Source organism: Lupinus angustifolius, unplaced genomic scaffold, assembly GCF_001865875.1.
Source record: "Lupinus angustifolius cultivar Tanjil unplaced genomic scaffold, LupAngTanjil_v1.0 Scaffold_102_10, whole genome shotgun sequence".
NCBI classification, from domain to species: domain Eukaryota; kingdom Viridiplantae; phylum Streptophyta; class Magnoliopsida; order Fabales; family Fabaceae; genus Lupinus; species Lupinus angustifolius.
This window is the reverse complement of record NW_017724719.1, coordinates 1-62,166: the sequence shown is the minus strand read 5'-3', so window position 1 is coordinate 62,166 and position 62,166 is coordinate 1. Positions and strand designations below refer to the sequence as shown.

The following is a 62,166-nucleotide window of genomic DNA, read 5'->3' as shown; positions in this document are numbered from 1 at the left end:
CTCGCTTGGGCGAGCAAGGGTCTCGCTTAAGCGAAAAATGCCCAGTATTTCGATGAAAATTGAGAATTTTCTCGCTTGGGCGAGCTCAGGCCTCGCCCGGGCGAGCAAAAGCCGCTTGGGCGGAAAAAAAAATTAAAAAAAATTAAAAAAAAAAAATCAGAATTTTAATGAGGTCTCGCTTGGGTGATAAGTTGTGATATAAAGGTTGTGGAATGAGATCATGGCTTAGATGTGAAGCATGACTCCACAAAGGTATGAAAGTATTGTTTGTGTTTATGCCTTGTTGGGCAAGTATTCGACTTGAGGTCGTGAACTAGGGGGTACCCTAGTAAGGATACATAATATCACTGTACAACGATCGACCGACCGTAAGAGGCTTGGTCATGTGACCGTCCAGAAGTATTCGGTGATGAGTTGTTGTGATTGAGATGTTACCTAGAGCATGTACGGTTGACGTACTATCGGGTCCCACGAGAAGCATTCCTTGTCGGGAGATGGCTTAAGGATGGGCCGATCATGTGTTTGATTAATACATTTGCATTTGATTCTGATTAAGAATGCATTGCATTGTGACCATGAAGTAGTGGAGAGGAAATGACGGGACGTCTTCGAGCACCGTGAAGTAAGCAGGGACGGCACTGATTGGACGGTGATTCGCCAACATTGTCTTGAGGGAGAGTCTGGGTGAGACGAGTCCCTTGTATTCCTGGGGAGGTACCCTGTTGGATCGGACAGTTCTCACAGGCCAAACTAGGCAATCTCTGACAACCCGGAATTGCATTCGAGATCGTTGAGAGGGATGCCCAGAAAGCGTTTGTACGACCTAGGTCCGGGTAGGACTGTTCCTGAGGGAACCGATCGATCTATTTTTAATTTCTTGCGAGGATATGTTATTTCGGGTGCGTACAAAGTGGCTTGGTATGGGACCTGTACTCTTGATTTGTTTCCGATTAGGATGTTGGATGGATATTGGTGTAAGGTGGATAATCATGACATATCATGCATACATTATCATTATGGAAGTAAATTCCCACTTGTGAGTTACAGGTATAGTGTATTCCTACGTTTAGGTGTGTGATATGGTTATGAGTAGAATATTGATTATATGATTTGATATATTGGTAATGTTGGAATAATTGGTAAGTTATGTATTATTTTATGATGTTGATGATAAATGATGAATTATATGTTTAAATATATTTTATGTCTGAGTGTGATATTCTGAGTAAGTCCACGCCGTCAATGAATTTATGTTCATTAGATGTCTTACTCTCTCTGTTGTATTGTTTCTTGTTTTGTATATGTTTACTATGCAGATGGCCTACAATAGCACCCACATTCGCGGCTACCACTTCACGATGTCCCTGGCGGGACAATGGGTCAGTGATGGGCACCGATACACTTACACAGGCCCCTGCGGTCTATCATTGCACATGGAGTGCAACGGGTCATCGATGATGATCCCCCACCTGACGCTTACATTGACGCTTCTTTCACATTGCCGCCAGCGGGTATGATGCCTCCAGATGTTGGACCTCGACACCCGCCAATTGTCAGGAGTGACGGCGCTGGTTCCTCGCACCGTCATAGGATGTGGGCGGATTGTTTGGATGCTCCGTCATCCCGCAGAGCCCAGAGGAGCCGGGTTCTTGGAGGGGGTCCTTGCAAGAAGACTCCGAGTCTGAGAATGTCATCCCCACCAAATTATGCCGCTGGGTTGTGGCATGACGAAGTAGAGGAAGAAGAGGAGGAGGACGAGGCCATTGAACTCATGAATGTGGAGAGTTCGGTGGAGGTGATTGACCTCGTGTCGGACTCAGAAGAGGAGGAGGACCCGAGTGAGGGGTCCAGCATTCCTGGAATCTTCTGAGTCAGCTTGGGGGCCAGTCGATGTCCTTTTGTTTGTTTTGATGGGGGCTGTGTAATGGTGATTTTGCATATGTAGTGGCGATGTAGTTTCCGCCTTTATTGAACTAATCTGTAGGATCTGATTAATACTTAATTGATTATATGCATTACTTTATTCAGGAAATTGTGAATCAGGTTAAGTTATCATTTGATAATGATAAGTTGATTTTCCGTATTCGAGTTACTTAAAGTGATGTCCCGGAAAAAGGAAGGTTTTGAAAAGGAAACAATTTTATACAATTTCTTTATTCAAAAAAAATTTACCCATTTTTCCGCAATGTTTTTGAGAAGTATTTTTCGGGGCGTTACAATATTCGTCTCTTTCAATCAAGGTGGAGATTGTTAGAGATGCTTGAAATATGTTATTGTGTTAGTCCCATATTGTCTAGTATTGGAATATAGTAGAGTAACCAATGTTATATATTGGACTCAATTCTCTTGTTATAGTATGCACCAGATAAAAGCACCTAACAGAAACACCACATGGGCAGGTGGGCCGTGGGTGTGCTAGGGTTTGTAATTCTTATTCTCTAATAATATCTTGGTAGCCGCTCAACGCTCCTGGGGACGTAAGCACAATTGGCCAAACCCTGTTAACAACTTCTCTTCTATTTATTCTATGTCTTTAATTGATTGCTTGTGGCCAACGGTGCGCAATGATCGCTTCCACTGCACCAACAATAAATGTTGGGTATTCCAAGTGTGAATGAAGAAGTCCCACATTGGGAAAATATGGATGAGCTAAAGAGCATATACGTGGATGGACCCATAGACCTAATGCCTTAAGGTTTTGGGTCAAAATGTGGTGTCAAATCCACTTATATGCTTATTTTACTTAGCCCACAGAGAAATGTTATAGCTCATGGATGAAGATCTCCCAACAATTATATTTTCATATATAATGTTGTTTTATTATTATTTTATATGTGTTTGTTTAAAGTAATGAATAATTAAATTGATAAGTTGAATAATAAAAAAGGTTATCAATGGAATATTAAAGTAAGGTCATGGTTTGAGACGTCTCTAACTTCCGTGAAAATGGGAAAAAAGTCTATGATTAACACCATTTTTAAGCTATTAATTCCATATAAAAATAATTCCAAACGATTTTATTATTTAATTTCTTATATAAAAATACCGCACAAATATTTTATCACCTAATTAATAACAAATTTTTTATAGTAAGGTTATGGTTCGAGTTGTCTTTAACTCCTCTGAAAATGAGGAGAATGTCTACGACCAATACCATATCTAAGTTATTAATCTAATATATAAAAATAATTCAAAGGGGTTTATCACTTAATTTCATATATAAAAGTTGTTCCAAACTATTTTATCACCTAATTAATAACAAACTTTTTATAGTAAGGTTATGGTTCGAGTTGTCTCTAACTCCTCTGAAAATGAGGAGAAGTTATACGACCAAAACCATATCTAAATTATTAGTTTCATTGAACTAAAACAATCATATACTAAATATTTTAAAATCCAAAAATCAACTCCACCAAATCTATTAATACCAAATCAATATTTTCAATTCGATAATAATCAACCAAACTAACCAACCAATTTTTGAACTAGAACTACGTAGTCTTGATTTCCCTATTGCACCTAGAGATACGTATGAGCAAAATAAAATCTTGTTAGACACAAATATAAAAAATAAAACATTTTGCTTTAGTCATGAAATTTCTAATAAGTATTTTTTTAAGGGTATAAAAAGTCAGTGGGAGAGGTAGAAATCGAGTTTGACTATTCCTAAGTCACAGAGTCGGTCTTCCAACCTAAAATTGGGTTGTGACAGTTGACGACACTGCTGGAGATAATTTCATAAGAGAGTCAGGCCTAGAGCCGCTAATTCATGGACTTAAATACCCACCTTTTTGTACGTATTTGTTTTATTAGAATGATAAATCATTATGTGCTTTATTTGTTTTATTTATTTATCGAACTCTCTATTTTAACTATTTTTGTATCTTTTGGGGTGGGGAGTTTATTTTTAACAAAGGTTTGTACGCTTCCCCGCACATGAACACGATACACGCGAGTTACACACACTTATGCCCTGAACCCGAGTATTAGTGATTAGGATTTGAGATAGAAGGGACATCTGCTTTGTCGGTAAATGACATCAAGTCATATTTAGTATTGGCGGAATGGATCACCCAGATCGTTTCCATTATCACGAGTTAGCGACTTAGAGAGCTTGATCCTTCTCGTTTCTAGCTCATGATATTAGTATCGAAGATGAAGGCAAAGTTGTTTTGTTGGTTGTCTCTTTACCTTCTACCTATAAACACTTCAAAGAAATCATATTGTATGGACACAATGATACCTTATCCTTTGAAGATATTAAATCTAATTTATTGTCTAAAGAAAAAATTGATCTTGAAGTTAACTCTATGGACAAAGGAGATAGCTTTAGTGTTCGAGGTAGAACTCAAGAAAAGGGGAGTACTGTTACAAAAAGTTCAGATCCAAATCCAGGGGACGCAAATCCAACAAAACTTGTCGCTATTGCAAGAAATCATGGCATGATATTCCTGATTGTTTTATCTTGAAGAAAAAAACAAGAAAAACAAGAGAAACGAAACCTTCAACAATGCCCTGAAGCTGTTAATATTGAAGCTAACTCTAACAGTGATATTCTTTTATTTGTTGTCCCTTCTAATAAGAGGAGTAAAATAGAATGGATTCTTGATTCTGGATGTACTTTTCATATGTGTCCTTATAAGGACTTATTCGCCACTTTTGAACATGATGATAGTGGTGTTGTTTTGGTGGGCAATGATACCAAATGCAAAGTTGCAAGAATATGTACAGGTCAGATCAAAACTCAACATGATGTTGTCAGATCTTTGGCTAATGTCTGCTATATTCCAGATTTGAAAAGGTATTAAAAGGTGCTCTGGTATTAAAAGCTAACTGAATTGGTAGTTTATATGTCTTGCAAGGATCTGTTGTGACAGTTTCAGCATATGTATCTTCTTCTATGCCTGATAACAACGTCACCAAATTATGGCACATGCGTCTAGGCCATATGAGTGAAAAAGGCATGCATCTTCTGAGCAAGTAAGGTTGTCTTGGTAAACATGACATCATTAAGTTGGAGTTTTGCAAGCATTGTGTTTTTGGGAAACAAAAAAAAGTTAGTTTGTCCACTGTAACTCATCGTACCAAATGTATTCTTGATTATATTCATTCTGGCCTTTGGGGGCCTTCAAAAGTTTCTTCTTCTCATGGAGGATGTCGCTATATGATGACCATCATTGATGATTTTTCTCGCAAAGTTTGGGTTTATATTCTGTGGCATAAAAATGAGACCTTCTCCACTTTCAAGAAGTGGAAAACTCTTGTTGAAACCCAGACAGGAAAAAAAGTGAAGAAGCTCAGGACATGCAATGGATTAGAGTTGCGCAACAATGACTTTAATGAGTTATGTACAAATAATGGTATTGCTAGACACAAAACTATTCTAAGGAATCCCTAGCAAAATGGTGTTACAGAATGGATGAACATGACTATACTTGAGAGAGCTCGTTGTATGCTCTCAAATGCTGGGTTATGGCATCAACGTGAATTTTGGGATGAAGCAATATCTACTGCTTGCTACTTGGTCAACCGTTCTCCACATTCGGCACTTGACTTCAAAACCCCAGAAGAAATTTGGTCAGGTAATCCTGTTGATTATTCTAATTTAAGAATATTTGGATGTCTTGCTTATGCACATGTTAATGATGGTAAATTAGCTCTAAGAGTTGTTGAGTGCATATTTCTTGGTTACACATTTGAGTCTAAATGATATCGCTTATGGTGTTCTGATTCAAAGTCACGAAATTTAATTCTTAGCAGAAATGTGACTTTTAATGAGGATGCATTATTATCTTCTGGAAAACAATATGTTGTGTCTTCTTCTCCTAGTACAGGTAATCTGCAGGGTACTAGCGAGAAGGTGGAGTTCATAATAAAGTCTGCAACTCCTAATGTTGATATTTCATCTTCCTCTACAAATCAATCTAGCATTGATGATCATTATATTGATTGTAATGATAGTACCACTTCCCATATTCATCAGCAGGAAAATGATTATTGTATAGCCTGAGATAGAGCTAGAAGAATAATTAAAAGGCCGACTAGATATATTGATGGTGATAATTTAGTTGCTTATGCATTGTCAGTTGCACAAGAGGTAAATTATGGTGTTGAACCTGTCAGCTATGCAAAAGTTGTTTCTTGTGCTGATTCTTCACACTGGCTAGTGGCTATGAATGAAGAAATCGAAAGTCTTCATAAGAATGGTACTTGGGCTTTGATAAGCTTCTCAAAGGCAAACAACCATTGAGATGTAAATGAGTCTATAAGAAGAAAGACGACATTCCCGGGGTTGAAGATCTTAGATGCAAAGCATGACTAGTTGTTAAAGGCTTTAATCAAAAGGAAGATATTGAATTTAATGAGATATTCTCACCCATTGTTCGTCATACTTCCATTCATATTTTGCTTGCTTTTGTTGCTTTATTTGATTTGGAGTTAGAACAACTTGATGTAAAGACGACTTTTCTACATGGAGAGCTAGAAGAAGAAATTTACATGGAACAACCCGAAAGATTTATTGTTCCTGAGAAGAACCATCTTGTCTACCAATTGAAGAAATTTACATGGTACAAGAGGTTTGATTCTTTTATGATTCAGCAAGGTTATTAAAGGTGTCAATTTGATGATTGTATTTATTTCCAAAAATTTCCAGATGGATCTTTCATATACTTGTTACTTTATGTTGATGATATGTTAATTGCTTCACGTGACAAGTCTTTGACCAGGAAATTGTAAAGTCAACTCAATAATGAGTTTGAGATGAATGAATTAGTTGCAGCCAAGAAAATTCTTGTTATGGAGATTCGCATGGATCGTCAAGCTGGTAAATTGTTCTTATCTCAACAAAATTATATTGAGAGAGAGATTGAAATGTTTAATATGATGATTGCAAACATGTTTCTACTCCACTTGCTGTATATTTTAAGTTATCTTCAGATCTTTGCCCACACACAGAGGAAGAGATGGACTGTATGTCGCATATTCCTTATGCTAGTGCAGTTGGTAGTCTTATGTACGCTATGGTGTGCACTAGACCTGATTTAGCATATGATGTAACTATGGTGAGTCGGTATATGCATAATCTTGGAAAGGATCATTGGAGTGTTGTAAAATGGATTTTTCGATATCTAAAAGGTACTTCTGGAATTGACTTGGTATTTGATAGAAGTAAGGCTACAACCGATAATGTTGTAGGCTATATTGATTCAGATTATGGTGGTGACATTGACATAAGGAGATCTCTTTCTAGTTAAATCTTTATTATATGTAATAGTGCTATCAGCTGAAAAGCTACTCTTTAGTCCATTGATGCATTGTCTACGACTGAAGCATAATATATTTCAGCAACAAAAAGTGTGAAGGAGACTATTTGGCTATGAAGTTTGGTAAATGAACTTGGTTTAACACAAGGTGTTCTTACATTGTTTTGTGATAGTCAAAATGCTATTCATTTGACCAAGAATAATCATTATCATGACAGGACCAAACACATTGATATAAAACGTCACTTTATCCGAGATATTGTTACTATTGCTGAAATTATGGTGGAAAAGATTCACACATCAGAGAATCCAGCAGATATGCTTACCAAGACACTTCCAAATACCAAGTTTCAACATTGCTTGGACTTGGTTGGTCTCTACAACATTTGAGCGCCTTTCTGGGCTTTAGATGGCAATGAGCAACTTATAGAATTCGAGCCCATGTGGAGATTGTTAAATGTGTGGCTCTCTTCCTTCATAAGTTTTTGAAGACTTGCTTTACAAGCTTTGCAAGACTTCCTTCGTAAGCTTTGACAAACTTGCTTGCTAAGAAATCTTTTCAATCTTGTTGCTAAGATTGACCACTTCACTACCTTTAAAAGGCAGCACCATGAAGTGCATTGAGCATTACAAGCATCACAAATTCATCAACACACACCACCTCCTATTTCTTCATATACACACATATACTTTGTAGGTATGCTTTAATGAGAATTCTTGTTCCATTTGAGAGAGTATTTGTGAGATAAAATATTGTCCATTGTGCTCATCATTATAAAAGGATTTATTGTACTCTTCCTTTGTACACAGTGAAACTTTGCTCGTGAGCACCCATGGTTTTTTTTACCTCTCACACTGAGGGATTTTTTCCAATTAATTTGATCATGTGCTTTCGCTTTACGCTCTATCCCTAACAATAATCTTATTTTTTCTATTGGAGGTAGGATATATACAAGAAGACCACTTCTCTATTAGGTACTAAAAAATTTAGAGTGTATTTATCATAGTTTGGAATATATAATTTTATATTTTTTTTATGGGAAATACGTTTTTTTATATAACATAAACTCATATGGGTAGATAGCTAGATTGAATTATAAAAAAACTTATGGTTTACGAATTAATTCTCCACACCTTCAACATTCACATATAAAATGTTTTTATAAAACTAACTCAATTATATTTTACAAATTAATTGTTTATGTTTACAAAATTATTATGTGGATGGAGAATAGGATGTTTTCATTTACAAATTAAATGAATGCTTATGTTTACATAAATATTACCATAATATTTACCTTTATGGAATATAAATTCAATGCTATTATATGAGTTTATTAGATTTACCCTTTATCACTAAAATTGTTTAATGTTTCACATTTTAGTTAGCATTTTGACATGTTTCATATTGAAGAAATATTATTTAATTTTTATTCAATTTCCTATAATAAAAAATAATTGATGATCTTCACATAAATTTAATGGATGGTATACATCAAAAAATAAATGATAACACTCACAAAAAGGGATTCAATTTTGATTTTGTATGTCTCTTTGTTTTGTTTTAGTTTATCAAACCCATATGTATTTTTAAGGAAGTGCAAAAAAAATAAAGATAAAATTTCTATGATAGTGATATTTTTACCCTTTACATATAATGTGATGATATTTTTATCCTTAAATTTAAAGTCAACATCAATAACTTACTTCTGGTGGAGAGGATTTTTTCTCCCTTGCTTCCATATCTAACCTAAAGTTTAGAAATGACCAAGCAGTGGTAGAGCCTGCCTTGCCTAAGTCATGCTTACTCTTCTTAATGAGTTTTAGCAACTAAAGTTTTGCACTTTCTACAACCCTGTTAACCATGCATGATTCACATGGTTGAGTAATTGAACAAACATATAAGTAGGACAACCTTGAACACAAAACAGAAAATTCTATTTACTTCGTTTAAGGAGTAGAGAAATTATTACATGATAAATAACTAATAGTCAAGATGAAATGTTAGTTATTGATAACACATCAATTGATTCAAATTAAATAGATTTATTCCAAATGGATGCTGGATGTGTAATTGAGACTATTAGTCCCAGGCCATGTAATAATTTATCCGAGACACTAAAGTTGAAATGAGCATATACTTTATCCACAAACAATCTCATTTTACTTGTGATGTTGCAAAGGATGGGGTTCTTTTGGCCAACTTGGCTTGGGCATCCACTGTACTCAATATTTGAGGTATTGACATTCCACCAGATATGACAATTTCTGCATCACATTGAAACATGCATGTTAATTAAAACTACCATCATGCCTTGAGATCTCAATAATTCAAACAAGAAATGATATTTTGTACAACTAAAAACTTATGAGTAATGATATTCCCACTAATTAATGATTATAAAGTATATGCAATAAATGGCTAAAAACACTTGATCAATGAGATAATCATTGTCTTCTGATGTAATATTTATGAACTGTTAATGTAAAAATTTATATACAATCATATATTATATACCATTCATTTATATCTTATAATTAAGAGACAACAATGTTTAAATATAAATATAAATATAAATGATATGATGATAAGAGTATATAAATATTTCACACCATACTTTTCTTTTCTCATATAATAAAGCAAGAAAAATATATTTTTTAATACACTTCCACTTCACCTTTTCACCTTAAAGTATTAAAATAAGTGTAAATTTATGTGTGAATGTCTTAGTTCTTAAAAGGGTAATTTTATATTATTTGGTGAAGAACTCATACCTATCCCTTCTCTAACAGATAGATTAGGCCTCAGAACGTCATTTGGACTAATAAGAAGGATATCTCCAAGGTACAAGTGATTGGTAGGAACATAAACACAATAAAGCTCTTCTTCATCTCTATTCCTTTGTAGTACTACTGAAGAAGTAATGAATCCCAATGCATACTCACCAACACGAGGATGCTTTATGATGGCAACTTCCTTGAAAGCATTAGAGCTTTGATCTGTGAATTAAGTGAAAAAACTAGTAATTTCACCTTAGTCATTAAGGAATAAGAATCCTCTCCAAGATAATAAAGTACCTGCAATTGACACTTGTATCTATTTATTTATAATGATAACACAATTTTATCCTTAAATCTGAAAGTAAAAATAACATTGTACCAAATATCAATTGAGACAACCTTTTAACTTGAACTCATCTTAGACCCGATTAAATATGATGCATATTTATTTTAGATAAAGTCTTTATCAACATTTTACTTATTATCATGGACATGGAATATGACACATGAAATGATAAATATTGGTATGGTTAATTGTTTTGAAACCGGACCTAGATCTAAAGCTAACCTGACACCAAATATCGATTGAGACAACATTTGAACCTGAACCTCACCTTAGACCCGATTAAATATAATGCATATCTATTTTAGATACTTATTATTATGGACATATAATTTGACATATGAAATGATATATGTATATATATTGTTAATCATGTATATATAGTAAAACTTAGAGAATCAATGATACATTCAACCAAAGAGATATCATCACTCTATGCACAATTGAATAGTGACACATACAAACATGATAAGCGAGTGAACATGAAACGAGTTAGGCCGTATAATGACGGTTCTCTACCCTGTCCTAAATATTATCTGCGTCTAATTTTTTATCCCAAACCTAACCCTAGATCCGATGAGACTCGACCATATTTGAGCCATCAAACCAAACCAGATGAATGAGTAGGGTGGAATACTGGTCACCTAATGGATTCTTACTCATGAGTAAGGTATTTAGCTATGAAACAAAGGACAAATATTTAGGTGACTATTTCTATTGAGAAACATAGACATAGATATATACCAGGTGATATTGCTGTACTTATTTGCTTGGAGGCTGCATATATATAGCTTACTAGAGGCATTTTCTTGATGAACAATTCTCCAAGGGTGAGAACTGAAGTTCCCAGCCATGATGACATGAAAATTCCAACTAAGAAGATGAAAGTGATGGAAGTGATAAATCCAAGACCTGCCAATTATCCAAATTAATTAAGTTGATAAAATGACACTTGAGTAATAGGCTATTGATCAAAGTATACTAGTCTTAAAGACTATATACTAAAATAGGTCTATTTTGAAAATATGTACTAACTATAAGTAGTTTTTAAAAATATTTATTAAAATAGGTATGAGATTCAGAACACTGAGGTTTACAATATCTCTTAGAAATTGAGTTTAAAGATGAAGATATAAACTTGACAGTTGAAACCTAACATCCTAGATGCTAGTATTTCAAGATATTTGTTTTGCAATTGAAGTTTATAAAATGAAATCATCAATTCAGCTTTTAAGATATGGTTGATTTCTTTAGGCATAAAGCCTCTAATGAGAAAAAAGGGCATATGGTGAAGCAATGCTTTTAGGAAAAGAACTTTGTAGGAAATTACATTGTTACTTCCCATGCAATATGGCCTATTATCTCTCACATGTATGACAGTGTTTCTGAGTGAGCCAATGATTATACTTTATACACTTGAGTCTTGTATATCAATACTCTCTCAAAAGCTGTATAGCCCAACCACATGGCCAAAGACATTAACAATCTAACCTGATGAGAAGGACTTACCATCTCTCTCAGTAATGTGTAACGAATGCTTATAAATTAGAATGAAAGAGATCACAATTGAGGTAAAATGCAGTCGAATATGCAACGACAACTCCGATAATGATGCTATTGCATAGACTTCCAAAATCACAATATTATGGTCACAATTGTGGTTGTGGAGTGCAATTTAAAAGAATGCAAGAGATGACAGAGACTTACCAAAAATATTGATCCCTAGATGATTATATATGGGGGAGAAGAAACCATCCACAAAGCGGACAAAACCCCAAGTGACATAGAATGTTATAGCGATGGGAAGAAGGATGACACTGCAAATTACATACATCACATTTAGGATAAGAATGTTAAAAAGTAACTCTATAGAAAAGGATGATAACAAGCATTTAGAATCCAAAATATCAGTAGTACTAACAATGTTACTTTACCAATGATTCATGAATGTTACCTAAATATATATGAGAAATTCTTAGATGTTCTAGGAGCTAAAAACAGTTCTTGCTACCTTAGTTATGTGTTTTGAACTATTATTGGTTCCGATTTGAATAACGTAGATGTTATAGCTAAACTGATGAAAATTTGATAAGTAACAAATTTTTATTGCTCTAGAGTCACACAAGACCTCTTCTATATAGATGGATTCACCACAAATAAAAGGTTTTCAGGTTCTCTTTGGTGCATAAAAATAAAACCTAGAACCTCTGATAAAACCTAGAACCTATTTGGTTCATTTGGATTAAGTTTAAGTGTATAGACTTGCTGTCTTTCATTGGTCACCATTTGAATATCTAACATGCAAATCCTAAGTGACCATATATATATATTTTTATAGCATCAAAGAATTTGTTATGAAAAAAGCAAGATACTAAGTGATCATTGAAATAAACAAAAAATGTACCATCCTGACATAAACTTCTTAGAGGCCCAGCTGCGAATTACTTTTGAAAACGCCTGAAAAGGGAGATCAAAGAGATATAAAATAATTCATCATGGCATCCTTTTTGATATGTTATTATATATATACATATACATATACATATATATATATATACACATATTGGGTTATATAATATAACATGGAATTAAGTTGGAAGACAAAGGAACCCACTTCTTGGCCAGAGTGATGGTTGGTGGAGATAGCAATAGGAGACGAAGAAGTGGAAGATGTTTTAGAGCCTCCATTTTCAGATATATTTGAAACTGGGATTAAGAGCTCTAGATCTCTTGAAGCCATCTTCTTCTTTTTCTTCCCTATTATATTATTATTCTTCTTGTTGTTGTTTCACTCCTTTCTCTTCTCTCTTAGCTAAGAGATCAAGCTTGTCACTTCAGGGATAATAGGAAACCTTGTAACAGAAAGTTGAATTGAACCAAATCAGAGTTTTAGATTCCATTTGGTTTGGCCTTGTGTTGGATGTTATGTGTATGTTTTTTACTTCATTGATCACGTGGCATTTAGACTTGTAACAAGTTCATTTGAGCCACGTTTTGATGTAATGGAAAAAAATATAATTAATGACTCAATTTCATGTAATGTATATAAACTATTAATGATTCAATTTTATTCACCATCCATTTTTTCTTTTATTGCCTAGTCGCTTTTCTCTTCTCTTTGTCATGAGTTTATTGTTGGTATTCAACCGAAAATCAAGCTATTACATTCTTCTATCTCCCAAATAATTTGGAGTCTTTACTATATATCCACATTTGGGGTTTAATTTGGCTAAGTTATATATACTTCAGCATTGCAGGCAGTGCCTTTCAATTTATGGTGCACTTCATGCTAGCAAAAGGAGTAGCCAGTTTGATGGCACTGCTAAATCATGAACAACCTTAGTCATTTTGGCCATAGAAGTGTTTTTGTAATGAAAATGTTAGGTGTATATTACCAAGATTCCACATGAGTAGTACAGGAAAAAAAATATGCAGCCGACCTGTGAATAAATTTTATACACTGTTTTTATGTTATTCATACCATTTATATTTAATTATAATTAATTTTTTAAAAAAAGTAATTCAAATGAATAATAGATAATGCAATAATTGTTTATAAATCTTTACATTATTAATATATGAATATTATGTCTAATATGCAAAAGAAAACTATACAGATGTCAAGTAAGGATGTTATATAGATATGAGTGTACCAATATCATTCAGTAATTAGATAATGTAAAATGTTACATTGACACCTAAGGAAGAGAGAGTATAGTATCGGCAACAAATCTGCAACTTTTGCTTGTTATACATCTACAATTTTGCTAAACTAAGATGCTTTATAATGAACTTTAAACCATTGCAATACATCCGATACAGGTAAAGTCCACCTGCATAGAGTTAAATTCGTCGACTGAATAGTACCTCTTAAGGTTAGATTTGATTATATATTTTTTATAAAATCAAGATAAAGTTTGATGGAAAAATAATTTATTATTGGACCAAAATAAAGCATGACTAGAATTTAAGAGAGGAAAACTTCATTTATATTACTGAACAAATATACATACATAGACTCCAATCTCCAAGTTTTCAAATGTTAACTAAATAAATAAATAGCTCACACACATCATAACTCGTAAGCAAGACAAGAGACATTTAAAATGGTAACACAAGCAATACTGGAATATCCTCCACTATGCAAGCACCCTTCTCTATTTTAGAGCTTCCTCAGGACCAGATAATTCCTTTATCATTAAGAAAGAATAATTTGTTTTTGGCATAATTAAGGATATTGCCTGAGCCTAAAGGTAAGTAACTAATATTCATTTTAGGATTCATAATTATTTCTCTCTACAAATGTTATTTTTAAAATAATTTAAAGCAATGAAAGTGTCCTTCTTTAATGCATAACAGATTGGTAAAGGCTGCTTAGCTATGATATCTGATTTATAGTTACAAGTAGATAGTGCATAGTAAGAGTTGGTCTTCAATGTTTTCTTGCTTTCATAATTTAGTCTTTGGGGTCATGGTGTGGCTTGCCAAAATTTTAGCATCTTTAAAAGTCCCACATGACTTAGTATATTTCAAGGTTTAATATATATATGATCATGAAATATGTTACTATATCTATATTTAAATTAATTAATATGTCTACTTTTAATTAGATTTATCTAACTCCAATGATTAATTATATTTTCATATACATTTTTATATTAAAATCACATTTATAATAATATTACTTATATTAAAATATAATAATATAAACATTGTTATAAAATATAAGTAATCAGGTCAACTATTAGACTTAATAGGTTTTTTAGATTACCTAAAGTATATTATGTTAAGCTAAATATATTTTTTAAAATGCATAAGCACTTGTTCACAAAACAATTCTGACTTGATCAAACTTATTATAGATCAAATAATAGGTTCCTAATAGGTAGTCTAACCTATTTCCTGATGACATAATATAACTATATATTTTGCAAACGAGAATAATGTATCTCCTTATATTAGGAGATAACTTATTTTCTCTACCCAGTAAAAATGTGACATGTGTGCTATTTTATTTATTTTTAAAAATATTTTTATAGAAAATGATGAAACATGACACATGTCATGATTTCACTGTTAGGAGGAGATAACTTATCTCCTTGTACCAGGAGATATTCCATTCCGTTTTGCAAACTGCACACACAACCAAAAGAAAGTCCAATGGGCCTAGTGATACTTTTCAATTTTGCATCCGACCCAAATCCAGATACATAAGGCCTGGCCTCAAAAGAAAGTCACACGAAACACGTGTGAGGCAAAAATATCTAGATGATCGAAAACTTCTATTATTTGTGACCGCAAATACATTACCTACCCATTTACTTTGATTAAAATGAACGGATGTGATTTCCTATCACCGCCTACGTCAACGGTGTAGATTGAGCGAGTTTAACCTTTTTCACCAAACTCCACTATATAAATAACCATAATCCCTTATAACCCTCTCATCGCGGGAAACCCTATTAGGTGCCATCTGACTCGGTCAAATCAGCGATTCTCGATCCGTTTACAACAAATCGAACCTTGATCACGTTTTAAGCGATGGTTGTTTGCAAGATTCTCTCGAATTCTCGCTCTCGATTTTACGGGATCGTTATCGTTCTGTGATGGAGAAATTGTATTGGCGAAGGCGAGGAATACTTCGATCTGGTTTTGATTTTGATAAGGTGAGTTTTAGATCTGCGATTTCTCGAGTTCAGTGCTTATTTCTTGTCTTATTATTGGATCTGAATGTTTCGAATTTACAGGTCTTGATTGCGTCGTTGTCCGACATGGATTTTGGATTTTGGCGTTGGATCTGGATGAGTCGTTCTCCTTCCAGTTCGAGAACAGAGAAATTGGTTTCACCTAGTGAAGGAATCGTTCAAATAACGCGAGATCAGTTGTATGATTTTGATTGTATCCATACGATCCTTTAGGAGATTATTATCTTATAGTGTGAAGTTATGTCTGTGAGAGAGACCTCGTGTTATGCATACTGATACACTCGTAGACTCGTAAGGTACTTGTTACGTTGATTGTTATTTTTTGTTACTACTAGACCTTTGCCATGTCAGGTGCGCTTGCTTGGCAGGTCAAAAAGAAAATCAATAAAATTATTAGTTTGTTGTTGCGAGGGGAGAGTTTTTGGGGCCAACCATACTTTTTTTATTGGCCCCACTTTCCCCTTGCGGAGTCTGGTGTGTTTCTCCTTCCCTCGTTGAATACTCTTTCTACTATATCCGTCATAATTACCTTTCAAGCCACACGCATACCGGGATTATGATTAAAAAAACACAGCACGATGAAGGTACATGATTCTCAATACATAACTTCACATTCATTTTAGTGCATTTCTCATACCAGTCAAAGATTTTTTGAAGAGAAAAATATTTATGCATTACACTGTCCTCGTATTATCCACTGTTCATTTTCAATCATCATTGACATGAATGGTGGATAATGCAATGATTATGTATGAATCTTCATGGCATAGATATTGCTCTCTTTTTTAATACTTTATCATTACAGTTTTAACCATTCTTGTTGGTTAAATTCTTATGATACAAACAAGTTCCAGTTTCTATGGCATTCACAATATTTCCATAAATGTTTAATTTACTTCTCGAGCATGATTCCCTACCATTAATTTTAAGTTAATGATTCTGAACATGGTAGGCGTATTTGACAACAATTAATATTAGATTATGAAGTTGTGAATAGTTCTCCAGGGAGTAGTATCTGTTAAGGGAAGCAGTTTCTTACCAGGCTCACATTTTTTAATCCATCTACCAACGGACTCAGATTATTTCACAAACAGCTTCTGTCTTCCAATGCAGCCAAACTATGTATATATATAATATCCCTCTCATGCGTTAGCTTCATTTTGCGGTTGGCACTCAGCCCTCTCACATGGATTCTTGATTTTAACCATTGATCTTCAACAGCTTATAACCACATTAATTTAGACTGGACACAATAGTAACATGTATTGGTTTATTTAAATCTACACATGTATTACAGTTGAACTATGTCGTACTCTAAGACATCCAAATGGCTCAAACTAAAAGAGATTGTACTGCCATATATGAAGGAGAACTCATTGGTTCTGGTGATATTTTATATTCCATGGAATATGTTGAGCTCTTGGTCACTTTTGGATTCCTCTCGAAAAGCAAGACTGCACTAAAATCGGTGAATTTTTTGATCAACTTGAAACATGCAATTCCATTGTCCCGATATCAATGGGGTGATTTAAAATTTCTTAATTACATAATAAATTGCAAATGCCTAAAATGTTTGTCGAGAACTCATGTGCCACTATATTTTTGCAATTTGCTAGCAAATGCCTCAGTAGTGTTTTAAGCAAAGTCTATTTTATTTACCGATTCATTATATGCATATATTAGCCAATGTCTGAGTTGCCTACATTTGATCAATGTTGTAAGGAATATATCATGTATTCTAGTATTACACCAATATGAGTTGGGTCGACAATGGCCAGTCACTGTACCATATTATCTCTATTAAGCATTTGTAGTCGGGTCTTTTGGGGTTATATGTAAGGTTTACCTCATCAAATGTTTAAAAAGACTGCCCTGCAGTATAAGTGGCAGTGAGTAAGACTGTATCCAGTGTACCTTCAAGGCTTCAAGTATTGTTGCATGTGCAGTTTTCTATTCATCAGTATCAGCCTTTGACCTGTAAGAATTGTGCACCTGTGGTTCAACATGGAATGTATCATTGTAAAGACATGATGTTTTGACTGGTGGCTTATGCTTCCTCTAGGATCGATTAGCTGTGCAATAGTTCTGCCTAGCTAAGAAGGTCTTCCATTGTCTTTGTTTTGAGGTACTTACTTTGATCTTAAATGAATTATACAGGTTGATAACTGGATATTGGTGTTAATTCTTCTCTTCAAATTTTGCAGCCACTTTTCTGCTTGAAGAGTAAGACAGTATATATCTACCCTCCTCACATCCCACTTATGTGTAACCCTCTTGTGGGCTGCTAAACAAAACCCTCTGTAGGTAGGAAGGAGCTGAACTCCAGAGTTGCATGTTTTGCTTCTATTATCAAGGGTTATTGTTTAGTTCATGGTGGTGGTTGTCTTTATACTTGTGATTGTTCAATTAAATTTTTTAAGAGGATAGCATTCTGATTCTTACACACTAGGATTCACTGTTGTCATGCTTGTTTTCCTGGAGTGTTTCCCTGAAACAAATTTTTATTTTGTTATTCTAGATGACATAGTTTTTTATTGTAACTCTTGTTTAGTTGGTAGTTTTTTTTCACGGGGTCACCTTTTACTGTTTTCCATGATTAAAATAGTCACTAATTCAAACCATTTCCTTTTTGTAGGTCTACATTTATTCACTAGTTGTTATACTGAGTGATCGCTGTGGTTTTGCTGTATCCTGAGATAGTTCCGAACTGCTGTTTATAACCTTAGTGATTGTCAGTAATTTAATCCTTGTTGTTCAAAATTCAAAAGTTATTGGGAACGTGGTATTTTTCTACTCAAGGTTTAACTTTTTTCACTTGGAAAGTGGTGTCATATTGAGATAGTCCTGAAGTTAGCTGATATTTAAAACCTCAGTTATTGTTAGTGAATTTCATCCTTTGTTCTTTAGTGTTCTTTGGAGCGTGGTATTAACCCGTTGTTTATTTTTTTCAATCATGTCGGAAAATAAATTTTCTAGTTCTATGTGCAATTGTGCAATTATGCAATTAGATTTTATGGTTCTATTTTCAAATGTTTATGGATTTGTGTTGGTACTGATTTGGAAAATAGAGTTTCTAGTTCTATATACAAATAGATTTTACAGTTCTATTTGCTAGAGAATATTCGGTGCCTTTTGATAATTGTTAAGGTGAGCGCCCTCCTTCGTAGGTTTTCCTTAATAACATGGAAGAGACTGTAATTATAGTTATAATCCGTGAGATTAGCTTTAGGGAGCTGACCAGTTTGGCTTCTAGATTGAGCCCATTTATAGTTCTGTTTCAATCTCTTATAAGTACAGTGTGACCCATAAAAAATGGTATGGTATGACAATATTGACAATTTAAACCGAGATCTATAGTTTTAATCCATAATTTAGTAACTGCAAATTGCATGAATTGAATTAACTTGATCTTTCTGTAGAATGATGATAGAACCAAGCGCAAATTCGCCACTTTATGCGGCTAGACTCTTGTAGTTATTTGTTATTGTACTCTGGTAAATAACCATTTATGTTTGAAATGGTTATGTTTCGTAATTTTCTTGGGTAAGCTTTTGGTTGTCATTGAATTTTTCATTTGATATAAAAATTCCCCTATGATAAAAACTACTCTTCGCAATGATGGATCCATAGGCTCAAATTGGAAAGAGCGCCCAACGGTTAAGTATGGGAGGATGGTGGTTCGAGTCCACCTGGATCCGCTGTCTATATGAACTGCTACTTGTGGTTGGGAAAATAATAATTGTGTTTGGGACTCTAGAAAGGGAGATGCTGGAATTGGAAAGATGTACAACTTTAGCCATTATTGCAATTCGAAGGTCTAAAGTCAACGTTGGAATTCGAGTATTTAATTTTTAAGAGTTAGTTTTATTCTAAGATTTACTGCACATTTTCAAAACCCATACTAAAACAATCTCCTGTTTCTAAGTAAGTGCTGTAATGGGATATGGTAATAGTGCTAAGATGGGTCTAATATTTAACTTTATGGTCCCAATTCATTCCTTTTCTCATTTAGAAACTGGGTGAAGCCAGTTATGTGATACACGTTGTTCCCTTTTGCAGGCTACTGAATGTTTCTGATTGCTGTGAACAGCACCAACTTATATGAAGGCAGAGATTCCTCAAAAAGGAGACTTAAGGTTAGTTTCGGAGTTTGATTTTGGAGGGGAATGAAGGAAAATGGAAGGCTTTGAAGTTATCTCACAAATGTATTTTATGCCTCCTAAGCCTTTCCTTCCTTCCCCTCCAAAATCAAACTCCCAAACTAACTCTTGGTGTTCCTGGTCTCAAATGGGGAAATTGGGGTTGTCCATGGAAAGGGGCATGCATTTTATTCATGATCTTGTTGTCGAGGACAGACAGTATAACAATTAACAAGCAGGTATGGTTTTCTATTAAAGAAAGTATTGACTAAAATAAAAGTGACTTATATTGAAGAGGAAAGTGTATAAAACTTATCTAAGTTTTATGTCTTTTGTTCCTAATTATGCATTAAACTTGAGAGAAAAAGATGTATGCTCCGATAGTATAAGAATTTTTTATATTATCACTGTATCGTTTATCATTTATTTCTGATCTTAATTGACTCTTAAATAAAAGTAATACAAATGAATGATGAATGATGTATTGACTGTGTATAAATCTTTAAATCGTAAGTGTATGTATTTAACTTTATTAGTTTATATAAAATTGGTGTTAAATCATGAATAGGACAACAATGAAATAATTATAATTATAATTGAACTCACAATAGTAATATTTCAACAATGTAAGTTAGTCATATATGAAGAAAATCATGTAAAATGTCAAGTAAGAATGTTGTCAAGTAATCGTTGATAGATGTCAAGTAAGAATGTTATCAAGTAATCATTGATAGATGTCAAGTAAGAATGTTGTATGGACATGAGTGTGCCAATATCTTTCAGTAATTAAATCATGTAAAATGTTACATTGACACCTATAAGGAAAGAGAGAGCATAGTATTGGCAACAATTCTGCAACTTTTGCTTGTTATACATCTACAATTTTGATAAACTAAATATGAACTTCAAATCATTGCATTACAGCCAATACAGTTATACAATGTTTGGTTAAGGATAAAAAATAGAAGGAAAAAAGTGGAAGGAAATAAAATAGTAGAAAATGAGATAATAATTTTGTTGTTTAGTATGATTGAAAATGAAAGAAAAGTAAGAGGAAAGAAAATATATAATGTGTATAAAATGGCATAAGTGTCTTCATTAGTTTAATATAAAAAATTATGTAGTATGTCTAATATTTACAAATTAAATTTTATTATTACACATTACAAAAATAATTTTTTTTGTAATTTTTTTATAATATTAATTAATATTTTTAACTAACATGTAAATTATAAAATTTAATATAGTCACTTTTGTTTATAAAAATCATTAATATCTTATATTTCTTCTCACTAATGTATCTAAAGAAATTATAACTCATATTTGATAACTACTTTTATATCTCTAATTATCTCACTTTTGCGCATTTGCGTTTTGTATTTATAATTTAGTTATTATTTGTCATTTTATATGTAATTTTAAATTTTTTTGATTTTCACTATATTTCTATTGAGTATATACAACTAGTATTTATCTGTGAGTTCATAAGTAATGAAATTAAAATTAAGTAAACTAATTTCACATATAAATGAATACAAACAAAAAAGTTTATTACATGGTGTTTATTTTCACCTAGAATATAGTTTTTCCAATTCACTCAAGGTGTAAGGACAAAATTGTAATTTCTATGGTTTTCTTGATTTGATGACTGAATAGTACATTGTTAAGGTTAGATTTGACCATTCTTATAAAATGAAGAAAAAGTTTGAAACAAAAAAATAATTTATAGGAAAGATAAAACATGACCATAATTTAAGAGAGGAAAACTTCATTTATATTACTGAACAGATATACATAGACTTCAATCTCGAAGTTTTCAAATGTTAACTAAGCTCACACACATCATAAGCAATACAAGAGACAATTAAAATGGTAACGCAAGAAATACTGGAATATCCTCCTCCTTACATGCATCCTTCTATTTCAGAGCTCCTCAGGATCGGGTGGACATCTGATGTCCCATAAAAGTGTATCACTCAATGTATTACTATTTATGATTAGTCAAAAAAATATTTAATCTTTAATTTTTTAACTTCAATACATTTTTTTCAACCAATTACAAGTTGTGTCACATAAAGTGACACACTTATGCTCCCCTCAGGACCAGACCATTCCTTAGCCATTAAGAGAGGATCATTTTTTTGGAACCAATGATATTCTCTCAACTTTGACAATGAACTAAACTCTTTAAGGTGTGTGATTGTCTCTCTAAATAATTATCGCAGATAAGAATTAAACTTTTTGATTGTTAGGCGTAATACAATACTCTCAGAATTCAGCACCACAATATTAACTTCTGGTTGGTATTTAATAGAGAATAATTTAAAACAATAAAAGTGTCATGCATAGCTGATTATTAAATTCTGCTTAGCTATGATAGATGATTTATAGTTACAAGTAGATGGTACAAAGACTTGGTCTTGAATGTTTTCTTGTTTTGATATATTAGTCTTGGGGTTCAACTTTGTTTGCTCACTGATTTCCACTGATTTTCCTTCAATTGTGTGAAAGGTGTCCTTCTAATTGTCTTTGTTGAATTCTTTAAAGGACGTGACTAGTAAACAAGGCCCACCACACAAGTTTGGACATATATACGAAAATAATTGAATCAGAGTTCAGCTCGATAAAGATTGACTCAACTCGAAACTTGACTTGAGTTCGATACTAGGTACTTTTTTAGCTCAAGTTCAGTTCGGTTAAAGTTCGTAAACTATTCGATTTAGTTCGAATGGTTCACTTGTATAACTCAAATTATTAATTAAAATTTGAAAAATACTACAAAATGTTTTATATATATAAATATAATCTTGTTTTTATATATATAACAACAATAAACATAAAAAATAATGTATGGATCATAATAAACATAAAAATTAGTTTATATATATCGAGTCAGCTCATGAACCCAACGAGTCAAACTATATTCAACTCAAGTTCAACTCGTTTCTTTAAGGAACTCAATTTTCAGCTCAAGTTCAACTCATTTAGTTCATGAACCAAGTTTATTGAGATTGTTGGTGCACTGGAAGCGATCGTTGTCTAACGTTAGCCACAAGCAATCAAATAAAGTGCATTGAATAAATAGAAGAGAAGAAACAAGAAAAATTTATAACGGGTTCGACCAATTGTGTCTACGTCTATGAGAACGCTGAGCGGTTACCAAAATATTATTAGAGAATAATGATTACAAACCCTAGCTATAGATGGCAAAATGGACATAGCCCACGGGCCCATCCGCATAGCCTGTAATTTTTTGCGGGCGTGACATGTAAAATTTGTTTGTTTGCTCGCGAAGCCAACAAGCATTTGTAATAGGCAATGCGGGCCGGAGGCATAATGTAAGGAAAAATAAGAAAAAAATACAATAAATTATGATATAATGTTTCAAAAAATTGTAGTGTAATATGATTTAGTCAAGTTTATATAGAATATTAAAGTTTTTAAAAAAATATTGTTCTCCTTTAAGTTTTAACTAATTTATTTAGTTTCTTTTTATTTTATTATATTAATTATTAAATTATTCATCAATGTCCATGGGCTGCTCGTTAGTCCATTTTAAAATGGATATGCCATGTCATTTTGTCCATTAAGCCAATGCGGGTTTGCCCATGTTCGCTTAAATTTTTGCGGGCATTTATGGGCACAGATAAAATGGATCGGGTGACACATTATGTCATCTCTAACCCTAGCACACTCATTGACCCAAGTGCACATGGGATGTTTGTACTTGGTGTTTCTATCTGGTACATATTATAATAAGGGACTCGAGTCCAATACATAAATTGATCACTCTACTCTATTCCAATACTAGGCAATGTTGAACTAATACAATAATATATTTCAAACATCCTCATATTGATTGAAATAAATGATTATCTCGCTCATTGAAATCTACACAAGAATCTCCACCTTAGCGAATATGTGACTCGACCTTGTTCAATGTCTAATTCTCTTATGCAACTCCTCCACATAAGAGCTTGCTCCCCTTCAACATTAGACTATAAACATAAAAAATAATGTATGGATCATAATAAACATAAAAATTAGTTTATATATATCGAGTCAGCTCATGAACCCAACGAGTCAAACTATATTCAACTCAAGTTCAACTCGTTTCTTTAAGGAACTCAATTTTCAGCTCAAGTTCAACTCATTTAGTTCATGAACCAAGTTTATTGAGATTGTTGGTGCACTGGAAGCGATCGTTGTCTAACGTTAGCCACAAGCAATCAAATAAAGTGCATTGAATAAATAGAAGAGAAGAAACAAGAAAAATTTATAACGGGTTCGACCAATTGTGTCTACGTCTATGAGAACGCTGAGCGGTTACCAAAATATTATTAGAGAATAATGATTACAAACCCTAGCTATAGATGGCAAAATGGACATAGCCCACGGGCCCATCCGCATAGCCTGTAATTTTTTGCGGGCGTGACATGTAAAATTTGTTTGTTTGCTCGCGAAGCCAACAAGCATTTGTAATAGGCAATGCGGGCCGGAGGCATAATGTAAGGAAAAATAAGAAAAAAATACAATAAATTATGATATAATGTTTCAAAAAATTGTAGTGTAATATGATTTAGTCAAGTTTATATAGAATATTAAAGTTTTTAAAAAAATATTGTTCTCCTTTAAGTTTTAACTAATTTATTTAGTTTCTTTTTATTTTATTATATTAATTATTAAATTATTCATCAATGTCCATGGGCTGCTCGTTAGTCCATTTTAAAATGGATATGCCATGTCATTTTGTCCATTAAGCCAATGCGGGTTTGCCCATGTTCGCTTAAATTTTTGCGGGCATTTATGGGCACAGATAAAATGGATCGGGTGACACATTATGTCATCTCTAACCCTAGCACACTCATTGACCCAAGTGCACATGGGATGTTTGTACTTGGTGTTTCTATCTGGTACATATTATAATAAGGGACTCGAGTCCAATACATAAATTGATCACTCTACTCTATTCCAATACTAGGCAATGTTGAACTAATACAATAATATATTTCAAACATCCTCATATTGATTGAAATAAATGATTATCTCGCTCATTGAAATCTACACAAGAATCTCCACCTTAGCGAATATGTGACTCGACCTTGTTCAATGTCTAATTCTCTTATGCAACTCCTCCACATAAGAGCTTGCTCCCCTTCAACATTAGACTTTTTGAGTATCCTTGACGATGTTACCAAGAGCCTAACTCTCCAAACTTCTAGTGCATCTTCCCATACCGCCATCTAATGGAACACACCATCTAGCCACCTATTGTTAGAGAGTCTTTCAGTATTATGGAACCTATACACCAAAGTTAACCAACAACCGTCTTCTTCAATACCGAGCTAGCTGAACCATAAAGCTTCCTTGAAAAGCCTCAACCGCTACCACAATTGTCTACTACGACAATCATAGTTCAAACAAAACTATCATGATCCACCATAAGGAGTATATCCACAATCATAGTTATTAGGACCGGACTGGGCGGTCCGACCGTTGACCGCTTGTGTATGCGGTCCCATACTAGCCACTAAACTAGAATCCTTCTCATACCTTTTTTGGCCTACTTTAATCCGATCAAACTGGCTTAGACCGGGTAAACCTGATTGGTTAAATCAACCGGTCCAACTATTTAAAAAAACTAAAATAGAAATCATAAAACAAAATAGTGAAACTTGGAAAGGTCATAAACATACCCATGAAAGAATAAATATAGAGACCCAAGAAAGAAGAAATATAGAGACCCAAGAAAGAAGAAATAGAGAGAAATGATAACATCTAGCCACCACCATCCTTCGCTGTTCGCATCGCCATCTACTTCGCCATTTGCATCACCATCTCCTTCGTTGTTTGCATCATCATCCTACATTGTTCGTCATTGACTTCCAATGTTTGTGCATTATGGTGGTATGAAAGGATTTCTTTGTTTATGTTATTAGTTTAGATAATGTTTATGTTATATTATTTAATGATATATCCTTCACTGTTTGTTCTTGTCTTTTAGTGTCTGTTATGAGTTTCTTTTAATTAAATATTGAACTCACCCACTCTCACTAACTCTCTCTCTCTTCTCCAATCATATTGACTACCTTATCAGCACATACATGTGTTAGCTGCAAAGTGTGGCCACAACTCGCACTTTGTATTTAGTATTTAAGTTCTTATTAATGCCAAGTTCAATTAATTTATGATTCAATATTAGTTCTTGTTTTTAATCTCAATATAATTTTAGTTAATAAGTTTTAATGTTAAATTGTTATGATTTGAGATATTGTTTGTGAATTATTAAGTGGAGTGTTTAATTTAAACTCTTTTTCTTAAGAAGATGTAGATACTTACACTCCAACTGCATTTCTAACCAGTAATGTTAATTTAGGATCTAATGAAGACAATAATATTCAGATGAATTAGAATGTTTAATCTCTCTGAGATAATTGTGTTTTGATTTATAATTTTAATTATGTAACATAAACTTATTTGATGTACTTTTATTTTAATTTATATGTTATGCATTACACAAAGCATGACATTGATAAATGTGTTATTCACTTATTTTAATTAATTATATAATATATAATTATATAAGATATTATAAAATCGTTTGGTCTAACCAAACGGTCTAACTAGTTAAACAAGTTAGAACTTGTACGGGACCTCTTCCGGGTTGATGACCAGTTCGGGTTTCATAACTTTTTCCACAACACACATCGTGTGTCAATGCTAACCAATGCTCATGCCACATCCAAGTCAATGCACATGTCACACCCTGCATCTAAGTCAGCCAGTAACTCTATGCTTGTGCGGATCTACTAAAAATTAATATCTTTCACCATGACATCGCAGACACGCCATTAAGATATTCCACTTCTCATCTCAAATGAGACCATTCTCTCAACATCTAGAGAAATATTGTCAACACTTGTCTCAGGGTCAAACTCAACATAGGAGTCTCTATTTCACCTTGTTCCTAATCCAGTACATGAACTTCTGGGTTTTGGGTCAACATATATTACTCTCTCCATAGTTGTACCATGTTTTCTTCTCCTTCCACTCATCTACTTTATTCATGCGTAGTACATTTGATGCACCTTATCTATCCATCACACATTCACCCACTTTAGCCATTATCTAACGTCTGAGTTAAGAGACACCTACCAATGAACTGTGATACTAATTGTTGGTGCAACGAAAGCAATTGTTGCACAATATTGATCACATGCAATCAAATAAAGTTTATTGAATAAATAAAAGAGAAGAAATAAGAGAATTTGCTAACATGGTTTGGCCAATTGTGTTCACGACCCCGGGAGCACTGAGCGGCTACCAAGATATTATTAGACTATAAGGATTACAAATTCTAGCACACCCATGGACCCAAGTGCCCATGGAGTGTTTCTATTTGGTGCAAGGATTACAAATCCTAGCACACCCATGGACCCAAGTGCCCATGGAGTGTTTCTATTTGGTGCTTCTATCTGGTATGCATTATAACAAGGAACTTGAGTCTAATATATAACATTGATCACTCTACTCTATTCCAATATTAGGCAATATTGGACTAATATAATAACATAATTCGAGCATCCCCAACAAAGCTAAATAATGAATCGAGTTTCGAACGAATACCAAGTTGGTTCGGTTCATTGCAGTCTTATATATACCAAACTAATTGACAACTTGTCCAATAGTGACTATTTTAGTATTTCTAACGAGTGTAATATTACATCAATACTTCAATTACTTTTCACTTTGTATTATTTTTTTAAGAGTGATGATTGTTGTATTAACTCTAATTAATGGATAGCTATATGTCCTAACTTATGATACAAAATACATCAATAATTTTAAGAAGATGTTATTTAATTAGACCACTTTTATACTATTTGGATTGTGTGCACAATGTATCATATTTTGTTTAACTTAATTGCACTTATTATTGTTTCTTATTTAAAATATTACACTTATTTCTTCTATGAAGATAATCAGTATAATTTACATATACAAATTAAGGTTTATGTTATTTACTAAAACACATTAGACTAAAAGAAAATAATGGGCCTAGTGACACTTTTCAATTTTGCATACGACCCAAAATGCAGATATAAGTGGCTATTAGGCCCGAAGTCCCGAACAGACTAAACAATAGAGGTGTAAAAGTTCAGATCGGTTAAGATTTTAGTGCATTTTAGTGACCGAACCGAATAAAAACATATGGTTTGATTCCGCTCAATTATCGCAAAATTAACTATAACAATCGAACCGTTCTTGAATGGTTCGGTTCAGTTCTACGGTTATTCCAATTACTTTTTTTATAAAAAATCATTATGAACACTCATTTTTTTCCGGCCCAGAAAAAGTCAAAACGTTTTAAATGAAAATTGTAAAATGATTTTACTTAATTTTAATGAATAAAAATAATTAAAACCATTTTATGGAGTTTTTATAATTATTTTCGAAATTAATTAAATCAGAGAAATTAAAAAAATACTTGGAACATATTTTCTAGAAGCTTCATTTTACAAAAATCTATGTTGATTGGATTCCTAAATCTAAGTGATTAGGTTAACAAAAAATATAACAAATAATAATATTAAATCTATGTTGATAAGGTTCCTAAATCTAAGTGATTAGGTTAACCAATAATTCAAAAATAATAATACTAAATCTATGTTGATAAGGTTCCTAAATCTAATTGATTAGGTTAACCGAAAATTAAAAAATAATAATAAATAAATCAAGGTTGTTAGGGTTCCTAAATCTAAATGATTAGGTTAACCAAAAGTTCAAAACTAAATTAAATTAATCCACAAGAAAATGATTTTTTAGAAAATAAAAATTTGAATTGAGAATTGGCTACTATGAGCCCACATTCTTTTTCTTAAAAATAGAGGAAAAAAAGAGAAAAAAATGTTTTTCTATTTATTTATTTACTTTGATTTTTCAAAATTTTGAATATTAAGTGTATAAAAAATAATTAAATTTTATTTTATCCATTTTTTATAAATATTTTCATATTAATTAAAATAAATAAATAAGTAAAATACAATTACAACCTAATTTGAATTTGAAAATGAGTTAAGAGAATAATATTAAAATAACATTGTCAAATCATTCTATTAAGGTCTCTTAATTTAAGGGATTAGATTTCTCTAGAGTTGAAAATTTGTTAACTTAAATTTTGGGATTAAGTGGTTGAAATTTCACTATAAATAGAACATAAAAAAACTACGCTGAAAACATTGAAAAACCTCTACCAAAAAAGTAGCGTGCAAAATTTTATTTATTCAAAGTAATGCAGTGCAGACGGGAACATGTTGTTCCCGTGCACTCGCTTCAGAGCTAAATATTAGCCGTCTGATCCACTTACCAAATACTCCCTCACTTTAACTTTATGATCTGCCAATCAGAAGATGAAAATCATCTCGTTTCTAGTGTGCCAGGACGCACATGATCCTTGCACCCATGAGAACACACGATCATGTACACACGGGTCCAGAATTGCCTTCCGTGCATCCATCAAACCCACATCCGAATACACAACGTGTCTGGAGGCGTTGATCCTCCACATTTCATCCTCTCAACATCTGTCACATGCTCCTCAATTTCCAGGCTTGTCACACGCGATTCAAGCCCTTACAGTACTGTAAAATTAAATTCTTTTGCAATCAAGAATGTTTAATTTATGATTTTTGTGCATTATAAGGTTGATAATAAATTTCTAAATTAAGTTTGATATATATATATATATATATATATATATATCATATTGTATGAAATTTAACAATAACAATGTACACTAAATTAGAAATTTTTTATAGTAAGGTATAAACATCATAAACAAAAAGATAATCCATCACTTTAGTATATAATCATCAAAACTATTTTTTAGTTTCATTTATTTTTAGCAACTATTTTTTTTATTTTATGCTAATTAATCATCAAAGGTCATTAAACAGTCAAAGTTCAATAAAAATAAAAATAACTATTAATAAATTATTTGGATTAATTAGGCATATTTCAACATGGTAAAAAAAGCAAAAGAAAAAAAAGCATTTATTATATATCAATCAATTAACCAAGCCCTTTTGACAACTTATAAAAAATATTTTCGATAAATAATTTGAAGTGATTAATAAAAAAATTAATATTTTTTATAAATAAAACATAGATTTAATCAAAGATGGAGAGTAGGTGCTGCAAATGTCTCTTTCTTCTCAAATTATTTTCGAAATGTCGCGTTACGCCGCTTCTTTTCAACTGATTAAATCTCAAAATTAATTAAATTCTATTTTCTTAATTAAATAAATAACAAAATTTAACCAAATAAAAACTTTTTTCACCAATAAATAAACATGCAAAATAAACATTTTTGACTAAAAAATATACTTTCTTTAATTAAAATACAATCAAACAACAAACTATTTTCTACCTAAAGAACTATGTAAGCCTTAATTCCCTTAATAAGGATACGTAGGACGAAAGTCAATCTTGTGAGACACAATAATAAAATTAAATAAATTTGTTCATTTTAATAATTAATTAATTTACCAAATAATTTAATAATAATAAAAATAATAATAACATAGTCATATAGTTTAGTAAAATGTACCAAACTTGGATGTCAAAAATCCAAAAGCCCAAGGTGACTGAACTTAAAGATTTTTCTGTATTTTTAACCATAAAATGTAGTAGCGACTATAAATAAGTCGCGCAACCGAAAAATGCGGCGCGACAATCATGCATCAATTTAAAGTTCAAAACTATTACAAGATATATTGTTTATCCATAAAAGGAAAAAACATTACTACTATTATTATAAAAAAATATGGATCATATATAAATGTGTAAAAAATGGAACTCATAATTGTTTGTGAGTAACATATTTAACAAGAGGAGAAATCCAATTACTGCAAGAGTAAGTTTTTATTCCCTATCCTAGCCTTGAATCAATTCTAGTGAAATATAATTGTTTGAATAATAAGTAGATCTTAATCATTAGATATTTATATAATTGATGGCTAAAATGTGGAGTAAGTTTACAAAACTCACCCTTACAGTAAGTAAATTCATACTCATATAACAGTTATATAATTGATCAATTAAAAAAACGAATTATCACATATAATAATACAGTTCACAATTTATAACATATATTCTATTAGTAACATATAATAATACAATTCATGATTAATAACATATATGAATGAGTAAAATATATAATAATTATATTTATAACCTTACATTTCACAATTAGTAACATATGACAATATATGTATAACAATATATGATAGTTTCAAACTCAATACCACAAAAGATGAAAAATATGTTCCAAATCATCCACACACAAGGAAATAATTTAGCAACTAGTAACATATATAATAATAACTTAATAACAATTTAGTAACATATATAACACTACAATTCACACAAAAATTGACAATTTAGGCTAAAAATTGAATGAAGAATTTAAACAATAATAAACTTCATTCCATGGTATCTATTTATTTAATATGCGGTTCAGTTCTAAATTTCTAAAATCATAAACCAAACTGAACATAAACATTTTCTTAAAAAATAACTCAACTAAACTGAACCACATTTTGCAGTTTGGTTCGGTTAGTTCCATCGGTTTTGCGATTTAAATCGGATTTGCTTACACCCCTACTAGAGATGGCAAAACGGGCCGCCCTATCCATTTAGTCCGCGCTTGCAAATGTCCGCATTGACTTAACGGACAAAATTCAATGCCCTATCTGTTTTAAAACATGCTAACGGGCTTGCGGCTGCCCGCAGACATTGTTGAATAATTAAAAATAAAAATTCATATAATAAATGAAATGAAATTAAATAAACTAGTTGAAGATAAAAAATTAACAATTTTTTTGATATTTTATATGAAGTTTGACACATTACATTAGATTACAATTTTTTTAGGGATTGAAAATCACATTACATTATAACTTATTTAAAATTTTATTATTTTTTCCTTAAATTATATTTATGGGCCGCCCGCATATCCAATGGAAATGCCCGCAAACTTGGTGGACAAAATGAGCAAATGAATAAAAATTGTATGCCCTGCCCACAAAAAAATATAGACTATGCTGGCGCGCTAGTGGGAAATACCTGTTTTGCCATGTATTACCCCTACTAAGCAAGAGCAGGAGTTATTTAACTTATTTTAGGACTGGCCTCAAAGAACGACACGCGAAACACGTCTCACGGTGTGAGGCAAAAATATATAGTTTATCGAGAACCTTCCTTTCTTTGTGACCGCAAATACATTACCTACCCATTCAGTGTTTTATTTGATTAAAATGAACTGATGCGATTTCCTATCACCGTCTATACCAACGGTGTATTATGAGCGAGTTAAACCTTTTTCATCAAACTCCACTATATAAATCACCATAACCCCTCATATCCCCCTCATCGCGGGAAACCCTATTAGGCGCCATCTGACTCGGTCAAATCACCGCGAATTGAACCTTGATCACGTTTTAAGCGATGATTCTTTGCAAGATCCGCTCGAATTCTCGCTCTCGATTTCACGGAATCGTTCTCGTTCAGGGATGAAGAAATTTATTTGACGTAGGCGAGGAATACTTCGATCTGGTTTTGATTTTGATAAGGTGAGTTTTGGATCTGCGAATTTTCGAGTCCGGTTCTTATTTCTTGTCTTATTATTGGATCTGAATATGTCGAATTTTTACAGGTCTTGATTGCGTCGTTAACCGACATGGATTTTGTATTTTTACATTGGATCTGGATGAGTAGTTCTGCTTCTAGTTCGAGAACAGAGAAATTGGTTTCACCTAGTGAAGGAATTGTTCAAATAACGCGAGATTGATTGTATAATTTCGATTGTATCGGTACGATCCTTTAGGAGATTATTATCTTATACAGTGTGAAGTTATGTCTGTGAGAGAGACCTCGTGTTATGCATACTGATACAGTCGTAGACTCGTAAGGTACTTGTTACGTTGATTGTTATATTTTGTTACTACTAGACCTTTGCCATGTCCGGTGCGCTTGCTTGGCAGGTCAAAAGAAAATCAATAAAATTATTAGTTTGTTGTTGCGAGGGGAGAGTTTTCGGCGGCCACTTTCTTTTTTTTATTGGCCCCACTCTCCCCTCGCGGGGTGTGTTGTGTTTCTCCTTCCCTCGTTGAATACTCTTTCTACTATCTCCGTCATAATTACCTTTCATGCCACATGAAGGTACATGATTCTCAATACATAACTTCACATTCATTTTAGTGCATTTCTCATAAGTCTAAGATTTTTGGAAGAGAAAAATATCTATGTATTACACTGTCATTTTTTCAATCATCATTGACATGAATGGTGGATAATGCAATGATTGTGTATGAATCTTTACGGCATAGATATTGCTCTCTTTTTTAGTACTAATTATCATTACATTTTTAACCATTCTTATTGGCTAATAAACTCTTATGATACCAACAAGTTCCATTTTCTATGGCATGCACAATATTTCCATAAATGGTTAATTTTAAGTTAATGATTCTGAACATGATAAGCTTATGTCTACAACAATTAATATTAAATCATGAAGTTATGAGGTAGTTCTCCAGGGAGTAATGTCTGGTATGGGAATCAGCTTCTCACCAGGCTCACATTTTTAATCCATCTACCAAGCGACTCAGATTATTTCAGAAACAGCTTTTGTCTTCCAATGCAGCCCAACTATATATTAAGATATGTATATATATTATCCCTCACATGTGTTAGTATTATTTTGCGGTTTGCACTCGGCCTTCTCAGATAGATTCTTGATTTTAACCATTGATCTTCAACAGCTTATGAACACTTTAATTTAGATTGGACATCACAGTAACATTGATTGGTTTATTTAAATCTACACATGTATTACAGTTGAACTATGTCCTACTCTAAGACATCCAAATGGCTCAAACTAAAGGAGATTATAATGCCATATATGAAGGATAACTCACTGGCTTTGGTGACATTATATATTCCATGGAAGATGTTGAGCTCTTGGTCACTTTTGGGTTTCTCTTGAAAAGCAAGACTGCACTAAAATCAGTGAAATTTTTGATCAACTTGAAACATGCAACTCTATTGTCCCGGAATCAATGGGGTTATGTAAAATTTCTTAAACACATATTAAATTGCAAATGCCTAAAATGTCTATCAAGAACTCATATGCCATTATATTTTTGCAATTTTCCAGCAATACTTCAGTAGTATTTTAAGCAAAGTCTATTTTATTTACCAATTCATTATATGCATATATTAACCAATGTCTTAGTTGCCTACATTTCATCAATATTGTAATGAATATATCATGTATTCTAGTATTATACCAGTATGAGTTGGGTTGACAATGGCCAGCCACTGTATTATATTATCCCTATTAAGCATTTGTACTTGGGTCTTTTGGGGTTATATGTAAGGGTTTACCTTGTCAAATGTTTATAAAGGCTGCCCTCCAGTATTAGTGGCAGCGAGTAAGACTTTATACCAAGGCATCAAGTATTGTTGTATGTGCAGTTTTCTATTCATCAATACCAGCCTTTCACCTGTAAGAATTGTGCACCTTTTGTGCAACATGGAATGTATCATCGTAAAGACGTTTTACTGGTGACTTATGCTTCCTCGAGGATCCATGTAGCTGTGCAACAGTTCTGCCTAGCTAGTAAGGTTTTCCATTGTCTTTGTTTTGAGGTACTTACTTTGATCTTTAATGAATTATACAGGTTGATAACTGGATATTGGCGTTATTCTTTTCTTCAATTTTTGCAGGCTCTTTTCTGCAGTGTTGGACCCCTTGCTAAACAAAACTCTCTGTAGGTATTGAGGAGCTTAACTGCAGAGTTGCACGTTTTGCTTCTATTATTAAAGGGTTAGTGTTTAGTTCGTAGTGATGGTTCTCTTTATACTTGTCATTGTTTAGTTATACATTTTAAGAGGTTAGCATTGAGATGCTTACACACTAGGATACGCTGTTTGGCATGGTTGGTTTCCTTGTATTGTTTCCCATAAACAGATTTTTATGTTGTTATTCTAGATGACATAATTTTTTATTCCGACTATTTAATGTTGACTGTAATATTTATGCAATGTCACATAAAAATTTATGCAGTCCTCCATCATTTATGCGTAGTTACTGAAAAATGAATGGTGGATAATGTGCTGAAAGAGTATAAAATTCTTATATTGTTAGTTGATACATTTTTTCTCCTTTTAGGTTTAGTTGGTGATTTATTTTCACGGAGTCACCTTTTACTGTTTTCCGTGATTAAAATAGTCACTAATTCTAACTATTTCTTGTTTGTAGGTCTATATTCATTCACTCGTTTTTATACCGAGTGATTGCTGTGGTTTTCCCGGGATATTTTTGCTTTGTCTTCCGCATCATGATGATTCCTTTATTCCTGTGACGATTCCTTTATTCCTGTGATGATTATTTTATTCCTGTAACGACCATGTCTTGCTGTATCCTGAGATAGTTCCGACCTGCTGTTTATAACCTTAGTGATTGTCAGTAATTTAATTCTTGTTGTCCCAAAATTATTGGGAATGTCGTATTTCTACTCAAGGTTTAATTTTCTGCACTTGGAAAGTGGTGTCATATTGAGATAGTCCTGAAGTTCGCTAATGTTTAAAACCTCAGTTATTGTTAGTGAATTTCATCCTTTGTTCTTTAGTGTTCTTTGGAGCGTGGCATTAACCTCTGCTCAGTGTGTTTATTTTTTTCATTCATGTTGGAAAATAAATTTTCTAGTTCTATATGCAATTAGATTTTATAGTTCTATTTGCTAGAGAATATTCGGTTTGTGTTGGTACTGATTTGGAAAATAATTTTTTTAGTTCTATATGCAAATATATTTTATAGTTCTATTTGCTAGAGAATGTTCGGTGCCTTTTGATACTTGTGAAGGTTAGCGCCCTGCTTTGTGGTTTTCCTTAACATAATGTAAGAGACTGTAGTTATAGGATTTCCGTGAGATTAACTTTAGGGAGCCGACCAGTTCGGCTTCTAGATTCAGCCCATTCGTAGTTCTGTTTCAATCTAGTAAGTAGTGTGACCAGTAATAAACGGTATGTTATGGAAGTATTCACAATTTAAACTGAAATCTGAAGTTTTAATCCATAATGTAGTAACTGGAAACTGCATTGTGTGAATTAACTTGATCTTTCTGCAGAATGATGATAGAACCAAGCACAAGTTTGCCACTTTATGCACCTGTTTCTTAATTTTGTTGGATAAGTTTTTGGTTGTCATTGAATTTTTCATTTGATATAAAAATTCCCCTCTGATAAACTACTCTCCGCAATGATGGATCCATAGGCTCAAATTGGAAAGAGCGCCCAACGGTTAAAGTATGGGAGGATGGTGGTTCAAGTCTACCTGGATCCGCTGTCTCTCTTTCATATTTAAACTGATCTGTATATGAACTGTTACTTGTGGTTGGAAAGATAATAATTGGGATTGGGCTCTAGAAAGGGAGATGCTGGAAAGATGTATGACTTTAGGAATTAGCATAATAATGCTTAACCATTGTTATTATTGCAATTGATTTGCAATTCAAAGGTCTAAAGTCTATGTTGGAATTCGAGGATTTAATTTCTAAGTTAGTTTTTAATTTCTAAGATTTACTGTACATTTTCAAAACCCAGACTAAAATAATCTCCCGTTTTTGATGAAGTGCTGTAATGGGATATGGTAGTAGTGCTAAGCTTAGGTATCATGGTTCTAATATTTAACTTTATGGTCACAATTCATTCCATTTCTCCTTTAGAAATTGGGGAAGCCAGTTATGTGGTACACGTTGTGTTCCCTTTTGCAGGCTACTGAATGTTTATAGCTGGAAGGTTCGCTGTCTGAGCATCTCTGATTGCTGTGAAGTGTGAACAGCACCAAACTTACATGAATGCAGAGATTCCTGAAAAAGGAGACTAGGGTGTGTTTGCTTTGGCCATTTGTTGTTTTCATTTTCAGTGAAATCAGAAAATGAGTGTGAAAATAGGTTTGCCTTATTCTTTTCATTTCGAATTTCATAAAACATGATTATCATTTCCTGAAATTTTGAAATTTAGAAAATGTCATTTCCAACATTTTCAAAAAAGAAACAATGACATTTCATTGAATTTTTTAAGACTTTTTACTTCAGTTGTTCTATATTTTTTGTCTCATGATATTGTTAAAATAGTTTGATCAGTATGATAATATATGATTTTAGTATAAAAATTGACTTCTCTTAAATTGACTTCAACCTTAATTAAATAATTTGCATTTGAATATAATAAATTTATTTTAGTATTTATTTTTTTTGGAAAGTACTTGCAAGTGCATGATGGTTGTTATGACCTTCCACCTGTCTTTATGATAGCTAATCACAAAATCCAACTATTAAAGGTGATTAATATATTGTTGACATAAAATTCGTTAGAAAAGAAAATGTAAATATCAGATATGAAGATATTCGGTGAAATCATTTGTCTTGCCACTTTAGTTATTAAAATTTAAAATTGAACTAGTTATAAAATCAATTGTCCTCATTTGTCAAGTATATAATGAGTGATTTTGAAAATGAAAATGATAATCACAAACATGTTTTCAAGAAATGAAAACTATTTTTTGAAAATGAAAATAGGAAATAGAAAAAGAAAACATTTCTTGAAACCAAATACATCCCAAGTGTTCTTTGGTCTCAAATGGGAAAATTAGGGTTGTTCATGGGAAGGGGCATGCATTTGATAGTGATTTGTGATATTATTGTCGAGGACATACAATGTAACACACATATATGAATTTCTATAAAAAAATTATTGACTAAAATAAAAGTGGCTTATGTTTAAGAGCAAAAGTGTATAAAACTCATTTAAACTTTCTCTTTTATTAATAATTACCCATTAAACTTTATTAGTTCCTATCAATATGAATAGGACAATAATAAAATTGTTGTAACTAGACTTACAAGAGTAATATTGTAACAACACAAGTTAGTCATTATTGATATTTGGATGAAACCACTATTGAAATACATAACTCATTGAGAAAAATAGGATAATTAACTTTTCATTAAAATTGATTAATGTAATAATATAAAATAAAATAATAATAATCTAAAAGTCGATGTTAAAAGTAAATGCATGAGTTATAGTTTTTTATTTCTATTAATTTAACATTAACTTGAATCAATTTTATTAAGAATTAAAGTTTAATGAGTAATTAGTAAGAAATTGTAATTTATGATAACTAGTTACCAAAACATTAAATTTAAGGTATTTTTATAAAGTTCTATTTTAAAATATTTGTAATTCTCAGGAAAATATTCGGTTTTGATAGTTAAAATAATATTTTATCTTAACATAATAATATTACCTTATTCAAACTCACATCCACCATCTACACCACTATGATTCGGAAGCATATTAAGAATGCATGATTCAGGTTGATGTGAGCCAAATTTAGGCCACATTGTTGAGTTGTATTTAATTTTATCCTACATGTAGAATATGAGTTATTTTCCTTTCCTTATTTAAAGAATAAATAGTAATTTCCTTTTTGGCTTAAGCTGGCTGAATTATTGGTTGTATTCTGGATATTAATACTTGTGTAAATTAGATAAAAAACCATGAGATTAAAGGTGGAATGAATGCCTTCCTTCTTGGGAGAGGGTGTGTGGTTCCATATATGGTAACTTTCAATGACTCATCAAACAATGGAGATTGTTTCCTAAACAAGGAGGGGCGTAAATCACATGGTTGACTAATTTATTTCTTTCCATATTTGTTCCAAACCATCCATCATTCACATATGATTTGGAACATATAATTCAAATAATGAGGATATTTTCAACTTCAAAAAACGTGCCGAAATGGAAGCAACACACATGGAAATACATTAAGGCAAATAAATCTTTCCTTATTTGTGTCAAAAGAATTGAATATGTCCACCAAAGAGAATTGGTACACGACTTCATTGTGTGAAAGAACAAAGGGAAAATTTCCATACAAGGACAACTCAATATGACAAGAAATTTATGAGCATTATTTCTCATCAAAGTGTTTAACATGTTTTTTTTATTAGGATTTGAATTATTAGGAAAGTCCTTGAATGTCAATCAATGTATTTTACTCCATTGTTCATATGAAATCAAGGCTTGGCCGAATTCCCCACTATATGTAATCAATTTATACATTAGAATAAGATATTTCAGGTTTTGTTTGGATTAATTCCTCTTTAGTTGAGCTTTGCTTCTAAATTCTATCTTATCAAGAAAATTCATCGTGGCATTCATAGGCTTATCACTATTGGTGTGATGTCTTACCCTTAGTTCTTATCAAGGATCCTTCCTTGTAACAAACATCACTTGGCTTATCAAACAATTTTTTTGTTTGTGGCATCATCACCTTCAAATCTTTCCCATTTCTTTTATCCAATAATTATAATGTATGTTGCCTTAAACAAGTCAAGTTTGTCTCGGCCAAAAAAATGTCTAGCCTAGGCCATGTCTCAAGCAACCTTGACCAAAACTAATGTACAAATCAAGAATGATCATGAAACGAGAATCACTCCATGGAGGTTCGCGTCACATGTGTAGTTGTGAGAAATTTGTTAGATAAGAGTCTCAAATATTGTTAGTTTCTCTCTGTTAGAATTTTGTTATTTCCCAAGTTTTTAAGATGTTTTAGAAGTAATGTCAGTGAATAGTTTATTTTAACCAGATAGAGTGTCTTGCTAATTTTTGTGTGAATTAATCAAATCTTTTCTTCTCTCTTGATTGGAGTGGCTAATATGCAAAAGATGATTATAACTTCATGGAGCATGTGAATCATAACATTCAAGAATCAAGTTGAGAAGTTAAAAGAGCATTATTCCCACCACCAACATGGAAACAATCATCAAAACACTCCAGACGCGAGTGCAAGAAGTGCTCACATATATAGTTGATGGTTGTCAGACTGTTTATGATAACTTCACACGTTTTATACATGTTAGTTTAAGTTAGGTTATATATAACATCAAACACATGTTTAGGTATTTTAGGCATTAAAAAAAGTGGATTGCATAATCTAGCTCATTTTGTTCTATAATTTTATATTTTAACAAAAGTTTATATTATTATTGATCTTGTTTCTACTGATTTTCACATCCAATAGACTAGTGAATCAAAAGTGCTATGAACTCAATCTTTGAATACTAATCATATATTATTACTTTTTCCTTTTTAAAACGGATGATCGTGCAATCTATCAATTTACTATTTAACAAAAAAACTTCATTCACATACTTGTGTCATCACATCATTGAATTACCACATTATCCATGACATGTGTCATGACCTCATTGAATCTCTTTGCCTCCAAAATTCTTGCCCACAATATGATTTACATTATTATTATTACAATATGAATACATAAGTGTTCAAAATATTAAATGTTTATTATTATTATTATAATCTAAATACATAACATGTTCAAAATATTAAATGCTTCAAATATTAAACTTCCCACAAGTTAACGTGGTTAAATTAACAATTGCCTAAAAAAGTAAACGTGCATAATAATTGTATAGGAAAAAATTAACGTTTTCAAAATATTAAATTCTAATAATGATAATGATAATTGCTAGATTTTAAAATATTAACTTTTATTTGCCACAATCCTCTTTTATTTTCATACTTATTCATCACTTCCTTTCTTAGTTATTGTTACAGAAAAACAATACTGCATTATCCTATGTTGTTCATAATTTGCTTTACTTTCAGAAATTTTATCATACATATGGCACGTAGAGCCAATTCCATTGAAGAGATACTTAGAAGATCAAGGTGAGAATTATTGCCATTTGGCGTGTGGATAGATTGTCGACACCTTCCTTGGAAATGATTTTCTATTCTTCTCACATGTTTCATTTTCTATTCGTTTATACTCTTTTAATTTTTTTCTTCATTTGTGGTGGATATAATTTCTTCATCATATAAATTTCACATATTTTATTTAACAAATCTATCATCTTCTACTCTCAAACTCACTCACTCACATGTATGATTTTCTATTCTTTTAATTATTTTCTTTGTTGATAGATATATTAGAGATTGCAATTACTATGTGAGTATACAAGAATTATGGGTTGGTGGTGTTATTTGTTTCAATATTTGTAGAAGAAAAACTCATCTCCTAGTATATAATGATTAGAGATTACCATTACTATATGATTTTCTATTCTTTTAATTATTGTATTTGTTAATAAATATATTAGAGATTGCAATTACTGTGTGAGTGTACAAGAATTATGGGTTGGTCGTATTATTTGTTTCCGCATTTGTAGAAGAAAAACTCATCTACTAGAATATAATGATTAGAGGTTACCATTACTATATGAGTGAAAAATAATGTATTTATTTTTATTATGAGTTTGTTGTAATTCATTTTTAATGTAAAATTGTTCTGGAATTTTTGCATTTTCATATATGGGCAATAATAATGTCATAATTTTTTGTATTTATAATTCGTTTAAATTATTTGCGATTTCCGAATTTTATGCAATTCTCCTTATGAGATAAATTTGCATAATTATAACTAATAATTGTTGATCATGAATACTTAGTGATTTTATTTATAACTAATGGAGAAATAATATAATTAACCATTATAACAATTTTTGAATATATATTAGTTGTTAGAATAATTTATTACCTATTAAATGACATTAATGAATTCATCCTTAAATAATATAATAGATGAGATCCTTATTTTTTGAATATATATTACTTAATATCATTGTATTATTTAATATACAAAATAATCATATTTAAAAATAAGAAATCAATTGTGAGTATATTCTTATATTAGATTAATAATGGCTGACGAATCTGGTGGAAAAGTGGAAACTATTACGTTCGTTACAACTAGAGCAATAAATGTGAATTCAATGGGTGAGCAAAAAATGACAAATATTTTGTTCAAGAGTAATTGTACGTTTATGGAAATTGGTTGATTGTTACTAGAAAGAAGATTTCTAAGAAACAATATGTCAATATTAATTAAATTGAATTGAGAGATGTTAAAAAGTTTTCCTCCTTAGCCAACGACCAAGAGAATAATTTGATTTCCACTTTAATGCCGAATTTTAAGGTGACCCACAAAATTAAAAATCTAAGCAACAAAAAATATGTTACCAATGAATATATTATTAGCATTAACAACAATAACTATAATTCTATTATCAATTCTCGTGGAAGCATGATCATACCATTAATGACAATATTATTGAAGGAAATGATTACTCTTATTTCATCAAGGCTATTTCAAGTAATTTTATATAGAGGTGAGATATTATCTAATACAATTTGAATTTTATTTATTGAGTTATTTTAGAATCAAATATTTTCTATAATCACACTTTCAACAAATAAATGCTTATACAAAGCATTTATAATTGTTAATATTCTACATATACACTCAAAAATCAAGGCTAATATTGCAACTATATGAATGGAAAAAAATAATGATTCAACACATGATTTATTGATGTTATTAAATATATGTATATTATTTATGCATTATGCATAAACAAAGAAGCGACCCGTGCAAGTGCACGGGTACACCGCTAGTGTTATATGATAGTAAACAATGTTGCAGCTCTGAGATTAAATTAAAAATGGTTAGGTGGTTGGTAGTATATCTATCACCTTTTTCATTGATTAGCCATAAATTTTGTTTGGCCGAACTGGATGTCTGGCTAGTGCTTTTTTTGGTATATGAGCTGAAGTTCTTCAGGAATCTGGATGGAGTTGACTTGGACCCGTTGGTGGAGGTACTTAAAAATATTCTCCGGCGATCAAGTCAATAAGACTATAGAGGTAATGCTTGTGAGCAACAAATGAGAAACAGAAATAGATATAGCAAGTATAAATGATAATGATAATCAATGTATGTTACTTCCCGATGGAGGATGACCCTATTTATAATGGTTGAGGTGGATTTGGAAAGTACTGTTGGCATGACCGACCATTCAGACCTGTCGGGAGCTATTTTTCCCTTTGTCATGGTCGTACTCTGTACATAGTTGATTTGTAGCTTTTGAAAGGTCTGTCACCCGTATTGTATTATATTCTTGTTGTGCGATAAGAGGGTAGGTGAGGCTGTAAGATGGCGTGACAGTGTGTTGTTGGCGGTGTGTCAAATGGGGAGTGGTCTTGGACCCGACCTGGGATATCCAGTCATGAAAGGGACTGGCTTTCAAACAAGATCCTTGACCGGGCATACTTGACCTTTGCTTGGTCGAGTATGTGACTACCTCAAATAGTTAGGACGCTCAGATAATCAGGATGGAACAATCCCTCAGTCTAGTAGTATGTTCGATAGGCGAGCATGCTGGTAGACTCTAGGTGCGTCAGTAAGGTGTCGTTAACCTTCTGAGTTGTGCAACACATGGCTGACCGCCATTAAGGCTTTTTGGTTATCAGACTGTTTTGTGGCGCAAAGTACTTGAGTGTGATTTGCCGATTCATTTCTTGTCATTTTATGTCTTGGTTCATGGGTCGTCGTTGGATCGCACTTGAGTGTCTTTTGAACAGGTAGGATGCATTTTCAATTAGGCTGTGAGGGGTGGCCTTGGCCTAACTTTTCTATGAATAAGGGGGATACCTCGTTCATTTTCTTCACTTTTGTTTTCTGAATTCTATGCTACCGAACCTACTTTGATGTCGATCAACTATGTTTGTTATTTCAACTCTTTTCAAACTTATTTCTAGGTAACCTCTCTTCCTTTTTCCTTTCGCAGTCATGGTCCTTATTACTGACGTTAGGGATGAGCATGGTCCGGGTTGAGACGAGTTAAAGCTTGTCCTTACTCGGCTCTAAATATTGATCGGGTCACTTTTTTGAACCTGGACCTAGACTCGATGCTAACCCGACCCTAAATAGTGACCGAGTCAGCCTTTAAACCCGACCCGACCCTAAATAGCGATCAGGTCAGCCTTTAAACCGACCCTAGACCCGATTAAATATAATGCATACTCATTTTAGATAAAGACTTATCAATATTATTTATTATTATGAATACGTAGTTTGATATATAAAATGGTATATGTATATATATATTATTAATCATGTATATATTATGTAAAATTAAAGAATAAATGATACTTTCGACTAAAAGGGTATCATTACTCTATAAACATTTGAATAAAAATACATACAAACATGACGAGCGAGTGATCATGGGACAGGCCGGGCTGGGTCATGCTTGGTCCCTACTCGGTCCTAAATATTGAATGGGTCCATTTTTGGAACCCGAACCCGGCCCTAGACCCGATCAGACCCGACCCTATTCGGACTCGATCATGATCGGGCCGTGTCGGGTGAGCGGATAGGAAGCGAGGTCATAGGGATGGACCAGGCAGCTTTTCCGGGGAAGCGACATCAGGTCTTGGATAGAGAATTTAGTTCGGAATCTGATGTTTCTTCTCATAACAGATTGCAGATATCGAGAACATACATGGGAATGGCATATATGTTTTCGATCCCTGAGGGTCTGGATGATCCTGACTCCCGCTACTGGTGGGTTGACCGGGAAGAAATGGGTACTGCTAGTTATTTTCCTGAGAAAGTGACACTCAATGTTGTTGTGGTGGCATGTGCGTTGAACTGTACCCAACTACACTCTTTATACTCTGAAGATCGGGTTTGCCATGATATTTACGTGGATCGATGGGATACATATAGTTTCTTTATGTATGAATACTAGACCCGGAAAATCAGGCTCAAAACACTTCTGGATGGATGGTATGGGGATGTGCTGAACCTTTTGAGGGTGCTGCGTCTCAGTTGCATGCAAACGCTTGGGAATTGATCTGGTCGTTCGGGCTTTACAAAACGTGATGAGGTTCCCTTGCAATACTTGCATGTTCTTGTGGATTCCGGGTGACCCATAACACTAACCCCAATGAAGAGAGAATCGGTCGTCGTGGGTGGACTTGCCTTCAGTCGAAGAATAAGCACGCCTTGTTCCACCCATCCGACTCTTCTGCTAAAAATTGTAAAGCGAGGTTCTATCGGGTAGAAATCCATGGAGCAACCTATATGTGCTTATGGATCCCGAGGAGAGCGTCGTTTTCAGTTTTCCTAGAGTGGTAACCTCCATCAAACGTTGGGCCAAAGGTTCAGTTATGCCTTGGAGAGCCTCGAAGGCCCGAAAGTTGAGGCGACCGAAATAATGTTGGGATGGGTTGATAGTGGCTCGGGGCAATCTTGTTCGGACTTGTCGAAATGTGACGAGGCTATTGAATGTTAGATTGGTAGACAATTAGTCGAATATTTGTAACTTGTAAGTTTTTGGTTGCATACTAATTGTTTTCTCTTTTTTGCAGCTGCTATGGCTAACCATATGGAGAAGAACTGACTGTTGAGCCAGATCATCCAACGACCGAGGCCGGGAAAACAACTTGGACATGATTGCCCCTTCCCGCTTCTAGTCAATCCGGGGGGAGTTCACCTCCTGCGACTGGACGTTGAGAAGATCTTCCACCTCTTCCAACCGACCAGAGCGGGTTGGACCAAGCGACGCTGACCATTCCTACGATTCTAATGATGGTCGTTTTTGCGTCGGTACCTCTAACTGAGTAGGAGGCGCTTGCAAAGCTCGTAATTATCATTCATTCTCATGCTATCTGCCACACTATGGGGAAAGGGAAAGCTCCAAGTGTGGAGGGTCGGCCCCTTGTGGGATACTCTGTTAAGCAAGCGGTTAAAATAAACATGGCGACCAACGAGGTAAAGATTCTCTTCGACGCATCATTTGTCCGGGACATGATGAGGCAGGTCCGGGCAACTTCTATATTGGATGCGTCAATCACTAAGTACTTGGAAGGCGAAGGTGCATTAGTTGAACGATTAGGGGCGATGACTTGCACGCTGTCTGGGATCGCCATTCTGCGGGGCTGTAGAAGGTGGAGGAGGCCCATGCGACGGAAGTGGAGGGGCAAAATGCCTAGATAATGATGTCTAGCCAAGAGCTGTCCGGTCTGACCCATCGGTATGAGGAAGCCCGTCGAGCCGTCCTGACTGCCCAACGAGAATTGGTCAATTCCCAAAATGAGATGGCCAGCCTGATGGCGCATTACGAGGATGCCAAGGGCGAGATTCGCCAAATCAATGATAAGTTGAAGTTATTAGATGAGCAGGGACAAGTGGCTTGTGACTCCTACAACCAAGCCCGAGAGGAGGTTGCCCGTCTAACCAAAGAGATGGCTGCCATCAGGTTGGAGAGGGATGGGCTGGAAGTGGAACAAGATTCCATTTCCAACTGGACAGCAAAGTCGACTTACCATGCATGAGACAACACTTTTTCCCAGATCATTCTAAAGTACTCAAGCGAGGACTAGTCTTGGACAGACATCAATGCACATGTCCAAGATGGGGAATTGTTATTGGAGGAGGACGACTCTATTGTGAACCTGTCGGTCCCAAGAAAGGGGGAGTTCTGAGGGCCATGTAATAGTTGTAGGATTTTTTGTAATTTATTCTTAATTAATGAATGTATTTGTTTCATATTTGACTTGTCTTCTTTTATTTTCTGCATTGTGAGAAGTTAATTATTGTTGGTAAGGTACCTTTGAACTGAAATGACCTCATTAACATGTTTGTTTCAATTAATTTTGTCACACAAGCAAAATTGGTCGACCTTTATGCTTCGAATAACAATTAAAAACCAAAGATATATTGGCCGGATGTAACCCTTTTGATCACAGTCTGACTTAAGCAAGTCGAGTGCTTTTTTGGTTAGAGTTGACAATGTGTTACTTGTCACTTTAAAAAGAGGCTAACCCAACAATTGAATAGAACGAACTTGACTGAAAGTATTAATACCATAAGTAATTGAATCTTTGAATAAAGTAGTCTTGGTTGGGGTAACCCGAAGAATTTGAATGTAAACACCTCAAAGGTAGTAAAACAAGCCCAACTTGGAGAAGCAATAACATTGAACTTGATTGGGAACAGAAGTAATGGGAATAATTCCTTCTGAGTCTGAATAAGATAATGTTAACCAAAAGGGCTGATGATAGACAAAACTGAACTCAGAGGTAGTGATGTTTTCTCTTTTAAATCTGAGACCAACCAAGTTGAATGGTTTGAATGTGAATCGGGTCAAGGGAACAAATTTCACGCCTTGGTTGAATATTTATCCGTCATCGAAGGGGGACATGGTCCGCACATTGAGGGGTATTTGAAGTTGGGTCACCGGTCATGGGGATAAGATTCACGCCCTGAGTGATTTTTTTGACCGCCATCGAAGAGGGGCATGGTCCGCACCTTAAGGGATATCTGAAGTTTCTCCACCGGTTAGGGGGACAAGGTTCACACCCTGAGTAGTTTTTTATCATTGTTAAAGGGGGACATGATCTGCACTTTAAGGGGTATTAATGTTGAGTTGTCAACCAAGGGGGACATGGTCTGCTCCATAAGATGATTAGTTGACTGCCGTCGAAGGGGGATATGGTCCGCGCCTAGAGGGGCATTTAAAGTTAGACCACCGGTTAGGGGGACAAGGTCCACGCTCTGGGTGATTTTTTTGACAGCCGTCGAAATGGGACATAGTCCGTACCTTGAGGGGTGTTAATGTTGAGTTGTTGACCAAATGGGACATGGTCCGCTCTTTGGGATAATAAGTTGACCGTCGTCGAATGGGGACATGGTCCACGCCTTGAGAGGTATTTGAAGTTGGACCACCGGTGAGGGGGACAAGGTCCGTGCCTTGGGTGAGTTATTTGACCGCTGTCAAAGGGGGACATGGTCCGCGCCTTGAGGGGTTTTAATGTTGAGTTGTCGACCAAGGGGGACATTATCTACTCCATGGGATAATTAGTTGACCATTGTCGAAGAGGGACATGGTCCTTGCGTTGAGGGGCATTTGAAGTTGGACCATTGGTTAGGGGGAGAAGGCATGCGCCTTGGCTGAGTTATTTGACCACCATCGAAGGGGACATGGTCCAATCCTTGAGGGGTATTAATGTTGAGTTGGTCCCTGCGATAAAACGTGAAATCAACAATATCTTGTTATCATAAATTTTTGCGTATGTTACATGGGCTGTCTGACCACGAGTGGGCCAACATTACACTTGGAGGAATAAAAGAAATACAACTTTGATGGTTTTGATGCTTGGGTTGACACAACAAGTATGCCACCGTTGTAAGTTTTCAATTTTGGCGGGCGATGGGAACTTGGGTGAAGGGGCGAAATGATCTATCAGTTGCTGGATTAGGTGCACAGACCAGGAACTTCTCCCATGTAGGCCTGACAATCCATTGCCACCGTGTACACCTCATTTCTTCTTTTTATTGTGGGTTGGTCTCCGCTTGCTTTTGGAAAACTGCAGAGGCTCATTTGATAACAACTCCGAGCAGAATGTTGGCATTTGTAGACTGTGCACATCCAAATGTTAGGAGAGAGAAATTTCATACACTAGTGTGGGGTAGAAACGACAGCCTCAAGATGGTTTAGTGTTAGTCGGCCCAAGATAGCATTGTATGTTGAGTGGTAGTTTATAACCAGGAACTTGGCATGGATCGTTCTACTAAGGGGTTGATCGTCGACGGTCAACCATACATCCAGATGGCCTCATGGAGTTATGCCTTACCTAGTGAAACCGACCAATTACCCATCATACGGTAGTAGGTTATGATCGCTCAGTTCTATCTTCTCAAACAAGTCCTCGGACATTATATCAGCGGAACTCCCTTGGTCAAGAAAGAGTCTGCCGACCCTCTTGTTATTCAACTTTGCGGTGATGACTAGGGGATCATCATGTTCCCGGACGACGCCCTCATAATCACGATTGTCGAAAGAGATGGGAGGAGCATGTCTATTGACTTGAATTTTTTTGGCACGTACCTGCATAACTTCTCGTACATATCGCTTTTGAGATGACCTTGAAGTGCATCCCGTGACAAACTCTTCAAAGATGTTGTTAATGTTAGTTGGGCTCCTCTGCCTTTGGTTGTTTGGCTGATATATGTCTGCATGTCCCCTGCTTGGTGGTCATCCCATTTGGTGCTTTGTAGAAGAGTGTTTCCTCGGAGGGCTGAGTCGTCATGCCGGGGCGGTCATCTTTGCTTGCTATCCCTGCAATAAAGCGTTGTAGGTGGCCGACTTGTATGAGGTCTTCAATTGTGTTCTCTAACTAGGTGCAGTCGTCAGTCATGTAGCCAAATGTGTTACTGTATTCACAATATTTTGTTCAATCTTGAAGCGCTACCTTGATGTTTGGATTAGGTTTAGGTAGCTAAACCACGAGGATGACCATGACTTCTTGCAAAATTCTAGAGCAGTTGGCGTTCAGAGTAGTGTAAGTCGTGTATTTGAGTTTGAAGGTATCCTTGGGGGTCATCTCTTGGGTGGCCGTGGAACTTTGGTCGATTGGTTTCCTGTGAGAGGTTGTGTGTATGGTGCTCTTCGAGTGATCGAGTCGTGTAGGTTTCTTCTAAGATGATAAATTTCTGGTCCTTGGATTAGAGGTCTTCTATAGTGAGATCAATATACTTGGCTAACTCTATTCTGAAAAGGCCATCCTTGAGACCCATGACCAACACATGGACGACCACCCCCAGGCTTAAAGTTCGGACCTTCGTGGCCTCAACATTGAATCTATCTAAGTATGCACAAATAGACTCGTGCGAACCTTGCCAAATCCTAGACATGGTGTTGGACAACTTTGGTTGTTCTTAGCTTGCTATGAAGCAAATTTTGAAATGTCTAGACAAGATGGACCATTTATCGATGTTGTTGGGGGCTAGCAGAGTGAACGATTGGAGAATTATGCGCTTTAAAGTTAGTGGGAAGGCCTGACACATGATAGGATTTGTTGCACCATGGAAGAGCATAAATGCTTCAAAAGCGTCAAGGTGATCTTGAGGATCAGAGGTGCTGTCATACTGGTCGATGTTTGCTGGGAGGGCCAAATGTTTTGGCAGGGGGTAAGACACAATATCTTCGGTGAATGGTGTTTGGCCCCATAGATGTTGTGGTCAAAGATGTGGGAGTTGTTTGTGGTTTTTGTTTACATGGGTGGGTTGCTGATTGGGTGTGATTCACCAGCTAATTCAACGGTGCGTACTTGGGTGACCAGCTGTGAAGGTCGGTAACTGGACTCCTTGTTGGATTGGCGGAGTTTCTCCAGCAGACCAGCTTGTTGCTGGATTATCTTATCTTGCCTTTCCATGATCTGTAAGAGTTGTTGGGTGGTGGGCGGAGGTTGTTTTGGAGCAGTGTGGTGGTTGCAGCTAGCTTGTTGTGAGGGTTGTACTTGGGATGATGGATTGATGGAGAGTGTATGATGGTTGGGAGACATGTTTGTGGGTGATGGTTCTATGTGGTTGGTAGGATTTGCTTGATTTCTGGTGGTCACCATGGTGTAGGTAAGTCATAGACGGCGTCAATGTTCTAGTGAACAAGTTTGGTCAGACTAGAGGTCCGAGTAGTGCTTCTATGGTATCCGGGCTGGAGTTCTTAAGGAATCTGGATGAGGTTGACTTGGACCTGCCGGTGGAGGTACCTGGAAAAGTTATCTGATGATCAAGTTAGTAAGACTATAGAGGTAATGCTCGAGGGCGATAAATGAGATAGAGAAATAGAGATAGCAAGTATGAAAAATAATGATAATCAACATGTGTTACTTCCTAATAGGGGAGGCCCCTATTTATAGTGGTTGAGATAGATGGCGTGGCTTTGGAGAGTATTGTTGGCATGGACGACCATTCTGACCTGTCGCAAGCTGCTTTTCCCATGTTAGGTGGCTTTGATAAGGTCGTACTCTGTACATAGTTGACTTGTAGCTTGTGGCCGGTCAGACAACCCTATTGCATTTTGTTATTGTCATGTGGCAGGAGGGTAGGTGGGGCTGTAAGGTGGCATGGGAGTGCATTATTAGCATCATGTTAGACGGGGAATGGTCCTGGACCCGACCTGTGATATCCGATCATGAAAATGGCTGGCTTCCAGACAAGCTCCTTGATCGGTCGTACTCGACTTTTACTTGGTCAGGTATGCGACTACCTCGAATAGTTAGGACGCCGGGATAACCGGGATGAAACAATTATGTTGTTCCTGGAAGTGTACCTATTATATTAACATCATTTTAGATTTTGTTTGCAAGTTGATTTTTTTAAGGATAACAATGTAAAATGAATGACTTGAAAGTTATGAAATAGACTTATAATATCTAAAATCTTTCATTTCTTTTTCCTATCTAAAACTTAACTCGCAAATGGATCGGTAAGTACTTCCATGTAACAAGATGGTTCCATAACTTCCTGTTAGCTATCTATGCTTTTCTCTCCAATCACATTTTTGTAACTATGCATGGTACTAATTTGGAGCTTGTTATCATTTTTTCATTCTCATTAACATGTGTAAAACCTATGAATGTTACAATTTTATTGAATAACAACATCAAAATCATTAAAAATAATTATACTAACTTTTGTTTTTTAAAAACATAAAATATTAAAGTTGTGTAACATTAAACATACAATTTTATATATAATACTTTTTTTTTCTAAATATGGTTGAGTTCCATATTACTCTCTCCCTTAATTTACCACATGTAACAATTTATGAAAGAGAATAAAGTTTCTTATATTAGGAGATAAGTTATCTCTTCTAATTATTAAATTGGTGACATATGTCTCATTTAGCCACTTTCTCAAAAAGCATTTCGAACAATCTAAAAAAGTATGACACATGTTATAATTTAAATGACTGACTGACATAACTTAACTAATGATATGAAGATGTAATATATTCTTTTTATACTAGTAGGAGACTAGTGCATTCGCACGAGTGATAATGTGTATTGCACGGATTTAGTTAAAGAATAATAAGATAATTTATTAGTAACAGTGTGATTAAATATTACTTACAAAGATTGATTTTTATGTATTTCATTGTTGATGTAAATGTTGAACAATGAGGTGATATTGAATCTGTTATTTAAAAAATAATGTGTTAGTTAGAAATAAATATTTGAAACATAATGTAATATAAGTTGTATAATACTTGTTATAGATTTTGAAAAACTTATTTATAAACAATATTTGTTAGTCTTGAGTGGTTTATCATCCTTGTCATGAATCAACATCTTCAATCACTTTGTGTTTTGAACTCTTGAAACATCTACGTACAATTGACCATGATTGAATATTGGTCTAGGTAAAGACAACCCAACACTTTCTAATGTTTGACCTTGTGATTTATTGATTGCCATAGTGTATGATACAATTATAGAGAACTATCTCCTGATCAGCTTGAAAAGTCGTAGAGATTGGAATGATGACATTGATAAACGACCAATATAATTGGTATTTCCAATGTTTTTTCGAGTCAGGATCTTTGCCTCAAGTACATCATTAGTCATCTTAGTAATCACCAATCTTGTATCATTACATTATCATTCTAACTGGTCTAAATTCCTTAATAACATAATTGGAGTGCCCATTTTCAACTAGATCTATAATCTGGAAGGCCACATGTTGCAAGTGAATTTAGAAATCGATTAGTTAATATGTTGAATGTTTTACTTTCATTAGCATTAGACATATCAACTTCATTTGAACTCAAGTATTCTTTTTCATCACCTATAATTATTTACATTAGAATATTTATTAATATGAATATAATAAATGTAATATGTTTAAGATAATGAATATTTAAACAAAAATTGAATATAATTTACCTAAAATTTTACCAAGAACATAGTCATTGATTTGATTAACAATATCAATTGTTGATGCAAGTATTGCTCTATATTAAAGAAATTGTTCGTCCTTATAATGGTCTTGTAAGTTTGGGTAGGTGCTAGAGGCTATAACATCATTTGAGTTATCATAATCTACAATCAGAAGTTTTTCTGGAATATCAATTTCAACAATAACATCATTAGATTCAGATAATTTTTCATTTCCCATCTTTAATATCCATTCAGAGAATTGCTTGATATATGTTGTATTGTCATGATTTTGTAGACGCATGTTCTTTGTAAGAGTTAAAACTGTACATTGATGCAAAAAATAAGATGCATTAATTGTTGCATGTACAATATCTGAACGATAACCTCTTGAAACCACTTGTAAGATTTGTCTAAAATCACCTCCATATACTACAACCTTTCCTCTAAACAAAATTGAGCCTAGGAATGGTAACAGGATGGGACAGGGTCAGATTTGCACATACCCAAACCCAAAAATTAAAAAATCCGATCCCGAACTCAACAGGGTTAAAAATAAAGATACCATCCTCGAACCCGTCGGGTTTCTGGTAACCCGAATGCGAAAAAACCCCGAAAATTACAATGTACTAAGGAAAATATGATATCATTTTTGTTTCATTTTTCTGTTCTTGCAAAATTCTAGAGCAGTTGGCGTTCAGAGTAGTGTAAGTCGTGTATTTGAGTTTGAAGGTATCCTTGGGGGTCATCTCTTGGGTGGCCGTGGAACTTTGGTCGATTGGTTTCCTGTGAGAGGTTGTGTGTATGGTGCTCTTCGAGTGATCGAGTCGTGTAGGTTTCTTCTAAGATGATAAATTTCTGGTCCTTGGATTAGAGGTCTTCTATAGTGAGATCAATATACTTGGCTAACTCTATTCTGAAAAGGCCATCCTTGAGACCCATGACCAACACATGGACGACCACCCCCAGGCTTAAAGTTCGGACCTTCGTGGCCTCAACATTGAATCTATCTAAGTATGCACAAATAGACTCGTGCGAACCTTGCCAAATCCTAGACATGGTGTTGGACAACTTTGGTTGTTCTTAGCTTGCTATGAAGCAAATTTTGAAATGTCTAGACAAGATGGACCATTTATCGATGTTGTTGGGGGCTAGCAGAGTGAACGATTGGAGAATTATGCGCTTTAAAGTTAGTGGGAAGGCCTGACACATGATAGGATTTGTTGCACCATGGAAGAGCATAAATGCTTCAAAAGCGTCAAGGTGATCTTGAGGATCAGAGGTGCTGTCATACTGGTCGATGTTTGCTGGGAGGGCCAAATGTTTTGGCAGGGGGTAAGACACAATATCTTCGGTGAATGGTGTTTGGCCCCATAGATGTTGTGGTCAAAGATGTGGGAGTTGTTTGTGGTTTTTGTTTACATGGGTGGGTTGCTGATTGGGTGTGATTCACCAGCTAATTCAACGGTGCGTACTTGGGTGACCAGCTGTGAAGGTCGGTAACTGGACTCCTTGTTGGATTGGCGGAGTTTCTCCAGCAGACCAGCTTGTTGCTGGATTATCTTATCTTGCCTTTCCATGATCTGTAAGAGTTGTTGGGTGGTGGGCGGAGGTTGTTTTGGAGCAGTGTGGTGGTTGCAGCTAGCTTGTTGTGAGGGTTGTACTTGGGATGATGGATTGATGGAGAGTGTATGATGGTTGGGAGACATGTTTGTGGGTGATGGTTCTATGTGGTTGGTAGGATTTGCTTGATTTCTGGTGGTCACCATGGTGTAGGTAAGTCATAGACGGCGTCAATGTTCTAGTGAACAAGTTTGGTCAGACTAGAGGTCCGAGTAGTGCTTCTATGGTATCCGGGCTGGAGTTCTTAAGGAATCTGGATGAGGTTGACTTGGACCTGCCGGTGGAGGTACCTGGAAAAGTTATCTGATGATCAAGTTAGTAAGACTATAGAGGTAATGCTCGAGGGCGATAAATGAGATAGAGAAATAGAGATAGCAAGTATGAAAAATAATGATAATCAACATGTGTTACTTCCTAATAGGGGAGGCCCCTATTTATAGTGGTTGAGATAGATGGCGTGGCTTTGGAGAGTATTGTTGGCATGGACGACCATTCTGACCTGTCGCAAGCTGCTTTTCCCATGTTAGGTGGCTTTGATAAGGTCGTACTCTGTACATAGTTGACTTGTAGCTTGTGGCCGGTCAGACAACCCTATTGCATTTTGTTATTGTCATGTGGCAGGAGGGTAGGTGGGGCTGTAAGGTGGCATGGGAGTGCATTATTAGCATCATGTTAGACGGGGAATGGTCCTGGACCCGACCTGTGATATCCGATCATGAAAATGGCTGGCTTCCAGACAAGCTCCTTGATCGGTCGTACTCGACTTTTACTTGGTCAGGTATGCGACTACCTCGAATAGTTAGGACGCCGGGATAACCGGGATGAAACAATTATGTTGTTCCTGGAAGTGTACCTATTATATTAACATCATTTTAGATTTTGTTTGCAAGTTGATTTTTTTAAGGATAACAATGTAAAATGAATGACTTGAAAGTTATGAAATAGACTTATAATATCTAAAATCTTTCATTTCTTTTTCCTATCTAAAACTTAACTCGCAAATGGATCGGTAAGTACTTCCATGTAACAAGATGGTTCCATAACTTCCTGTTAGCTATCTATGCTTTTCTCTCCAATCACATTTTTGTAACTATGCATGGTACTAATTTGGAGCTTGTTATCATTTTTTCATTCTCATTAACATGTGTAAAACCTATGAATGTTACAATTTTATTGAATAACAACATCAAAATCATTAAAAATAATTATACTAACTTTTGTTTTTTAAAAACATAAAATATTAAAGTTGTGTAACATTAAACATACAATTTTATATATAATACTTTTTTTTTCTAAATATGGTTGAGTTCCATATTACTCTCTCCCTTAATTTACCACATGTAACAATTTATGAAAGAGAATAAAGTTTCTTATATTAGGAGATAAGTTATCTCTTCTAATTATTAAATTGGTGACATATGTCTCATTTAGCCACTTTCTCAAAAAGCATTTCGAACAATCTAAAAAAGTATGACACATGTTATAATTTAAATGACTGACTGACATAACTTAACTAATGATATGAAGATGTAATATATTCTTTTTATACTAGTAGGAGACTAGTGCATTCGCACGAGTGATAATGTGTATTGCACGGATTTAGTTAAAGAATAATAAGATAATTTATTAGTAACAGTGTGATTAAATATTACTTACAAAGATTGATTTTTATGTATTTCATTGTTGATGTAAATGTTGAACAATGAGGTGATATTGAATCTGTTATTTAAAAAATAATGTGTTAGTTAGAAATAAATATTTGAAACATAATGTAATATAAGTTGTATAATACTTGTTATAGATTTTGAAAAACTTATTTATAAACAATATTTGTTAGTCTTGAGTGGTTTATCATCCTTGTCATGAATCAACATCTTCAATCACTTTGTGTTTTGAACTCTTGAAACATCTACGTACAATTGACCATGATTGAATATTGGTCTAGGTAAAGACAACCCAACACTTTCTAATGTTTGACCTTGTGATTTATTGATTGCCATAGTGTATGATACAATTATAGAGAACTATCTCCTGATCAGCTTGAAAAGTCGTAGAGATTGGAATGATGACATTGATAAACGACCAATATAATTGGTATTTCCAATGTTTTTTCGAGTCAGGATCTTTGCCTCAAGTACATCATTAGTCATCTTAGTAATCACCAATCTTGTATCATTACATTATCATTCTAACTGGTCTAAATTCCTTAATAACATAATTGGAGTGCCCATTTTCAACTAGATCTATAATCTGGAAGGCCACATGTTGCAAGTGAATTTAGAAATCGATTAGTTAATATGTTGAATGTTTTACTTTCATTAGCATTAGACATATCAACTTCATTTGAACTCAAGTATTCTTTTTCATCACCTATAATTATTTACATTAGAATATTTATTAATATGAATATAATAAATGTAATATGTTTAAGATAATGAATATTTAAACAAAAATTGAATATAATTTACCTAAAATTTTACCAAGAACATAGTCATTGATTTGATTAACAATATCAATTGTTGATGCAAGTATTGCTCTATATTAAAGAAATTGTTCGTCCTTATAATGGTCTTGTAAGTTTGGGTAGGTGCTAGAGGCTATAACATCATTTGAGTTATCATAATCTACAATCAGAAGTTTTTCTGGAATATCAATTTCAACAATAACATCATTAGATTCAGATAATTTTTCATTTCCCATCTTTAATATCCATTCAGAGAATTGCTTGATATATGTTGTATTGTCATGATTTTGTAGACGCATGTTCTTTGTAAGAGTTAAAACTGTACATTGATGCAAAAAATAAGATGCATTAATTGTTGCATGTACAATATCTGAACGATAACCTCTTGAAACCACTTGTAAGATTTGTCTAAAATCACCTCCATATACTACAACCTTTCCTCTAAACAAAATTGAGCCTAGGAATGGTAACAGGATGGGACAGGGTCAGATTTGCACATACCCAAACCCAAAAATTAAAAAATCCGATCCCGAACTCAACAGGGTTAAAAATAAAGATACCATCCTCGAACCCGTCGGGTTTCTGGTAACCCGAATGCGAAAAAACCCCGAAAATTACAATGTACTAAGGAAAATATGATATCATTTTTGTTTCATTTTTCTGTAACATTTCTATTTTCTCTTGTATTATTTTATTTCTTTTATGTTTGAAGATCCAATAGTATGTAAAGTAAAATTAGAAACTAAAAACTATGGTCACATGATAGAAATTTCAATTTTAAATTGAATTATATTACTTCAGGACATGTTCGGGTTACAGTCTTTGTTCTACCAAACCCGAACCCGAAAATTAAACCTGTGTAAAACCTGAACCTGATCCCAATCACATCGGGTTTTCCCCGTTATATTCGGGCGGATACCCACGAGTTTGATTTTCATTGCCATCCATAATTGAGCCATTTGTTGTTTCTATGATATCACAAGACTTTTATCAAGTGCTTTGAAGCAAAACTTATGGATCATTGAAGCTTCATCCCATATGATTAATTTAATTTGTTTCCATAACTATGCAAGTTCATACTTCATATCCTTGATGAATGTTGCAAAATAAAATAACTAGTAAGACTAATATCTATGCATTATTAATATAAAGATGCCTTATACATATTATCCATCGTTGATGATAATTATTGAAAATGAATAAAGAGTTGATGATAGAGTAAGATTGTATAAATTGTTTACACTTGCTCATAACTATGTACAGATTATTGAGAAAAAACATATTTTGAAACGGTGCACCATATCTCTCCCTCCTACCTCTGCCACCAACATCGCAAGTGCTTAAAGCGGATTAGGTTTTACTTGCTTAAGAAAAATGACCCTCCCTTCACGTCTAACCTTGAACATAGTTATTTAGTTCTCATCACTACTTCCAAAGGTAACTGCATTTTCCAAATTTCCACAATATATGATTTTTTTTCTCTTATTTCATTGTAATGCAATTGTGATTGATTGAATTTCACTGTAATGTTGCCATTAAATTCTATAGAAGAAGAATATTTGAGGAGATTCTTAAAATGTTGTATCTGCAATTAATTGGTTTGAACAGTTTTTTGTTGACATGTTGATTGGTTATATAACTAATATAGTGGATACAGGATAAACGAGTCTTTTATATGTAGGTTTTAGAATGTTTGAGGATCTCACACCAAAATTTGAAAGTTCATAAAGCTTGTATGTTGGTAGAAGGTTTGCAACTTAGTGCACAAAAGTTGTAGTTGAAGTAGTTAGTCATGCCATTTCATGGTGTGATAGCAATAATGTGGCCCCTAGTCGTTACGGAAACTCCACCGTGGAGCATTTTTTTGTCACATAAGTTGATACTGAGATAGTGGCCTATCATAGCTCATTCACAACTATTGCGGCTTCTACACGGAATGGGGAAGTCATCTAATACAAGTTTTTGCTATTCAGTAGCCCCACCCTTCATATACTTCCCTGTTTTGTGTAGTTTTTTAAAATTTTATTATTTTTCCTTTTATGCTTGATAAATTTTGTCTTTCCACCTTTCAACTATGTGCGACTTTTATTGTTATTTTCACGATATTGGTTGCCTTTTGGTTATCATATTTTTTTTATAAAAAAATTTAAACACTTTTTTAATACTGTTATATGTAATTACTTTAAACAATATATATTGTTATACACACAATTTTTGCAATTATATGTATTACGTAGATGATGTGTGTTTTGTAAACTATAATATGAGACAATTTTCTAAAAGTATAATATTTACTATTTTAAAGTAGAAGTTGTCTTGTTATCTACCATAGTCCACTCCATATTGCTATCTAGGATTCACTAATATGGTTGCACACTTGTAGTGGGAGAAGGATTGCAGCTTTCTTGTGCGTGTAAGTTGGCATGAGGCCAAACAATGTTATACCTTGATTTGTTTTCCTAACTATTAGTTGTATTTATGTAAACATACGAAGGAGATGAGGTATTCCTCAACAATGTCTTCCTATGAAGTTCAAATTTGGCTATCAAAACCACCTTAGATCCATCACCCTTGCAACATAACTCACACCAACGCCCCTACATTCCATTTTTTTCATAGTTTTACCAACCAACCATATACGTAGCAACTTGCCATGAAATTTAGACACAAGAAAATAACTAGCTTGTTATTCCTATAATTTTGTGTGTAAACACAATACTATCATTTTGTGATAAAAAACTCGAAGCTCAAAATAAAATTTGTTATAGGAACTGATGCTTGCAACACGAGTTACTTCAATAAGCTATTGAAGAATTACATAATGTGGTATAAAACATAGTCTATTTTAAGGATTGTATATTGTAACACCCCGAAAAATACTTCTAAAAAACATTGTGGAAAATGAGTAATTATTTTTTTTAAATTGGTGATATAAAATTGTTCCCTTTTCAAATCTTCATTTTCCGGGACATCACTTTAAGTAACTCGAATGTGGAAAATCAACTTATCATTATCGAATGATAACTTAACCTGATTCATAATTTCCTGAATAACACAATGCATATAATCAGTTAAGTCATAGTTAGTTCATACAAACTAAGTCAACAAGACGGAAACTACATCGCCACTATCATAAACAAAATCAAAAAGAAACATAGCCCCCCACCAAAAACAAAAAGGGGACCACAAGCTGACTCAAAAGATTCCAGGAATGTTGGACCCCTCACTCGGGTCCTCCTCCTCTTCCGAGTCAGACACGAGGTCGATCACCTCCACCGAACTCGTTACATTTATGAGCTCAATGACCTCGTCCTCTTCTTCCTCTTCCTCCACTTCATTACGCCATAACCCCGCGGCATAATTCGGAGGGGATGACATTCTCAAAACCGGAGCCTTCTTGTAGGGACCTCCTCCAAGAATCCGGCTCCTCTTGGCTCTACTGGATGACGGAGCATCCACACAATCTGGCCACATCCTATGACCGTGGGAGGGAACAACGCCATCACTCCTCACTGTCGGGTATCGAAGTCCATCATATGGAGACCTCAGCCTCCTTGGCGGCAAGGTGAAAGAAGTGACAATGTAGGTGTCGGGTTGAGGGATCAACATCGATGACCCGTTGCACACCATGTGCAACGACACACTGCAGGGGCCTGTGTATGTATATCGGTGACCGTCACTATCCCATTGTCCCATCGGGGACATCGTGAAGTGATATCCTCAAATGTGAGTGTTGTTGTTGGCCATCTGCATAGCAAATATATACAAAACAAGAACAATACAGCAGAGAGAGTAAGACATCTAATGAACATAAATTCATTGACGGTGTGGACTTACTCATAATATCACACTCAGACATAAAATATATTTTCATAACTTACCATTTATTCCAACATTACCAATATATCAAGTAATATAGTCAACATTCTACTCATAACCATATCGCATGCATAAACGTAGGAATACACAATGCTTGTAACTCACATGTGGAATTCACTTCCACAATGGTAATGTATGTATGATATATCATGGTTATCCACCTTTCACTTATATCCATCCAACATCCTAATCGGAAATAATCGAGAGTACATACCAAGTCGTTTTGTACCACCCGAAATAACATATCCTCGCAAGGAATTAACAATAGATCGATCGGTTCCCTCAGGAACAGTCCTACCCGGACCTAGGTCGTACAAACGCTTTCTGGGCATCCCTCTCATCGATCTCGAATGCAATCCAGGGGTTGTCAGAGATTGCCTAGTTTGGCCTGTGAGAACTGTCCAATCCAACATGGTACCTCCCCAGGAATACAAGGGACTCGTCTCACCCAGACTCTCCCTCAAGACATTGTTGGTGAATCACCATCCAATCAGTGCCATCCCTACTTACATCATGGTGCTCTAAGTCGTCCCATCATTTCCTCTCCACTACTTCATGGTCACAATGCAATGCATTCTTAGTCAAAGTCAAATGCAAATGTAATAATGAAACACATGATCAACCCATCCTAAACTCTCCCGATAAGGAATGCTTCTCGTGGGACCCGATATTACGTCAACCGTACATGCTCAAGGTAACATCTCATTCACAACAACTCATAACCGGATTAATCCTGGACGGTCACATGACCAGGCCTCTTACGGTCGGTCGATCGTTGTTCCGTGATATCATGTATCCTTACTAGGGTACCCCCTTAGTTCACGACCTCAAGTTAGATACTTGCCCAACAAGGCATAATCACAAACAATGCTTTCATACTTTTGTAGAGTTATGCTTCTCATCTAAGCCATGATCTCATTACACAAACTTTATATCCCAACACACCCTACCCGGGTTCATCACATTGTTCACAACATTATCTTATTTCAATCTTTCCACTTTGTCCCTCGCCAAAGCAGGGACTAGTCGCCCAAGCGACAATTCATTTTTAAATATTAAATAAACTGAAGCCTTCCTCGCCCAAGCGAGGCTTCTTCTCGCTCAAACGAGACATCTCTCGCCCAAGCGAGAGAGTTACAGAAACTCATTAAAATCATGGGCTTTCTCGCCCAAGCGAGACCCTTCCTCGCCCAAGCGAGATTCTGTCGCCCAGGCAAGGGAGTTCCAGAACCAAAACTTCCCCT

At 34.3% G+C, this 62,166-nt stretch overlaps 2 protein-coding genes and 3 long non-coding RNA genes across 8 annotated transcripts; 2 read left to right on the top strand and 3 right to left on the bottom strand.

Annotated features, from left to right (window-relative positions):
• The first annotated feature begins 5,350 nt into the window (after positions 1 to 5,350).
• LOC109339765 lies at positions 5,351 to 6,338 on the top strand. Of its 2 annotated transcripts, none has more exons than XM_019577283.1 (2): positions 5,351 to 5,582; positions 5,835 to 6,338. In XM_019577283.1, the coding sequence occupies exons 1-2, from the start codon at positions 5,420 to 5,422 to the stop codon at positions 6,008 to 6,010; spliced, it is 339 nt and encodes a 112-aa protein (XP_019432828.1). In that variant the 5' UTR covers positions 5,351 to 5,419; the 3' UTR covers positions 6,011 to 6,338. The 2 variants fall into 2 exon arrangements, with proteins under 2 accessions (XP_019432828.1, XP_019432829.1); XM_019577284.1 differs by having other exon boundaries at positions 5,368 to 5,582; positions 5,846 to 6,338.
• A 2,937-nt stretch (positions 6,339 to 9,275) lies between these two features.
• Positions 9,276 to 13,286, bottom strand: LOC109339764 (protein CONTINUOUS VASCULAR RING 1-like). Its single transcript, XM_019577282.1, has 6 exons — positions 13,004 to 13,286; positions 12,794 to 12,846; positions 12,097 to 12,206; positions 11,134 to 11,301; positions 10,041 to 10,265; positions 9,276 to 9,533 (listed from the first exon to the last, which is right to left on the bottom strand). The coding sequence occupies exons 1-6, from the start codon at positions 13,127 to 13,129 to the stop codon at positions 9,424 to 9,426; spliced, it is 792 nt and encodes a 263-aa protein (XP_019432827.1). The 5' UTR covers positions 13,130 to 13,286; the 3' UTR covers positions 9,276 to 9,423.
• A 3,115-nt stretch (positions 13,287 to 16,401) lies between these two features.
• On the bottom strand, positions 16,402 to 34,755 carry LOC109339768. Of its 2 annotated transcripts, none has more exons than XR_002106710.1 (2): positions 33,980 to 34,755; positions 16,402 to 17,188 (listed from the first exon to the last, which is right to left on the bottom strand). It is a non-coding gene; the product is annotated as an uncharacterized LOC109339768 (long non-coding RNA). The 2 variants fall into 2 exon arrangements; XR_002106709.1 differs by lacking the exon at positions 16,402 to 17,188 and adding an exon at positions 33,347 to 33,919.
• On the top strand, positions 17,183 to 18,783 carry LOC109339766. 2 transcript variants are annotated; one of them, XR_002106707.1, is made up of 3 exons: positions 17,183 to 18,219; positions 18,299 to 18,449; positions 18,730 to 18,783. It is a non-coding gene; the product is annotated as an uncharacterized LOC109339766 (long non-coding RNA). The 2 variants fall into 2 exon arrangements; XR_002106708.1 differs by having other exon boundaries at positions 18,299 to 18,398; positions 18,730 to 18,757.
• A 2,865-nt stretch (positions 34,756 to 37,620) lies between the features above and the next one.
• On the bottom strand, positions 37,621 to 58,609 carry LOC109339769. The gene is made up of 3 exons (XR_002106711.1): positions 58,373 to 58,609; positions 42,839 to 42,842; positions 37,621 to 37,631 (listed from the first exon to the last, which is right to left on the bottom strand). It is a non-coding gene; the product is annotated as an uncharacterized LOC109339769 (long non-coding RNA).
• Positions 58,610 to 62,166: the final 3,557 nt, after the last annotated feature.

Coding starts and splice junctions, on each gene's coding strand:
- LOC109339765 (XM_019577283.1), top strand. CDS start 5,420: ATGAACATGACTATACTTGAGAGAGCTCGTTGTATGCTCTCAAATGCT. Junction 5,583..5,834: donor CCCAGAAGAAATTTGGTCAG/GTAATCCTGTTG, acceptor CTCCTAGTACAG/GTAATCTGCAGGGTACTAGC.
- LOC109339764 (XM_019577282.1), bottom strand. CDS start 13,129: ATGGCTTCAAGAGATCTAGAGCTCTTAATCCCAGTTTCAAATATATCT. Junction 12,847..13,003: donor ACCATCACTCTGGCCAAGAA/GTGGGTTCCTTT, acceptor CTCCCTTTTCAG/GCGTTTTCAAAAGTAATTCG. Junction 11,302..12,096: donor TCTAGGGATCAATATTTTTG/GTAAGTCTCTGT, acceptor GATAATTGGCAG/GTCTTGGATTTATCACTTCC.